This window comes from Cinclus cinclus, chromosome 23 (assembly GCF_963662255.1).
Source record: "Cinclus cinclus chromosome 23, bCinCin1.1, whole genome shotgun sequence".
Lineage (NCBI taxonomy): Eukaryota > Metazoa > Chordata > Aves > Passeriformes > Cinclidae > Cinclus > Cinclus cinclus.
In genome coordinates this window covers 2,181,500-2,252,634 of record NC_085068.1, presented here as the reverse complement: position 1 = coordinate 2,252,634, position 71,135 = coordinate 2,181,500, and the positions used below count along the sequence as shown (strand labels likewise).

Sequence of the window (71,135 nt, the reverse complement as noted above, 5' to 3'; positions counted from 1 at the left end):
CTGTCAGGGAAGTTTTTTTTGGGAATCAAATCTTACCAGTTTGGATCAGACTGGTGATACTGGTTGGGCTGGAATTCCAGTTCCCAAAACTCCTGAAAGCAAATTCCATGGAAAACCCCAAAAAATCCCCCCCAGATCCTCTTTGATTTGGGAAAACACACCGGGACAGAGTTTTGGAGTCACCCATCCCTCAATACCTGGAAATCTGGGATAAAACCAAACCAAATCCCAGATTCCCAAATTCAGATCCTCCATTTTCCCCCTCACAAGGAGTTTTCCATGAAAAATGGAAACACCAGGAGCAAAAAACACCCAAATCCATCTTCATGGAATGACCCAATCCAGGACTTTTTCCTGTGGCTGCCAGAGCCCAGAGTCTGGTTCTTCCAGCCCATTTTTCCATGGAAAAACATCACAACCACATTCCCAACACTCAGCTTTGCCAACATTCTTGCTTTCCTGAGCCAAAGCCTGTTCCCATGGTTGGAATATCCCTCTGGATAAGGCGGGTGAAGATTTTTGGGAAGCTGGGAATCATGTCCCAAAGATTCAACAGCTCCGATACTTCCTTGGAAAACAAAAAATAGACCAGAATTTTAAAAATTCCCACATTTCCACACCTTCCCAAAGGGAATTTTAGCCCCTTTCAGCACAACCTCACCCTGGAACCAAAGCTGTGATCCGGTGGGAGAAAGATAAATGGGAATAACCCGGAATGTTGGGAGTGGGATGCGTTTTCCGAAGGCAAAGCTTCCTTGGCAGCCTCCAGATTCTGCGGGGAAATCCTGGGAGCAGCTCCCAGCCCATCAAGCGACTCCCAGGACATCGGAGCAGACAGGAATTGCTGGAAATTGCGGGATACAAATCCCACTGTGTCCAGATCACTCCGATTTCTCCCTGCTTTTAATTCCCTCTGAATCCAGCGGCTGGTGGGAGCTCCCTTGGAATGCCCCAGGGAATTCCCAGCCTTGGGAAGGGAGGGAATGAGCCAAGCCAGTGGGGAATGTTGCTCCTGCCTCATCCAAACACATGCACCAGGGCAATTATTCCCAAATTTTTCCATAAATAAGGATTTTACCATGTTTCCTTCCAAAGCTGGATCCCTTCACTCCCTAAAAATCCAATCCCTGTTTTAAGATGGACATGGTGCCCTCCTGTCCTTCCCAGATTCCTAAGGGATCTATCCGGCCTGGAAAACCAAGTCCAAGCCTCATTCCTGGTGTCCATTGGGAGCAGCTGGAATTGAGGGCAACACATTCCAGGTGAGGCTCCTCTGTCTGCTCTCAGAGATGGGAACTCAGGCCAAAAAAATATCCCAAAGGGAAAATTTTCCAGTTTCTCTTTTTCCCCTGACCTTTCCAGAATAAATCCAGGTGCTAAACCCCAAATTAGAGAAGAAAACCCCAAATTTAGCAAGAAAGTCCTAAATTTTGGGGACACTCCCAAATTGGAAGAGAAAACCCCAAATTTAGCAAGAAAGTCCTAAATTTTGGGGACACTCCCAAATTGGAAGAGAAAACCCCAAATTTAGGGAGCAAGTATCAAATTTTTTTGGGGAAAGTCCCAAACATCAGGATACATTTCCAAATTTAAGGAAAAAATACCAGACTGGAAGAAGAAATCCCAAATTTAGGGAGGAAGCTCCAAATTTTGTGGATAAAGTCCCAAATTTTGTGGAGAAAGTCCCAGATTTGGAATAATCAGGAATTTATTCTGGAGCATCATCCTGGGGAACAAATCCCACGTGATGGAGAATCTCCTTGGACAAATTCCAAGGATTTTGGAGCAGGAAATCCCTCCTGGAATGGGGTTTGAAAAGGAGGAGCCAACAAAAATGGGAGGATTGGGATCAAAAATCCCTTGGTGACCAAAAACTGGGAAAGGCACGAGGAAAATCCAACAGTGGGAATGAGGAAATATCTGGGAATATCCAGCACTCCTGGAGCTGAGCCAGTCACCAGCTCCATCCACTGGAAAAAATCCAAGGAGCTGGAAATATTTGGGAATAGAGAGGGGAAAGAAGGGAAAACTTGGGGCTCTCAATGAATTCATAATTTTAACTGGAATTTCCTTGGAATTGATGGGGTGAAGAATGGAGTTGTTTTCCCGGTGAATTCCCATGGGATTTTTTGGGATTGATCCAGTTCTCCAGTGGAGAAGCCTGGAAAAAAGCGGGAAAAGCAGGAATATTCCCAATTCCAAACAAAGCCTGGTGAAGGATGAGGAGTTGGAGCTGACCCCCAAAACTCCTGCCTTGATGAAGGAAGTAGATTTGGGATTTCAGTGTCATTTGGGATTCAATTCCACAATTTGGGAAGTGAGGAATAATTGGAATTTATTCTGGAGGGATCCAGGAGGACAAATGGGAACAGGGGTTGGTTTTTTGGGAAGAAGGGTCAGAAGTGCTGGTTTGGGAATATTTAGGGATAAAACAGGATCAGTGCCTAGATGTGAAAATTTTTGGATTAAGGGGAAGGATGGGGGATCCCAAGCCTGGTTCTGTAGCACTGAAGGTGCTTTTTAGGCACTTGGCAGCTCCCAGAAATTCAAAAAAAAATCCCAAAAATTCCTAAACCTCCTCATTCCATGCTCAGGGCCACTTCCAAAGAGGAATTTTCCGGTGCAAAACTCAAAAAAACCTGTCTATGGCTCCAGCCAATAGGACAACTCCCTTGGAGCATTTTCCAGCCCCAAATCCCATCCGTGGAATTCTCTCTCATCCAGATGGACACAGGAACAGAGGGAAAACCCCTTGTGAAAGCGGGAACAGTTTCACACTGGCCTGGGGCTGCTACCCCAAAAAAGTTGGGATTTTAGGAAACGTTAGGATATTTCAGACTTTTTTGGGAGCATCTCTGGCTTTGCACATATCCCTCATTCGTGCGCCTGTTTTTCCTGGTTTTCCATGGAATTTTTTCCCTGCAGGAGACACGAGGACCCCAAGCCCAGCCCCACTGCTGTCTCAACCCAGAGATTCCCAGGATTTTTTCCGGATGTCCGTCCTGATCTTTCCCTTCCCCAAGCTTCTCAGGTCCTCTTTGTTCCCACTACCAGAGCTTCCAGGAGCTGATCCCGGGTTTATCCAAGATATTTCCACAGGTAACAGGATTATACGTTCATTTTTCCATGGAAAATCACTCTTTGAGGGGATTTTCCTTGGGAATTTGGAGATTCCTGCCCTGAGTGCTGGGATATTCCCAAACTAGGAATACTGCTGGCAGTGGGAGCTTTTCCAGCTTCACCTCCATCCCCAAATCTTGGGAAGAGCCAAGGGCAGGAAGGCTCAGTGGGATAAATGGGATGGGACAGGTCCCTGGAACCTCCGGGAATGCGGCAGGAGAGGATCCAGCGGGATTCCCACACCTAGCACTGGGATGAGAGGTTTTTCCAAACATTCCCCACTCCAAAGGCTTGGGAGCAAACAGAGCCAGGGCTGTGCAAACAGTGATGCCATGGGACGGATCCCGGGATACTGACACTCCTAGAAAAACAATCCCGCATTTCCGGCTGGCACCTCCCTCCACAGCTCATCCCTGATTCCCAAATTCCTGCCCCATCCTGCATTCCTGGTTTGGCTTCCCACTGGGGAATTCCGGCTGCATTCACAGCCCGGAGGAATCGGAGGGATCGCTCTGCTTCCTTTGGGAATTCCATGTCCTGGGGGGATTGCTCTTGCTTCCTTTGGGAATTCCAGAGCCTGGAGGGATCGCTCAGCTTCCTTTGGGAATTCCTCCCAGGAGAATGTGACAGTGCCTCTGCTCTGGAATTTGGATATTGCTGTCAAATCGTGCCCTGATTTTCCCATCCCGGGGCCTTCCCATCTCTCATCTCCCGTCTTCCCATCTTCCCATCACTGCAGGAGCATGTGAAACCAGAGCTGGGATAGGAAACTTCCATGTGGAAGTGTCAAAATTCCAGGGGGATGAATCCTGCTCCATCTTCAGGAGAATCCCAGTGCCTCCTTCTCCATGGAATAGAGCATTTGGATCCCAGCACGGGATCCTTGGAGCTGAAAAATCCCACTTGGATTTTCCCAATCTGCTTGCTCCAACTCCCGGTGGCTCCCGTGGGAGCAGGGATAGTTTGGCTCCTGCAGGCTGAGGAGAAAGCAGGATCCTGAATCCCGCGTGTTTCCCCTTCCATATTTTCCCGCTCCTCCCATCCCTGCTCCACCTCCCAGAGCCGGAACGGGATGAGTCGGGGATTGCGGATCCTGGGAAAGGAATTTGATAAATATGGAAATCGCTGCTCCTCGGGCAGGAGAGGGATGGGAAGAGGCTGGAAAGAGGGATTAAATCCATCCAGATAGCTGGAAAAGAGCTGGAGAAAGCAGGGCTGGAAAAAAAAACAGGGGAAAAGGGATCAGGAAAGATTTTCTTGGAAAATTAATTCAAACCATTGCACAGAGCAAGGGAAAACACCTCAGTATGGAGAATAGATCCCAAATCCAGAAAATAGATCCCAAATCCAGAAAATAGACCCAAAATCTGGAAAATAGATCCCAAATCCACTAAATAGATCCCAAATCCACAAAATACAGTCACATTCCAGCCTTTTACTAAGTAAAGCTTCCCCAGGGATTTTTTCCAGCATTTCTGACTCCTTCTCCTGATCCTTCCTCTTTCCCCTATCCCACATTTCCTAGGGTCAGAATTCCAGATCTCCAGGCTCTGTTCCCAGATAAATAAATCCAATCTTGGCCATGACTCTTTGGAGAGGAGTTTTTGCAGGACATGCAGCTTTGGGAATGTTTTTCCCGCATAGAATAAATCCCAATTTTCCCTGCAGGGCAGCCAGGAAAATTCTTTGGTGTTTTAGCAGGAGCACACTGGAGTTCTTCCCAATTTCTCAGCCTAAAAATCTCCCCAATCCAAGGAAAATCAGCATCCCTATAAAAGGCAGGAATAGGATCCATGGGATAGGAACACATCCCTGGAGTCATAGCGATTTGGGAGAGCCTAAAAATTATCTTGGAAAAGAGCCCAATTCCTAAGGAATGTCAGGAACGGGACAGGAGGGGTTGGGGTACTTATGGCCCTGGCAGACAAAATTTGGGAATGGAAATGGATGGAATTGACCTTAAAGGATGTGGAAGAGCAGCCAGACCCACAGGAAAAGCTGCAATGTTTTTATTTTATTTTTTTTCAGAGTAAAAAGGAGGGGAAAGATGATTTTCCATGATTTCCCATAAAATCTGTTTCAAAATCCATTAATTTAGTGAATAATGATTTTGTTTGGAGCTTCCAATTCTCTCCTGGCCTTGGAAAAATAGGACCTGGAGCTCCAGGTTTCTCCTGCTTTTGAGCAAATACAATGGGAATAAATCAAATTCAGGAGTCGGAATGAGGAGGAAAAAGGGAAAAATTCCAGCCCAGCTCCTGCTGGAAAGAACCCAAGGGGGATGGGAGCCACTGGCTTTGCTGGAGCAAATATCCAGGGGAAAATCCTGCTTTTCCAGAGATTTTGGAACCTTTCAGAGGAGACTTTGCCCTCAGAATTCCAGGCACATCCAGAGCATTTCCTGGCACACGATGATTCCCTTTGGAGAGCTGGCCTGGGGCTGGAGAGGGAGATACTCCAAGGAGGTAAAGGACTGGGAATACTGACTGGGAACTGGGTATATTGATTGGAAACTGGGAAAACTCACTGGGAACAGGGAATATTGGCTGGGAATTTGGGATATTGCCTGGTAATTGGAAATACTGCCTGGGAACTGGGAAAATTGACTGGGGACTGGAAATATTGACTGGCAACTGGGAATATTGACCAGAAACCCGGAATACTGACTGGAAACTGGGAGTATTGACTAAGAACTAGGATTATTGACTGGAGGAATTGGCAGCAAAGGGATTTTTAGCCAGGATTTTCCTTTTGCTTCCCAGATTTCAGAGCTCTTGGGAGATCCGGGAAGATGTCCCCATTCCGAGGGGACAGGGGAAATGATGAGGAGCAAGGAGTCACCATCAGGAACATCCGCCCCAGGATTTTCCTACTCCTTCCAAGCAAAACCTTCTCCCAGGAGTTTTTCCAGCTAAAAAAGCTGGGGAGCAAAACGTTCTGTCTGGGAAAGGTGAGGATCAAGGATGGAGCAAAAAGCAGAAAATGAGCAGAAGAATTTTAATGAAAATCCCTGGATATCAAAGGGAAATAAAAACCCCATCAAATCCCAAATCCTCCAGAGTTCACTTGGAATGCTGCCAGGAGAAGGAGCTTGGGAAAATGCCATGGAAGGATTTGCCCCTTCCCATTTCAGCGCTGTTCCCGAGGCCTCGGAGCTCGCCATTCCCAATAAGGCTCCATGGTGAGGAGCTGGAACTAAATGGGATGTGGAAGAGTTCCTGCTCTGTGCCCACAATGGAGAAATCAGTGAGAAATTCCAGGGTGGGAAAGTCAGGGATGGTAGAATGAGACTGAGTTCAGGGCAGGGTGATAATCCCAGGAATATCCAACTTTTTCAAGCTCCAAATCCTTCTGGAAGCATCTTCTCCCATCTTTTTTCACACTAAACACCTCAGGAATTTCAGGAGTGGCCCAAATTTCATCTGAAAATCCCAAGCAGAGACCTGGAAAAGGGTGGAAAATCCACAGAACACCCAGGAATTACTTGGAGACGGTGGCAGACACAAAACCACCTGGAAAATGGGGCTGGTTTGGAATTCCAACCCCTCTGGAGGAGCTCAGATCCATCCAGGATATCCAGGAGCAAGGGGCTGTGGTGAGCCGGATGAGAAGCTTCCCCTGCAGCCAACATTCCAAAGAATTCCTGGAATGTGTCACCACCACTGTGGCGTTGGCAAATTCCATGGGTGACTCCAGGATCCATCCCCTCCACATCCCATGGGATCATCTCTTTTAAGAGATGGGAAGGAGCTGAGGAGATCCTGGATTTCCCAGGATCTCCAAAAGGATGGAAAAGAGGGGAGGAAGAGGAGGAAGGAGCCATTTTTAGGTGGAAAATTGCCTGGAATTTCCAACTTTGGAGTTTCACTGTAGGACAGGACTCGGATCGGTTTTAGGAGGAATTTCTCCATCTTGGGAATGTTCGGTTGTGGGGAAGCTCCAGAGTCGTTATCTCCACACAATTTAATTAAAGTCTGGCACTGATGACACAATGGCCACTAATTAATTTAGGTAATTTAATTAATTTAATTGATTTAATTAATTTAATTGATTAAATTAATTTAATTAATTCTCGTTCCTCTGCAGGAGATTTGGGAGGGTTGGGAGATATTTTTTGTTGGGAACCAAAATTGAATTCCAGCCCTGGAAGCACTGGGGGAACTTCAGGAAACAAAGGGATTTGGGAATGCATGGAGAGCATCCAGGTCTTCCCAGTAAGGACTGGGAACTGGGAATTTTTCTGGGAATATTAACTGGGTACTGGGAATAGTGACTGGGAATGTTAACTGGGAACTGGGAATATTGGCTGGGAATTTGGGATATGCCTGGGAATTGGGAATATTGCCCAGGAATTGGGAATATTGGCTGAGAATTTGGGATATTGGCTGGAAATATTGGCTAGGAGCTGGGAAACTTGACTGAGAACTGGGAATATTGCCTGGGAACCGGGAAAATAGCCTGGGAACTGGGAATATTGCCTGGGAGCTAGGAATATTGACTGGGAATTGGGAATATTGGCTGGGAACCAAGAACACTGGCTTGGAACCAGGAATATTGGTGGGACAAAGCAGCTCCAGGCAGGGACAAGAAATGGGGACATCTCCAGCTGGTTCAATTCCCACTTGGTCATGGAAAGACGGAAACAGGCTGTGACAAATCTGGAATTTTTAAGATGGGTTGGGAAGGACCTGGAAGTTGATCCCGTTCCAGTTCCAGTCCACTTCCTGCAACCCCAGGTTGCTCCAAGCCTCATCCAGCTTGGCCTTGGATACTTCCAGGGATCCAGGGGTAGCTCTGGGAATTCCATTCAGGGCCTCAACACCCTCCCAGGGAAGGATTTTTCCCAAATATCCTGTCTAACCCAGGACATGGAATCCTGGAATGCTTCAGGTTGGAAAAAATCTATCCCAGGGTGTTCCAAGCCCTGTCCTTGGACACTTCCAGAGATAGAGCAGCCCCAGATTCCCTGGATAAGCTGGGCCAAGGACTCCACATCCCAGTTATTCTGATGGCATCAAGCAGAAGTTTGGGAAGAAGCAGAACTGTGGGATACAAACAAGGGGTGGAGTTTGCCAATGGAAGATGAAACTCCTTGGAATGACACCGAAATCCGCTTTTTCTCCCAAAATAGCTTCCTACAGCAGCCGAGCTCTGAGCTGTCACTTTTTGGGTTTTTTTGGGAAAAATCCCTTTCCACCTCAATCTGGCTCTTTCCAGCAGGAATTATTCCCAGTCGGAGCCTCTGTCACTCCGGACGTTCTGCTGCGATCTCAGCTCCGCGTTTTCACCTCGTCAGCAGAGCAGGGATTTGGGAATTCTGCTTTCCCTCCCTCCCTCCTTCCCAGCTTTTGGCTGCTGGGCGATTTCCCAGCTTTCAGCCTCAGCTTCCCTGGAATTTGGAGATAAGGAGGGCCAAATTCCTTTGATCTCATGAATCCCTCCACCCCTGCCTCTGCTGCTTCTCCTAAATCCATGTGGGGGGAATTAAACATGGAATTTTCTCATCCCAGGGTGGACTCTGAAAGTTTTCCAGGGGTCCAGGGAAGTTGTGCAGCTTTAGAAAATCCCTGGAATTTTTAATCTATTTCCTCCCTGGATATCCAAATAAATCTCCACATTCCAAAGGGTTTCTTGTAGTGAATCTCCAGCAGATCCTGTTTTGCTTCAAGGAAACCCGAATTTGGAAAACTTGGAATGGGAATTTTCTGGAGATGTCAGAAACATCCAGTAATTCCAGCTGCTCCAAACACGGACTTGCAATCCCAGGATCCCAGACATCCCTGAAAGTCCAGGTTTGTCCCAGTGATGGATGAGGAATCCTCACTCTCCCTATGGATCCAGGTGATTTAAAAGCTTCAAATATCCATGAAATACCCCAAAATTTGGGGGTTTGGGGGAAAATCCTGCAGAATGCTTTTCACAGCGGCACAACCTTAACCAGGAATGTTGCAATGACATCCCGGAGAATTTGCATCCATGGGTTTCCTCCTCCTCAGCCATCTGCTCCCCTGGAATGGCTCCTGCTCCTCAGGGAGAAGTTTTCCAAGGCTGGAAGGAGCAGGAAAAGCTGGGACTGAGAGCAGGAAAAGCCCCAGGAGGGGCTGGCAAGGGAAGGATGGAGCCTCCCCGATGGCTTCGTTTGCAGGGATTGTCCCGAGTTTTGGACACGGAGGAAAGACAAAGGAAGAAAGGAGGGGGAAAGGTGGAAAAAATGGGTAAAAAAGGAGGGAAAAAATGGGTAAAAAAGGAGGGGAAAAATAAAAATTGGGGGGGGGGGAAGGAGGAAAATAAGAAAAAAAGGAGGAGGAAAAAAGGAGTCAGAAATGGGGAGAAAAAAGGAGGAATGAAAGGAGGGAAGAAAGACGGAAAAAGGAAGACAAAGTAAGGAAGAAATAGCAAAAATGAGGAAAAAAAGGAGGAGGAAAAAGGAAAATGAGGAAAAAGAAGAAGGGAGAAATGGAAGAAAAATGTAGGACAAAATGAGGAGAAATGAAAATAAGAGGAAAAAAGGAGGAAAAAGAGGAAAAATTAGGGGGGAAATCAGTAAAAATGAAGGCAAAACAGAAAAAAGGAGGAGGAAAAAGAGGGGAAATGGAAGAAAAGGGGGGGAAAGGAGGGGAAAAAAGGAGAAAAGACAGAGGGAAAAAGAACAGGAAAAAGGAGGAGGGGAAAGGGAGGGGAAAGGAAGGAAATAAGGAGGAAAAATAGAGGGGGGAAAAGAGGAACAAAAGGGATCTTTAAAAAGGGAAAAGAAAGAAGCCAGGGAATGAAAGATCCTTGGAATACCAAGAAAGGTTTTCCTTGGAGTTGGAGTTTCCCTTTGCCTGGAAAATCCCACTATCCAGCAGAAATTCCCCATTTTCTTCCCTCAGTTCTGCAGCCCACAGCAGATTCCTCATCTGGCCTGCTGAGCTATTCCATAAAATCCAAGACCATGGAAAAATTTGGGCTGAAAGGGACTTTAAATCCAATTGAATCCAAACCTGCAATGATCAGGAATATTTTCAGTGGGATTGAGATGTTCAGAGCCCCTGGGATGATTCCAGGGATGAAGCAGCTTCCACCTCTCCAGATGAACTTTGCCCAATTCCCACCCAATTCCCACTGGAATATTTCCTGTCAGAGTAATTGCAAAAGTCATCTCCAATTCCATATTTCCCCTGGAAATAATCAGGAGAACTTTCCATGAGAGCCATGAGTTCTCTGGGACTGGAATTCTTTGTTGTTTGGTGGGGGGGGGGGGACTTGGGGTGATGCCAGCAGTCTGGGCCTCATCCAAAAATTAGGGATCATTGCACATTCCAGGTTTTTTTTCCAGCTCTGGGAAGCTCCATGAAAAATTGAAACACTCAGGAATAAATTAAAATAACAAGGAAAAACAAATCCCAATGGAAGTGGCCAAACTGGCTCTTCCTGAAAGTGAAGTCATCCCAAATCCATCCCTTTGGAGTTTTCCTTCTCCTCTGGAGCTTTGGGAATTCAGGAAAAGGGACCTCGGGGGTGGCTGAGCAAATCCCTCGTGCTCTGAGTCATTCTCAGCTGGATTTAGCTGCTCTCCCACGCACATTCCCAGTGTCCCAGCCCACCTAGAATTGTCCCCCCTCCCGCTGAGTCAGGAGCACTCGGTGTCCCACACAGCCAATCCCAGGGCATTGGGAACAGCCCGGATTTCCTGGAAAAGTGGGGATCCAAGGATGCTCCCAGTCATCTCTGGCTGCATCCCAGGCAAAGGAATCTGATGGGATTTTCCCAGTGCTTCCCATCAGCCCAAAAAAAACCCAAATTCCCAGGAACACGAATCCTGTCATCATCCCAACACAACTTCACTGCTTTCCTCCAACAAATCCCAAAAACCCCAAAAATTCCCGGGAACACAAATCCCATCGTCCTCCTAACACAATTTTTGATGCTTTGCTCCTACAAAATCAAAAAAACCCCAAAATTCCCAGGAACACAAATCCTGTCCTTCTCCCAGCACAACTTCACTGCTTTCCTTCTGCAAAATCCAAAAAAAACCCTGAAATCCCCAGGAACATGAATCAGGCTGTCATCCCAGCACAACATCCAAGTTTGGTTCTGCAAAGTCCCAAAAATTCCCAAAATTCTCATGAACGCAAATCCCGCTGTCATGCCAGCACAACTTTACTGTTTTCCTCCTGCAAATCCCCCAACCCCCCCAAATTCCCAGGAATACAAATCCCATTGTATTCCCAGAGCAATTTCACTGCTCTGTTCCTGCAAAATAAAAAAAAAAAAAAAATCAAATTCCCACCAAAACCTCTCCTCTCCTGCTTTTCCAGCAGTTCCTTCCTTTGGCTTGGCCAGGAACAGATCCAACAGGATCATCTCACACTGGGAAAACCAACCTGACCGCACAAGAGGCCCGGAATCAGCAGAAATTACCCCCAAATCCCTTCTTGCCGCATTCCAGCTGCTCCCTGCATTCCCAGGAGTTTCTCACTCCCTGGCACTGGTGGGTGCAGCTGTTCCCGCCTTCCCAAAAAACTCGGAAATTATGTAATCCCACAAAACAGAGGTTTTTTTTTCCAGCTGCTGTAGGATCCCTAGGAATGAGGAGAAAAAAAAAGGTGGAAAATATTCCCAGTGTGAGATGGTGACAGAAAAATCCATCCCCAGCTCCCATTCCCAGGGGAAGATCCTCGTTCAGCTGGAAGGATCCCACCGGAAATTCATGGCCCTGGATTGGGAAAGGAGCAGCTCCTGAAATTCCAGGGGATTTGGGGGGAGCTGCCTCTCTGCTTCCCAAGATGAGGAACTTTTCCCACCTCTTTGGAACCAAAAAGGCTCTTCCTGATTCCAAAAATCCATCAGAAGTCAGGGGAGGTTTCCCTAAAAATTCAATTTTTCCGCTGCTGGTGCCTCCAAGGCTGTGTTTTTCCTGGGGAAAGGGAGGTCAAGAAAAAAGGGGGAAAGGGGGAAAAGGGGGAAAGGGGAAAAGGGAAAAAAAGGGGGGAAGGGAAAAAGGAAAAAAGCTCAGAGAAAAAAAGGGAAGATCTCCATCCACCAATGTGGATCAACAGGCAATGGAAAATTCCTGGGGAAGGAGGAAAATCAAGGTTGGAAAACCAAAGGGAATGGGGAAAATACTTCTGTTTTCCCCAAAATGCCACAGAGGAGGAGAAAAGCCAGGGAAAAAACCCTCTGGAAATATTCCAACCCTTATTCCCAAAGGACATCCCATTGAAGCAGGATGGGGAGGGGCTGGGAGATCAAAGTTGAATCCAAGTTGGTTCCCAGATTCCCTGGGAAGGGCCTGACCAGGCAGCAAAGCCCCATTTCCAAGGATTTGTCTTTGTCTGAGGTCATTCCAGACAAAAAAATGGGATTTCTGTGGAATTGAACCAAAAGCTGGCTTGGATGTGACACAAAATCGACTTCCCTAGAATTTCTCCCTCTCTGGAATGAGTAGATTAACTCCCAAAAGAACACCTCAAAAAGAGGAATTTATTCCAGCTCTTTTCCATCTTCTCCATGCTCAAAACTGGCTGGAAATGCAGAAACCAGGACTTGGGGATTGCTGGTTAAATCCTGGATTTAATTCCGACTCCAGGATGATCCCAATCCCAGAGCCTGGGGTGGGATCCAGAGGGATCATGCACCTTTGTCGTCCTCCAGAATTCAATAAATCATCCATTATTCCCTCAAATCTTGGGATGGGATCTGATGGGACCACGAGCCTGGATTGGCATCATCATAATTCATCCATAATTCCCTGAAATCTTGGGAATTCCACGTCACTTCCAGGCACCTGTCCATCACCCCAGAAGGTGATTGACAGCTCGGGATAACGGAATGCACAGGATCCATCTGTAATGTGGGAGTGGAATGGGAATAGAAAGGATTTAAGCCCTAAAAACCTGGAAATGCCTCGCTCTGGGCATTCCCTTCCCAAAAAAACAGCTGGATTTTGGATTGAGGGGTGAGTTTCTCCTTGGGAATGGAAAACCCTTGGAGCTGGGTTTATTCCCAAATAAAAGCTGGGAAAACGTCCCAAAGAGTGTGGGAGAAAATGAAATTTGGGATTTGAAGCCATGGTCCTTCCCCATCCTTTGGCATGGGATCATGGAATTGTTCAAGTGGGAAAAGGCCATGGAAGTCATGATTCCAACCTTTCCTACAGGAATTCCATGCCCCAAGGGCCACATCCAGGGATTTTTGAACAATTCCAGGGATGGGAAGCTCACCCCAGGACTTCACCTTTTCCACAAAGGAATTTTCCTGATATCCAACCTAAACCCCTTCTGCTGCACACTGAGGCCGTTTCCTCTTTTCCCACCCTTTATTCCTCAGGAAAAGAGATGGATCCATGGAAATGCAGACAGAGGTGATGGAGAGGCTCCAAGGGGTGAGGAAAAGCCTCATTCCAACATTTCCTCAATCCCTCAATCCCTGCTTTTCATCCCCTAGAAACCTTGATCAGGAAGAAAACCACCCCAAAAGCCTGTGGTTATCCATGAAAAAGCTGGAAAATCCCATCCAAGCAACAACTGTAGATAATTTTGACAACCCTAATGGAGGCTTTGGGATTCAGCCTCTCCAGCCTGTCCAAACTTTTGAATTCAGATATTTTTATCCTACCTATGGATAATTCCCACATGTGCGAGACAGGATCTCCCACCTGGATGATGCTCCCATGGATCAGCCTTTCCTTAAATCCCAAGAAAAGCAAATCCTGAATAATAAGAAGCTTCCAAATCCCAGATTTTATCCCATCCCATCCTCCAAGCTTGTCCTCAGAGGCTCCAAAGGCCCTTCCCTCACCTGGAAGCTCGCAGCCAACATTTCCAATGTGGAAAAGCCAGAAAATTCCAGATCCTTCCCAAGAAAACCACAAAAACCCTAGAATTAGGGACTGCCCTGCAGATCCTATTTTAGAGATTGTTGTCTGGATAAACCAGGAATTCTGGCTCCCTGCCAAGCTTGGGAAAGCTTTTCTCTCCCAAAGAAACCAGGGAATGGGCAAACTTTAAAAATCCAGGATCCTTCCCATCCCTTCCTGCCTTTTCCCTCCTCCAGCCAGAGCTCCTTTCTTCAGAGTGAGCTCAGCGCTGGAAAATCTCATTTTTCCAGCTTTTTTCCCCTCCCCTCCTTTCTCCCCCCAATTCCTGATGCAAATTTATGGAAATCAGGCAGTGCCTGCTACCAGCCAGGGATAATAAAGGAGAAGGATGAAAAGAGGGAGGAAACCCAGTACGGGAGGGCTGGAAAAATCCATTGTTCCATGGAAAAGGGCGGATTTATTTTCCTGGTAAAGGCAAGGTTGGCTTTAATTAAATTTGTGTTTTCCACACTTTTAATGAGCTCCGTTTTTGGGTGGCTCCTTCCCAAGGGATCGTGGTGGGAATGGGAAAAGTGGGAACCCAGCAGCTGGATCTAGTTTATCCTGATCCCAGCAGCGCTGGCTGAGGATGGGAAAGGGCCAAATTGGGGGGAAATCCACTGGAAATGCTTTTTTTCCTGGGAAATTTGACTGTTAACCCTGCTTGACCTTGGATTCCCAAACACAGAGCGCTTGGAGGATGCAAACATTCCCAAATTCCTCATATTCCCAAAAAACCCCATGTTTGGTGAATGCCAGCATTCCCATATCCCTCATAATCACTAGAAGTCCATGTTTGTTCGGAGGATGCAAATGCCCAAGGACCTCTTGGAAAGGAGCACAGAGCAAAATCCAGCTGGGAATTTGAGGAAAAGCTCCTTTACAAAGAATCCAAATCCAGACAGGAATGGGATCAGAAGTGAATCTGGGGAGATGCAGCACATGGAAAGCTGGAGATGCTCTGGAGAACCCCATTCCCACATCCCCTTCCTGCTACAATCGGCATTGCCACTGAGGAGCTGATCCCTTCCCTCCCCTCTGCTCTGATCCAGGTTTTGGGAAGGGCTTCCATCCTTTCTCCCTTTCCAGGGAATGCAGTTGAGGCCAGTGGGTGCTTCCAGCCCTTCCTGCCCACTCCGATACCATCTCGGATCATTCCATTCTCACTGCTCCAATAATCCCGATCTAATTTGCCAGGAGCCGCGCCGACTTCCTTCGGCACTTCATTAGGGAGCGTGAGCAGCATCTCATTATCCCAACCCCGCCACCATTCCTGGAAAATTCCCCAATGGAAAAACCCGAAATCCAAGTTGGATTTGCCATCCCACCAATCCTCTGGGATGGGGGATCCCAAATCCATCCTTGTTCGCACTCGGAGCAGTTTCCGCTCTCCAGACCTCGATTTATCCTTTGGGATCCCCTGGGTTCAACTCAGTTTTAGCTTTTCCCAAAAATTCAGGTGCTTTTATTGGGATAATTTTGACTTTTTGGAGCTTCGTGCTCATCCCGACCCTGGAATTATTTCTGGAGTTCCACATCCCATCAGCCAAGGGACCCTGCTCCTAGGCCATGTGCAGCCATTCCCTCCCAATCCATTCCAACCCCGTCGTGCCCAAAAAAGGCTGGAAAACATAACCACCAACATTTTCCTTCAGGAAATGTGTGGATTTAGGGATATTTTTGGGGTGGAAACCGAGTGGCGTGGTCAGGGGGAATTTTTAGGGAGTGGCTGCCTGGATTTGGGATCATTGGGAAGGATAAAAGGAAATTCAGGAATTAATTATGGGGGGATTGGGGAGGAAATTGGGGGGGGCGGGCTTTTGCATGAATCCAATGCAAAATTCCCCCACGTGCTTTGGACGCAGCCGATTTCAGGGATGAGGGGGACATGGATGAGTTCAACCCCCACTCCTGGATTTTCTGGCAGCTCCTCCCAGCAGGAGAAGGGACAGACAAGGAGAAAGGAAGACGGATCCGAGGGAAGGAGGGAGGGGGAGCGAGCACGAGCCGTGGTTATTTATAGGAGCTGCATTTGTGCCGGAGGAGGGAGCGCTGCCAAAAAGGGATGGGAAAAATAATCCCGGAGCCAGGTGCCGCCGCCTCGGGAAGAGCTGGGGGGGAGCTCAAGGTGAGACAGAAAGGGAAGAAAAGAAGGAAAAAATAATAAAAATTAGGATTTGTTCAGGTTTCTCTGTCAGCTCTCACCTGGCTGAGAGCAGCTCCAGCCTCTGAGACCCCCCACGTGCCACAGAATTGGAGGCTGTACACGGAGGATTTTCCTTCTGGCTGAGAATTTGGGATGTGGCTATGCCTCTGGGTCGGGTTTTGGGGAGAGGAGATCCCCAAAATGCAAAGGAAGGGCCTGGGATGGGACTAGAACCAGGGCACACCTGGCAACAAGCTGCCAAGGCAATGGTAGGGAAAACAACCCCTGGATCCAACCATGAATCCCAGACCACTTTGCCCCATGGATGAAAACCAAAAATTTGCATCCCAAAAACCCTTTTCCAAAGCTGGGCTCTGGCCCAAACTGCACATGAATAAAAAATTAATGAACTCAGCCCGCAAAGGTCTTACCCTCACCTTGGGGGAGAAAATAGGAAAACTCCACTTTATTTTAGGGAAAAGACCTATTTTGCCTTAATTTCGGAGCCATCCTGGAGTTCTCTGTGCTCCAGGTTGGACGTGGGAAGGGACAATCCCAGATCCACATGGATCCCTCCGCGTCCTCACATCGCAGAGCGCTGGGATAGCTCCTGATTTATTTATGGAAAAGTATAAATATAAAATATATAAAATCTATAAAAATAACCTCGGGAAAAGCCAGGAGAAGTGGGGGAGGACACGAATCCCATCTCCCAGGGAAGGGGGAGGTGGATCCGTCTCAGAGGAGCCAGGATGGGATAATCATGGTGAGCACGAGCAGCGAAGTGGCATCTCCACATCTCCTCGTTCCTTCCCGACCTCCTTCTCTCCCTCCTCTTCCCTGGTTTTTCCTCCCCCCCGCACGAATCCATCACCTCCCCCTCTTTTCGGAGCCGCTGTCATCACGTTGTCACCCGGCAATGCCGAGTTGGGCTCTGAGTGAGATGGAAAAAAATCCAGAGGGAAAAGAAGGAAAAAAAACCCATCAGAATGTTTCAAGCCACCCCCCAAACTCAATTTGTCATCCCAATAACACAAAACTTGGGAATTTATTCCTAAACTGGAGGCGTTTTCAGCAGGGAGAGCTGACAGTGGCACCCAAGCCAGCAAAGGGAAGAGGGATCATGGCAGTGGGGACGCTGGGAAAGACCTCCAAGGTTATGGAGTCCAACTGTGAACCCAGCACTGGACACGACCGCAAATGTCCATGGGGTTTGAATGCTTCCAGGGATGGAATTCCATCATTTCCTTGGTGTCCTGGTTTGAAGGACAGGTGTTTGCCAAGGAAAGCAGAAGCTTCCCCTTGGACTGAAAGAAAATGTGATTCTTCCGATTATTATAATTTTGGAATTAAGAGAGCTCTCAGGCAAAGATATGGGGGTAGGAATAACAGTTCTTTACTAGTATATCTAACAAGACAAACAAGAACAACAACAGCTATGAAATTACCCACAAACAGAACAGTAACTCAGTCCCAGTGTTTTTTGGCTGCAGGCACCTTTTCCCTGAGCTGCAGTTCCCGGTGCTGGGGGCGGGCGGGTCCCGCAGAGCCGCAGGAGGGCTGGGGGTGATGGCAGCGCTGTCCCAGGGGGAGAGAGAGATGGAGAGAGAGCTCTCCGCTCACGGTGTCGGTCCCGGTGATCAGCAGGGTGCTGGATGGTGGTAGTTCACAGCGAGAAGACAGCCGGGCAGGGTCCGATGGTGGTTTCCCGACGCTGGGATGGGACACCGGCGGCGATCGTCCTTCTCATCCGAACTCCGCGGGGGAAATGGGCCGAGGCCCAGCCTTCTGCTTCCTCTTCTGGCTGTTTGAATCTCGTGGGGCTTGCTTCTTCCCTCCCGTCCCCTCCCCCTTGTCACCAGGGCCCAGTCAACAGGTATCTTAGCATGACAGTGGGGAAAATTCCACAGAGGGAAAAAAAAAGAAAGAACTAACCCTCAACACTTGGGAAAAGAAGAAGGAAGTAAGGAGATGGGCCAAGCCTTGCTGGGGGCTTTGGGAAGGAAAGGCCAAGTTGGGTTTTGGGAAGGAGAAGGCCAAGTCAGGCTTTAGGAAAGAAAAGGCCAAGTCAGGCTTTGGAAAGAAAGAGCTGGGTTGAGTTTGGGAAAGAAAAATCCAAGTGGGACTTTAGAAAGATATGGCCAAGTTGGGCTTTAGGAAGGCAAGGCTAAATGGCTCTGGAAAGGAAAAGTCAAACTGGGCCCTGGATAGGAAGAGCTAAATGGGGATTTAGAAAGGAAGAAATGGCCAAGCAGGGCTTTAGGACGAAACCCCAGTGAGGCTTTAGGTCAAGTCAGGCTTTGGAAAGGAAGAACCAAGTGGGAATTAAGAAAGTAAGAAGGAGTCAAGCCAGGCTTTAGGAAGAAAGGGCCAAGTTGGGCTTTAGGAAGAAAGAGCCAAATGGGGATTAAGGAAGAAAGAGCCAAGTTGGGCTCTAGGAGGAAAAGGTCAAGTCGGGCTTTAGGAAGGAGAAAGCCAAGTCAGGCTCTGGAAAGGAAGAGGCAAATGGGGATTTAGAAAGGAAGAAAGAGCCAAGCCAGGATTTAGAAAGAAAGAGCCAAGCCAGGGTTTAGAAAGAAAGAGCCAAGCCAGGGTTTAGGACGAAAAGGCCAAATTGGGCTTTGGGAAAAAAGATCAAGACAAGCTTTAGGAGGGAATAGCCAAGCATGGCTCAGGGAAAAAAAAAGGCTAAGGCAGGCCCTAGGAATGGAGAGCCAAGCCGGGCTTTAGGCCGTGCTGGGCTGGGGTTAAATCTCTTTGCAAAGCAAAGAAATCCCCTCGGTTTTACGATTTTTTCGCCTTCCTTTGCCTTTCGGCAGCCTCTGGAATGCGGAGGAGGAGGCCGAGAGGGATCTCCCCGGGCTGGGCTGACAAGGGCAGGACAAATGAGAGCGTTTAGGCGCTAATTAGGCACTAATGACCTGCTCGGAGGTCTCAGGAAATCAGCGCAGCCGGGCGGCAGCTCAGCAATTTGTCAGGTTCTTGCCAAGCCCGGGGGAAGCGCGGCCGAGTCGTTGACCCCATTATGGACTCGGCCTCTTCCAGACACCCGGCTGGGAATAAAAACCTGCTTTATTCCCGAGTTTTATCCAAACCGAGCTCCTGGAGGCTCTCGGAGCAGAGCCAAGAGGCTTTTCTGGGGTGCTCGAGGGTGCGCTGCTGCCTTTGCTGAGCCAATATGGGGGAAAAAAAACTGGAGTTTCACCCCAATTTGCCAGCTTTTCTTCCCCCAGAAGAGCCTTTGGAAAAGCTAAAACCTCTTCCCGTCGCTATTTATAGAGGATATTTATAGACGAAAGGAATTGATTGTGCTTTGAGGGGAGAAAATGGTGGCTTTGTCCAAGTTTCAGATTTAAACGCTGCCAAGCTCCTCCAGTTTTAACGAGAGCTTTGGCGCTTGGCTCAGCTGGAGTGAAACCTCATCGTGCCTCTCTGCTCCCCTAGCTCCGAGAGACCCCAAAAGCGACCAGCCACGTTCGGCAGGGCATGGATGGGATCCCACCCTCCCAGGAAGGAGCTGGATCCAAGCAGAGCCGTCCCAGGGTGGTTTTGGCAGGGAAAGCCGCAAAGACAAACCCCACACCGTGACGGGAGCAGGCAGCTCCAGGCCTGGCACCAGCAGAATTTGGTTTCTGCTTTGGATCCAAGTCCAATCTTTTCCTCCCTTCCAGTTGACTTCCTCCCTGCAGACGCCAGCAGGATCCAGGCATTCCACATGAAAAGGATGGAAAAAAAGGCAAGAATTGGATTTTTGGGCTGTCCTGGTGCCCAACCCAAGGAGAAACCCATGGTGGGTTGACCTTCACCTTCAGCATGCAAGGTGGAGTTTGGATAATCCCAACTCATCCGTGACTGTCACGCTCCAGAGGAGGAAAGGGAAAGGTTTGAGCAGGAAGGGGGAGGATAAGGATGTTAATTCAAGATAGCAGCACCCTGAAGGCTCAGATCTCGCGGTGGGAACGCGCACAACCTGCTCCGGCACCAGGATCATCCCCACGGGCACCAAATCCTGGGAAAACTCATCCCACGCCGGGAGTTCCAGGGATCGTGCTCTGCCTGGATTCAGCCATCAAGGATCATCAAATCCTTGTTAATTATCCCTGGCCTCTGCAGGCTGGGATCATGTCTGGGCTGGGATCATCTCCTGATGCCACCGCGGGGCCTCCTCACGCCCTTAATGCGCTGTGACTTCCGTGGCTCCGGTGTCGGCTCTGCCACAATCCCAGGATCGACGCCACCGATCCGGTCCCTGACCTGTCACGGAGCCTTAAAATCAACTAGGGATGGTTTGGGGACACCGCGGTGCCTGTGAAAGGCTGGAATGATTCGTGGAAGCGGCAGCGCGGGAGCGGATGCCGGGGGAATGGGATGAGCAGGATGGGGAGTGCTCAACAGATCCATCAGAAAAGGGGAAAGGTGGGAAAGGCTCAATGCTGATTAATAAATTAATTACAATAAAAACGAGTTTGGTGTTGCTCTGGTTCACAGAGGTTCCTTGTCTCTATCCTTTGCCTCCCATAAGGAAAATTCCCATGCTTTTGTAGAATTGTGATGAATGGGGAGGTGGATGCAAAAAATCCCCAAAAAAGAGAGAGGAGAGACCCAGCACACAACAGAGCAGGACCAGGCCTAATCAAGGGATTACTCCCAAAACCACAAGATTTCATCCCAAATCTTCCCTTTTCCCAAAGCCCTCTCAATCCAGGAAAAACCATGAAAATCCCACTTGGAATGGGAGGAAAATGGCTCTGAACAACGCTCTGCTTCCACTCAAGAGCTTCCCAAACTCATTGGAATTTATTTTTCCCATTTCCCCAGCAAATACAACCAGGAAAGGCACAAATCCCCTCCCAGTCCCAATTGGGATGGCACAAATCCTAAACCAGTCTCAGTTTGGGATGACACAAATCCCATCCCAGCCAGGAGAATTCCAGGGATGTCATACAGGAAGTGTCATTGATGCTCTCAGGTTGGGATGGGGCCTGCATTGCATTCCTGGAGCATCCCATGGGATACTTTGCTCCTCTTGATGCTTCAATCCCGTTATTTGGTTAATTTTCAAATTATGGAGGAATCGTTTTTATGGAGGAATTGTTTTCCCCTTTTTTCCCCTTCCTGGGCGCAAAATCCATGGCTGAGCAGGAGATGGAGACACCCAAGGTGATCCCAGAGTTTCTTCGAGGGCTGAACATGGAATTGATGCTCCAGAGCTTTCTTGGGATAAACATGAGCTGGGGGATGAATTCATCATTCCTGGGACCTGGTGAATCCCAAACAAAGTCATTCCAAGGTCATTCCCAGTATTCCCACTGGGATCCACCCTGAGCTGCAGATCCATGCCCAGGGACCTGCCCTGGCTCTGGAAAGGGATTTTTAAGGTTAAAAATCCAAATAATCCTCCTCACGCTGAGCACTGAATCCAAGAGTTTTGTGGCTCATTCCATGGGGTCAAATCCCACTTCCAGAGCTCCAGATCCCAATTTTTCCATCCACAGACAGAGGGACAAGGCATGGTGTCCAGCCCTTGGGGCCAACCCCTCCATCCCATGAATTCCTTATTCCCTCCACAAAATTCCTTTTTCCTTTGCAAAATTCCTTATTCCTTGTTCAAAAACCCTTTTCCTTTACAAAATTCCTTTTTCCTTTTTGAAATTCTATATTCCCTCTCTAAAAATTCCTTACTCCCTCTGCAAAATCCATTATTTCCTCCACAAAATTCCTCTTTCCTTTACCAAATTCCTTTTTCCTTTACCAAAATTCCTTATTCCCTTTTCAAAATCCCTTATTCCCTCTTCAAACATCCAGGAACACCCCATGTAGGGGCACCAGTGCTGCGAAAATTCCTATCTTTTCCCAAACTTGATGGTTCTGGAGTCCTTTTCTAAGTTGGGTGGCTCCAGCAGGGAGCAATTCCCAATTCCCAGTGCCTGGAATTGCAGATAAGGACATTTCCCCATTCCCAAGATTCCTCGGCCGTGCTCTTCCTGCTGATAACAGGAATGGAGGAGTTTAATTTAATGGAACGACACCTGATCCCTCCATTTGTTCCCTGCCAGTGCCTGGAATGAGAAATTCCATGAAAAAAAAAAAAAGAGGGGAAGAGAGGGGGAAAAAAAAAGATGGAAAATCAGAGAGCATCACAGGTTTATAGTTGGATGCTCCGTGCCAAGGAAAATCGGGAATTTCTGGATGTAAATTGGCTCCACTTGGATCTAAATCTCCCTGTGCTGATCCAGCAGGCAGGAGATAACATGAAATTCCTGGGAAATCAAAGGGGATGGAGGAGGAGAAAGCATGGAGGGGATAAACGGGATGGCAGCGGGGCTGGAAGTGATTCCGATGTCTTTTCCCAGCATCTCTGGGGGTTGGTGGAAGAATGGGAAATGAGGGAATATATGGAAAAATTCAGTTCTGGGATGAGGATTTGTGGATTTGTGGATTGGGTGGGAAAATGAACAAGAGGGAGAAGGATTCCCAAAGTAACGAAATTCCATCCATCCTGGAGAATCCACAATTTCCCTGCAGAGCTGGAATTTGGGGAAGCAAAAATCCGGCCTTGGAAGTGGAAGGCGCAAGGATCCTCTTCCCATTCTCTGCAGAAGCTGGAAAATTGGAGCTGAGCTGGGACACTCTGGAATGGGAGGCCTGGGGAGAACATTGCCAAAACTGATGATAATCTTTCCAAAAAAACAGGGATTTATCCCAAAAATATCCTGAAATACCCCAAAATATCGCAAAATACCCCAAAATCAGGCTGGAATGAGAAGGCGGGGAAGGGCAATGCCAAAAATTATTATTATCCTTCAAAAACTGAGGATTTATCCCAAAATATCCCCCCTAACCCAAGACCTGGAGTTAAGGTGGATCCAATCCCAGTTTTCCCAGTTCCTGCTGCTGTTCCATGCTCCGACTCTGTGGTTTTTTAGGGAAAAAAGAGCCGGATTTCCCTCCAATCCCAAGGGACCGCACTAGGCCATAACACCTCCATTATCCAGCTCCCAAATCCCTCCAAACGATCCCATTAATTGATCTTCCCTCCCTTTCCACTGGAGCTTTTCTGCTCCAATCTCATCCCATTACGTCGCTTCCCATTTTCCTCCTGGCCCATTAAAAGCTGGAATTAGGCTTTTAATCCTGGCTCCAAATGGAACAACTGCATTGATTCCCTGGAATGTTCTGCCTCTAAAAGGTTCCCAAACGTTTTCCTCCTTTCCAGACCCTTATTGCTTGTGCAAAATTGCTTTTACCTTTGCAAAATTCCTTATTCCCTCTGCAAACCCCCAGGAAAACCCCATGGAAGGGCTCCAGCACTATGAAAATTCCAATCTTTTCCCAAACTTAATGTTCTGGAGGCCTTTTCCAAGCTTGGTCGTTCCAGCTTGGAAATTTGCTCCAGGGAGCAATTCCCAATTCCCAATTCCCAATTCTAAAAGGTTCCCAAACACGCTGGGAATGGGGCGTTTTCCTCCTTTCCAGCCCCGTCCAACTGGAATTTCAATCAAGGAGAGATTCCATGGAATTTTTGTTCCCTTTCCTCAGGAAAAGCTCAGCTGGGCCTCCCCCACCTTTGGGGTTTCCACCACAGCAGGCCAAAAATTAAGGAAGAAAAGGTGGATTTTTTGGTTTTTTCTCCCAAAATTCCCAAATTCCAGATGTTTCACAGCTGTTGTTGGTGCAATGCAGCATCGGCTCCAGGCTGGAAGGAACACAGAGTAATTCCCACTTCCCAAATAAATGCCCTAATTCCAGGCCCTGCTAATTAAAGTCCTTCCTGGACCAGAGGACAGAGGAAATGGAGCAGATCCTAAATCCAGGACGCTGCTGGCACCGGAGCGACCCCAAAAATGAGGTTGGGACGTCAAAGGTGCCCTCAGGGAGGTGTCCCCCATTCCAGAGGCTTGGAAAAGCTCCAGGGTAGGATGGGATTTATGGAGCAGCACAAGGAGAGGGTGAAATCCCAGTTTGGCAGAGATGGCACAAAACCCATCCCAATCCCAGTTTGGGATGATAAAAATCCCATCCCAACCCCAGTTTGGGACACAGAGATGACACAAAACCCATCCCAGATGGGAAAACTTATAAAAGAGGGAATTGGGAAAAAATAAAGGGAAGTTCCAAAAATAATAGGGAAATTTAAGGGGAAAAAAAGGAAAAAAAAAAAGGGGGGGGGGGTGGGAAGAAAAGGGAATTCCATAAATAACGGGGAAAATGTTATATAAAAAGAGGGGAAATGGGCAAAAATGGAAAAAATACAAAAAGAGAAATTCCATAAATAATTGGGAAACTTTCAGGGGAAAAAAAACACAGAAGGGGAACTTGGAAAAAGTGAAGGGAAATTCCATAAATGATGGGAATTTTTTTTAAATAAAAGGAAAAAAGGGGTAAATTTGGAAAAAAATATAAAGAGAAATTTTAAAAATGATAAGAATTTTTTAAAAGTAAGGTAAAAATGGGGGGGCATCACAAAAATAATGGGGAAAATGAAAAAGTAAATAGGGAAAAAGGGGGGAAATTGGAAAAAATATAGGGAAATTCCAAAATCAATGGGGTAACTGCAAAATTTAAGAAAAAACTTGAAAATTTAAATGGAAACTGCCCAAAGCAGCTGCTTCCTGCAGGAAAAATCCTCCTATTTTTGGATCCTTATGGAAGGATTTGTGGCTCCTGCTGAGGTCAAAGCTGGGCTTAAACCCAGCCTAGGCTTTACTCCCTGTCCCTAATTTCCCACTTCTAACTCTTCTCCTTTGTTTGCTTTGGAGAAAGTTTGAGTTGAAGGGGTTTGGGGGCAGCTCCAAATCTGAGCACCCTAAAATCCTCAGGAATACAAAAATCTCCCCATAATGAAAACTTCATCATCCCAGAAATCCCTTGGGATGAAGAAAAGCAGGAAAACCCAGAATTCCTGGGGGAGAAATGGATTTTTCTCACTGTTCTCCCTCCTCTTGCACAGTGGAATTTGCAAAATTTTCCAGGAATAAAGGGAAGGGGCTCAGCAGAGCCTGGATTTTCTTGGACACATCCAGAGGGAATTTTGTCCCATTTTTCCCAGACTGGCTCCAAATCCTGGATGCAAATGGGAAAAAAATGGGAACAAATTGGTCATGGCATAGAACAAGGAGTGGGATTTCTTCCCACGGCTCTTCCCTCCTCCCTGCGCGGCTCCAAAATCCCGGATTCATCCCAAATCCAGACATTTATTCCTTATTAATCACCGTGATGATGTTTAAGTGCTTTTCTGGATGGGATTCAGGGGGAATTTTTAGCTTTTGTGGGGCTTTTGGGAATCCACGGGAAGGGTTTTTTATCTTTGGATGTGGTACGGGAACATCAAGGATGGGGGAAATCCAGGGAGGATCTCAAGGGAGTCCTGGAGCAGGAAAGTCCTTGGAATGAGGAAAACCAGGGCAGGAATATTTGAATTATACATCAAGATTTAAATACGGATGGGAATAAATCCAGCGGGAAATGGGACAGGAAGGGAAGGGAAATAAAACCAAAAATTTTAGGCAGAGGAGACCCCCACATATACCAAACACATCCCGGAATTCCTTCTTTTATCCCAATCCATTGGGATTTTAGCTCCATCTTGGAGCTTTCAAAAGAGAGAGAATCCTTTTTCCCATTATTTGAAGCTTTTCCTTTTCTCCCTTTCCCCAAAAGGTCCTAGATCCCAAATTTTCCCCAAAAAAAAGGCGGGGGGAAAGGCCCAGGAGCTGTCCCCAAATAAAGGGACAACTCAGAGTAGAAAATCTCAACATTCCCACCTTTTTACCCTCCCACAGAAGGGTTAATCCAGCTAAGAAAGCGACAAGGGAATAAAAATCCACTCGAGCCATTCCATCCCATCCCTCCCGGTGGATAAATGCGGGAAAATTACCCAGAGCAGCTCAATGATCCCAAGTTATTTCCAGGCAATTTCGGGGGATAACAGTGATTTATAGACAAGAACAAAGAAGGGCAAACGATCCTGGATCCTGGATTCTGGATCCCAGATCCTGGCGGGACATGGAGCAGCTGCTGGGCTTGGAGCTGAGCCGCTCCTTCCACAGGGAATTCTGAACCTCTGGAATTATTCCCTCCATTTAGAAACCTGGTGGAAAACCCAAGCCTGGGGCATGGAAGGGGGAAATTGCCAGAATTTTGGGGGGTTGGGGATGTGTTGCCATGGATTGATGCTCCTCTCAACATTCCCTGAGCATTCCTTGGCTTCCACTCCAGACCCAATTTCTGCTTTCAGTAAAAATCAGCGTTTATTCCAAATTCCTTTTGCTGGAGAATTGAAGATATCAGGGTTGGTGTTTTGGTTTTTTTTTTGGTTGTTTTTTTTGTTTGTTTGTTTGTTTTTTCCCCTGGAAAACCCCATTGTATACAAGCCCAAGGAAATGGGAGAATGTTGGGATGGGACAGGGATTAAAGGAATCCAAGAAAAACCTGGAATTTTTGAACAGTGCCCCCTCCCCGTTCCTGCTTCCTCCAAATCTCCCATGGGGCTTCTTCTTCAGATGGTGGAATTCCCTCATCTCCCTATCCGAGGAATAATTTAATTAACTTGGAGAAACGCAATTAATTTTAATCATGGGCGATAATTCATTGTTTCATGGGATATTAATAATTATATTTGGGAAATCTGAGTGCCTGGGAAGTACCCTGGAATATCCTAATTAATGGCTCGGATGGGAAGCATTTAATTGGAAACTTTGGGAAATTGGTTCTGCTCCCTGGGGCCGGAATCCATGACCTGAGGACGTGGAAAATGAGGAAGGGAGGAAGATGGGGATTCTCCTGATGCTTCCCAGATCCCAAATCCACCTGGGCTGTGTAGTGACATACCTGGATATTAATTTTTCCTGGGATTTTTTGCTCCCAGACCGCTGCCCCCCAGTGGGAATTTTGCAGGTGGGAAAAAAAAGGACCCCCCGTGGAACTGTTTGCATTCTTGGAGTGGGATCAGTCTCAGGAAGGATTTGTCCTCTAATTGCTCCGTTTTGGGGAGATGCAATTCCAGCCCAGCCTTGGCTCCAGTTTTCTAGTTTCTCCTTCATTTTTCTCCTGCCTGTGAGGAAAGCTCGGCAATTCCAGGTCCTGATGTCCCCCTAATTCAGGATTGGGATGCTCAGACCCCCCAAATCCTGATGTCCTTTAATCCAGGAATTGGATATTTGGACAGCTCCAGGTCCCAGAATCCCCCCGGGCCAGGACTGGGATGCTCAGACCCCCATGTCCCAGTGTGCCCCCCAAATCCCAGTATCCCCCTATCCCAGGATATGGATGCCCAGACTCCCCAGTCCTGTTTTTTCCCCCCACCAGGGTTTGGATGCTCGGAGCCTCATGATACAAAGTTCCCCCAAATCCAGTGACCCCCTGTTGGGGGTTGGTTCTTTCCCTTTTCCCTCTGTGGAATTTTCCCCATTGTCAGGCTAAGATACCTGTTGACTGGGCCCTGGTGACAAGGGGGAGGAGAGAGAGAGGAGGGAAACCCCTCGATATCCAAACATCCAGAAGAGCAGACGGAAGGCTCTGGCTCTCCCCATTTCCCCCATGTAGTTTGGAGGAGAAGGACGATCGCCGCCTGTGTTGCATTCCTGCCATGCCATCGCCGGGAGCCATCCTCACTGCTGTTGGACCCTGCCCTGCTGCCTTCTCGCTGTAACCTGCCACCATCCAGCACTCTGCTGAGCACCAGGACCCACACCGTGAGCAGAGGGCTCTCTCTCCATCTCTCTCTCCCCCTGGGACAGCGCTGCCATCACCCCCAGCCCTCCTGCAGCTCTGCGGGACCTGCCCGCCCCCAGCACCGGGAACTGCAGCTCAGGGAAAAGGTGCCTGCAGCCAAAAAACACTGGGACTGAGTTACTGTTCTGTGTGTGGGTAATTTCATAGCTGTTGTTGTTCTTGTTTGTCTTGTTAGATATACTAATAAAGAACTGCTATTCCTACCCCTATATCTTTGCCTGAGAGCTCCCTTAATTTCAGAATCATAACAATCTGTAGGAAGGAACGATCATTTCCTTAGCAAACACCTGTCTTTCAAACCAGGACACCCCCAAATCCCAGTGTCCCCAAAGTCCAGGACCGGGATTTTTTGACAACCCAGATTCCAGAATCCCCCCCCCCCCCCCCCCCCCTCCCCCCCCCAGGCCAGGATTTGGATGCTCACACCATCCCAGGTCCCAGTGTTCCCCCAAATCCCAATGAATCCCAAATCCTACTGTCCCCCCATCCCAGGACATGGATTCCCAGACTCCTCAGTCCAGACTTTTCCCCCATCTCAGGACATGTATGCACAGACTCCCCAGTCCCATTTTTTTCCTCCTCCCAGGATTTGGTTGCTCAGAACCCCTCATCCAAAGTTTCCCCACATCCCAGTGCCACCCCAAATCCCATTGTCCTCCCATCCCGGGACATGGAAGGTCAGACCCTCCAATCCCAACTTTCCCCCCATCCCAGGACAGAGATGTCCAGACCCAAATGTCCCAATGTCCCAGAAATCAGGACAGGCCCCAATCCCATGGAGATTCCCCTCAAAAATCAGGACCCTGCTGTTCTCAAGATGCAGAGCCAAACTGGGGACACAGGAAGAGAATTTGGGCTGAAGACGGAATTCCCCAGAGTTTTCAGAAGGAAACAAGGATGTGGGAATGGACAATTTGGGGTGATGTGGCTGCACTTGGAAAAGTCATCACTCCCAAAAATATCCAAGAAATCCTCACTGGATTTGGGAATAAAGCCATCCCCACCCTCCCTCCTCACAGCCCCCCACAGCCAAGTCGTGTTTCCCACAAAAGGGGAAGGGGGAAAATCCCTTAAAATCCAGTGGGGTGGTGGAAGAACAGGATCTTGATGCATCCACCAGCTGGAAGAGGCTCATGGACACCTCCCAGATCCTCATCCCTGAGGATGAGGGGTGGGAATGGGGTGGATCCATGGAAAATTGTAGGGATGGGGTTAAGGAAGGGGGAAAATCCCTTAAAATCCAGCAGCTCTGAAATTATGAGTGGGATTTTTTCCTTAGGGAATGGTAGGAGAACGGGAGCAGCTGGACACTGAAGGGACTCAAACCTTGTCCTCAAGCTCCTTGAGGACTTCTGACATCTGTGGTGGGGATTGATGGATCCACCGGCATCTGGATGGGCTCATGGATGCAGGACAAAGCAATGGCTCCCAACCCTTGGGAATTCATTAAGGAAATCTGGGAATTGCTCCATAAACTATTGGAGCCCCAAATAGGCCCCCCCCCAAAAAATTAATCACTTATGGCTGTGCTGTGTAAACACAGCCAAGAAAACTGGGATTGGGAATGGGGAGAGGGAAATGATCCCACAATGTTTTTGTTTTCCTGGTTTTTCCCAGAAAACAGCACCAAAAAATTCAGGGAAGGAGTGACATCTTCCAGGCACATTCCAGACTTGTCCAAGGCCCAGCGGCTCTGTCTCCTGCAGGAGAAAGGCGAGGGGGGTTTATCTGAAATCCCTCTCCAGCCCTAATCCATGTGACACTAATCAGGGATCTGGCCCCTTGGGAGTCAATGATTAATGGAGTTAAATTTAGCGGGAGCTTGCCAGAGTAAAATTAGGTGCCATGCATAAAACATCACAGCTCCTCGTTAGCGCGGCTAATTACGCTAATGGGGGGCGAGAGCGTGGGCCTAGAATTAGGGATGGACCTCCCGACCTCCTCCCAGCTGCCCAAAGCTGGACTGGAGCTGGGAAAGAGCCTGGTCTGGAGCCTTAATTAGAAGGTAATTAGCACACAATTAATGCTCAAGGGTGGGGGTGAGGCGGGGCTTGGACATCCCGGCAGTCAAGGGTGTCCAACACTCCCAAGGATTGGGATAAAGGTTGGTGCAGCACATAGCTCCTTATCCCAGGATGCTCCACGCCTCATCCTGGAGCATTCCCAGGAAAGCAGAAGCCTTGGAATGCTGCCCCCAAATCCCGGGAAAGCCCCGAAGCTACATACCAACGAAACCATAGCCATTCCAATGGGATTTATTTCCATGCTCCCCATTTTCCTTTCCTCAGGAAACTGAGAGGGCTCGGTTCCCAAACCCAGGGGATCTCGGCATGGAAGATCCTCAAATTCCCAGTCAGGGATAGGAGATGATATTGCAGCTGGAGCTGGTTTTTCAGGAGCTGCTCCTGCTCTTCCCAGCATTCCTAATGGGGTGGTTGGGATTGACGTTGTTACTGGTTTCCTGCACCATGGGTTTTCACCAGGGTCATGCACCATGATGAGCTGGTGTCTGCTCACGGATCCAGCATTCCCAAGGGTTGGGATGAGGCTTTGGTGCAGCACGTGGCTCCTTATCCCAATCGGATACTTGGGATCAGCATCGCTATGGGTTTGCCATGGGCCACCACCATGATGGGTTGGCTTTGTCCAGTTCATGGCCATGATTCCAACATCTCCTTCCAGCATGGCTGCAATTCCAATGTCCGTCATTCCACCGTGGCCATCATTCCACCATCCATGGCTCCAACGTCCCCTTCCACTTAGTCCATCTAGCCACCATGGCCATCATTCCAACATCCCTCATTCCAACACCCATCCTTCCAACACCTATCATTCCAACAGCCATCATTCCAACATCCACCATTCCAATACCTATCCATCATTCCAATACCCATCCATCATTCCAACATGGCCACCATTCCAACACCCATCAGCCCACCATTCCAACATTCCTCATTCCAACATCCATCATTTCAACGTCTATCATTCCCACATCCATAATTCCAACATGGCCACCATTCCAACATCCATCATTCCAACATCCATCAGTCCACCATGTCCACCATTCCAACATCCCTCATTCCAATACCCATCATTCCAACACCCCCTTCTGGCACTGCCATCACTGTTTCCTCAGCCCAACTTCCCGAAATCCCTGGAATTCCGCAGCTCTCAGCATTGCCACTTCCCCATCATCTCCCAACCTCCTGGTCACTCATCAGCTCCAAGGGAAGCAACTCCAGAGCCAAAAACCAGCAGGGGAAGGAGGGGCAAGGTGAAGCCATCAGTGTTCCCTCAATCCTGGCGCAGGAACACAGATCTGGCTGTAATTAATCCCATTATCTTGTGAAGAGTGAGATGTGGAGCGCTCTGAGGCTTGTCAAAAAACAGGAATCTGGCCGGGATAAGCCTCTGGGGGAGTTTAAGCTCAGACAGGCACCAGCTCTAAGCCGGTTTGGAGGGAGATTGGAGTGACAGGGAAATAAAGGCAGGAGGATTCTGGCCTGGAGCAGGAAAATCCAGGAATGATTCATCCATCACCCTTTTCCATAAGGAATGAGACCAAAATAACCCGAAAAGGCCTCAGCAGCAGCTCATGGTTGTTGAATTCCCTGCAAAGCCCAAGGCAGTGGGTGGGAGTGAGATGGAATGTTGGCTATCTGATGGAACATGGAATGTTCCATGTCCATCTTTTCCATCCCAAATCCCACCACATCTGGAATATTCCATGTCCATCTTTTCCATCTCAAATCCCACCACACCTGGAATGTTCCGTGTCGACCTTTTCCGTCCCCATTTCCCACCAGTGCATGGATGAAGCCAGAGAGGAATTTGCATGGAAGTGCTTCCTTGGGAAGAGCAGCCAGGAGGAAAACCCTTGTAATTTCCATTGCATCTCTGGGGCAGAAATATTCCTGGATTTCTCCTCTAAAGTTTGCTTTGCTTCCTGTGAACCATACTGGAAACCCTGAGAAGTTTTTCCAAATGGAATGAGCTCCCACAAGTTATGGACACTCCGGTTTCCAACCTTTCCTTGTATGGAATACACAAAAGTTCTGCCCACAAAGAGGGTGAAATATTCCTGGATTTCTCCCCTAAAATCGGCTCTGCTCCCTATTTACCCACACTGGAAATCCAGGGAAGGTTTTCCAAATTGGATGAGCCCCCACAAGTCACAGATTCCAACCCCTCCTTGCATGGAATGCACGGGAAGTTCTGCCCATTTTGGGAAATATTCCTGGATTTCTCCTCTAAAATGAGCTCTGCTCCCTATTTACCCCCATTGGAAATCCTGGGAAGTTTTTCCAAATGGGATGAGCCCCCATGAGTTCCATTTCCAAGCCCTCATCCCACGGAATTCCCAGGAACTGCTGCCGCTCACCGCTCAGCCCCGAATGCAGTGAGCGTTGATTATTTTTAGCCGAGGCCGCTGCAGTGTTTGTGCACAGGAATCAGACCATGAAATCCCTGAATCCAGAGCATTCCCAGCTCTCCAGTGCTCGGAACAGCTGAGCTGTGCCGGGGAGACGTTAAAAGCCTCCCAGTGTCACTCGATGCCACTTGATGTCCCCAAGGTGGGCGCCGGTGTCGAACGTGGGACCCCCGGGAGAGGCAGAAGCGGGGCCTGCCCTGGAATCAAGCCCCTGACCCAAACTCCCAGCCTGGAATGGGAGATCTGGGAGAAGAGGCACTGGTCTCAGAAATCCAGCTCAGTGCCTGACTCGGGAAGAGTGGGAGCACAGAATCCGCTTTTCTTTGGGATTGTTTCATCCCCTGGAGCTGGAGTGGCCTTGCGGGGGCAGCGGCTGCTCCATGGATTCCAAGGATGCAGCAAGGGCTGGGAAGAGGAGAGGGGAATATCCCTGACAGATCTAGGATAAGGATGCAATATCCCTGACAGGGTTGGGATGAGGATGGAATATCCATAAGGACTCTGGAATATCCATCCCAGCTCTGGGATTCTCCCCAGGGAATCTCATTGGAGCCTGCTCCAGGTGGGAATGGGAGTGGATCAAGTCCTGGGATGAATTCCCAACTCCCCAAGATGGGATTTCCCCAGTGCTGATGGAGAAGATGGAAGCAGAGGAAAGAGGGGTGGATTTTCCCTCCATCCTGCCCCATTCAGAGCAGGAAAAGAGGAAATTTTGGGGCTTTTAAACTCATTTTTAGGATGTGCTTCATGGGGTTGCATCAGAATCCCCGAATTCTGGGAGAGGTTGGAATAATCTTAAAGCTCACCCCATTCCATTGGAAATGTTCTGCATTCCCAGGATGCTCCAAGCCCCATCCTGGAGCATTCCCAGGAAAGCAGAAGCCTTGGAATGCTGCCCCCAAATCCCGGGAAAGCCCCGAAGCCACAAACCAAGGAAACCATGGCCATTCCTATGGGATTTATTTCCATGCTCCCCGTTTTCCTTTCCTTGGGAAGCCGAGCGGGCTTGGCTCCCAAATACAGGGGATTTTGGTATGGAAGATATTCAAATTCCCAGTCGGAGTGAATATTGCAGCCGGAGCCACGTTTTCAGGAGCTGCTCCCGCTCTTCCCAGCATTCCCAATATATACAGATTCCTTCTTTTTACAGGTAATAATGTACAGCCTATTTATAACCCAGGGATTTCTATCTCTAGGGATTATCCACACACACATGCACACAGGGAAACCAGGAAAATCCCACCGCTCCCAGCTGCTGATCTGCTGGCTTTGGGGGAAAATCCTGCATTTTTCCCAGTTTTTTTTTCCTTGCAGTGGCTGAGGCACCGCTCCCGGGAATTTGGGAGATTCCTGAGGTAGGAAATTTGGGAATTCCGAGCAGGCTCACAGCGCCAGCGGGAGCTGCCAGATGAGCAGAGAGCTGTCGGCGTCTCCGGAGCGGCGCGTGGATTCTGCCCGGAAATCCCGGTACCCGCGGCCTCCGGAGATGATGGCCACAGAGGAGATTTCCTTGCGGGAAGAATCCCGGGAGCAGGGCCGGTTTCGCACCCACACATCGGGATCGTCGGCCAGCTCGTAGATGGATCCATCCTCCTCAGCGTGTCCCGGCGTTCCCGGCGTTCCTGGCGCCGCTTCCCGCACGGAGAGCAGCTGGCCGGGCAGGTGTGCCGTGGAGCGCAGCCGGTATTGTAACAAAATCCCTTTTTTCCGCATTTCCCGTGGCGGGAGCCCCTCTGGATCTGGGGATCTCTCCTCCTCAGCCTCGTCGGGCTCGTCCTGTTCCGCCCGGAGCGCGTCGGGGGCCAAAGTGCTCAGAGCCAGCACCAGGAACTGCACGGGTCCGGCGTGGCCGTTCAGGGACACCATTCCCTTCCCTGGAAAACAGGGATCAGGATGGGAATGACCCAGGAATGGCTGGGAATGGGCTGGACACAGAAACAGTGGGATCAGGGCGGGAATGAGACTGGGAATGGAAACAGTGGGATGGGAACATAACCAGTGGGATCAATGGGAACAAGTCAGGAATGGGCTGAGAATGGGCTGAGAACAGCCTGGGAATGGCACCATTTCTCTGAGAGTGGCACTGTTTTTAGGGAATGCCACTGTTTCTTGGGAATGACACTGTTTCTAGGGAATGACACCATTTCTCTGGGAATGACGCTGTTTTTTTGGGAATGGCACCATTTTTCTGGGAATGGTGCTGTTTTTCTGGGAATGGTGCTGTTTTTCTGGGAATGGTGCTGTTTTTCTGGGAATGGCACTGATTCTCTGGGAATGGTGCCATTTCTCTGGGATCAGTGCTGATTCTCTGGGAACATCCCCGTTTTCCCAGGAAGGCTGTGGGGCTCACCAGTGATTTTCGGGATGCCCTCCAGGCGTGGCACAGGCAGCAGGACAATGATTCCCAGATCCGTCCCCACCCAGAGCGAGCCTTGGCACAGCAGGAGGCTGGTGACATGCACAAGCTTCTGCCCTGCAATGGGAAAAGCCAGGAAAAGCCGGAATCAGGGAGAATCGCACAGCCCAACTCCCAGCCGGCCACGGGGTTTCCGTAGGGAAGTACTCGGCAGATCCACAGCCAACGGGAAGCACTGGGGATAGAAAGGAATTGAAGGAGGGAAAAGTGAGAGAAAAGCGAGATTCCAACACGAAATGGGGATTTTATGGGCAGGAGTTGGCGGGAGTTGGGGAAGTGATAAATGCAGGGAAAGAGAAATCCAGGGAAAGATTAACTCAGGGAAAGAGAGAAATCCAGGGAAAGAGAGAAATTCAGGGAAGGATTAATCCAGGGAAAGAGAGAATTTCAGAGAAAGATTGATCCAGGGAAAGAGAGAAATCCAGGGAAAATTAATCCAGGGACAGTGATAAATCCAGGGAAATCCATAAATCCATGGCACTGTGGCTCATGAAGGAGCTGCAACTTTCCAGAGGGTTTGGGAGCTGGAGGTCAAATGGATTTAATCCCAGTGCAGGAATGGGAGTGATATTGGGACATTGGGATATCGGAACATGCCCAGAAAAAGGGGAAAAAACAGGGAATTACACAAGGCTGGTTCTTGGAATTAATGAAGGGCTTATGGAGCTATGGAGTGGGAATGAGGCTGCGATAACCCAGAGTGGGAATGGGAATGGGAATGGGAATGGGAATGGGAATGAGGCCGGGACAACCTGGAGAGGGACAAAGTCAGGACCCAGGGATAGGATCAGAGCACAGATTTGGGATCCACGGATGGGATCGTGGGACACAATTCCTGCCCAGCTCCATCCCTGCCCCACTTCTCGGGAAAGCAGCAGATCCCAGTGGGACCTCCTGGGCTGCCCCATTTCCTAATTGCCGCTAGATCCATTAATTAATCTTCCTCATTATTTATTAATTCGGATCTCACCAGGCAGCAGCAGGGGGGTCTCATTCCTTGACTCCCCCTGGATCTATTAATTAATGACCGTAATTAGGGTTTTTAATCGCTCACCAGCAGCAGCAGGGTGGTCCCATTCCCTCAGCCCCATGGATCCATTAATTAATGACCGTAATTAGGGTTGTTAATTGCTCACCCGGCTGTAGCAGGGTGGTCCTGGTGGCCACGTTGATCTCCTGGAGGTGCTCGCGGGTCTCGGTGTGGAACAGGCGGATGGAGGAGCCCTGGGCAAACGCCATCCACACCCCGCTGCCCGCCCGCACCATCAGCGTCACGGCCGCCACGGGGTCGGGGTGCGCCTCGAAACAGTGCTGAGGGAATTCCCAACATTCCCGGGATTACCAACCCAATTACCAATTCCCAATTATGGGGAATTCCCACAATGCCTGCTCTGGGAGTGCAGAGCTCTGACAGGTATTCAGATCCCAGTCCTCCCCACGAGAATCCAGCCCTGCACCAAGCCCCTTCCAGGGCTTTTTCCCATTCCCCTTCCCATTTCTATTCCTGTTTCCCTTTCCATTCCCATGCCAATTCTTGTTTCCCATTCCCATTCCTATATCCGTTCCCAACCCTATTCCCATTCCCATTCCTGTTCCTGTTCCCATTCCCATCCCCATTCCCATCCCTATTCTTGTTCCCGTTTCCATCCCCATCCCCGTCCCCGACCCCGTCCCCGTCCCCGTTCCTGTTCCCATTCCCATTCCCGTTTCCAATCCCATTCCCATTCCTGTCCCTATCCCCATCCCCATCCCCATTCCCATCCCTATTCTTGTTCCCGTTTCCATCCCCATCCCCGTCCCCATCCCCGTCCCCGTCCCCGTTCCCATTCCCATTTCCAATCCCATTCCCATTCCTGTCCCTATCCCCATCCTCATTCCCGAACCCGTTCCCGTTCCTACTCCCGTTGTTCCTGCTCCGTACCTGGCTCTGGAGCTCGGGAGTGCCCAGGACGCTGACAAGGTTCTGGGAGCTGGCCCAGAGCGACTCCTCCAGCGCCAGCAGCGCCCGCACAGGGCCCGGCCCCACCTGGAGCATCCGCACCGCGCCCGCATCCCATAAACCCTCTGGGAACGGGAAAACCGGGAATGGGATTAGGGCCCAGCCCCACCCGAAGCATCCCATAAACCCTCTGGGAATGGGATAACTGGGAATGAATAGGGTCAGGGAATGGGATAACAGGGAATAGGAAAATGGCCACAGGCTAACAGGGAATGGGATAACGGAATGGGATCAGGAACAGGACAATGGAACAGGATAACAGAATGGCATCAGAGAATGGGATAACAGGAGTGGGAAAACAGGAACGGGATAACGGAATGGGATAATGGAATAAGATAATGGAAGAGGGAATGTGATAACAGGGACGGGATAACGGAATGTGGTAACAGGGAACAGGAAAACATAGAATAGGAAAATATGGAATGGGATAAGGCAACAGGGAATGGGATAATGCAAAACAGGATAAGAGAATGGGATAATGGAATGGGATAATGGAACGGAATGGGATGACAAGAACAGGATAACAAGAACAGGATAACAAGAATGGGATAACAGGAATGGGATGAAAGGGAATGGGGTAACAGGGAAACACAGAACTTGGCACAAATGGAATAACAGGAAAACATGGAATGCTCAGCACACATGGAATGGGATAACGGGAAAACACAGAATGCTCAGCACACTCAGGAAGCTCCAGGTGCAGCCGAGCCCCCCAGGAGTCACCAGGAGGATCATTCCCACTTCCCAACATTTCCAAAATTCCTTCTTCCTGCCACACATGGCACTGGAGCAGCAAAGGAGCGGCCACCTCCACCCCAAAGACTCCTTGGAAAAGCCCAAATTCCATTTTTTTTTAAATGGATTTGCTCTGGAAGGGCCACTCCAGGCCCAATCCCAAGGATCTGGGAGCAGCTGGATGGGGATTGATCCAATGCCACAAACTCCAATCCATTGGCACTTTCCTTCTTTTTCTTCCCAATCCATGCTTTTTATCCAAACCCTTGGATCCCAGGGATGAAGGAGCCTTTGGATGCTCCAAGCCCTGCTCCCAGCAAATCCCGATTTCCAGGGAAAAGGAGCAATTCCAGGGAAGCTTTTTCCTCCCAAAAAAACAGGATGAGGTTAAGAACTCCCCCCTGTGGCTGCTGTTTAATCCATTAAAAATAATTAAATCCCTTAACTGGCTCCAATTCGGGAAGGGGATGAGGACAATCCCAAAAATCCGAGTTTAGTGGGATTTGGTGGCTCAGGATTGAGCCAAGTGCTGCTTTCTGCAGCTTTTCCTGGAGAAAACTGGGAATTCCATCTCGAATTCCACAGGATTCCCAGCTCTTTCCAACCCCCTAGTGATGAAAACGAGGAACTTCCCAGACCAGGAACTCCTGGAAAAGAGGGATTGCAGCAGGATGGGACCTCAGCCTGAGCCAAATCCTGGGGAAATGACCCCAAAATCCAGGGAATAAAAGGGAATTTTCCACCTGGGGGAGGGGGGGAGTTTGAAGGGGACCAAAGCCATTTCCAACCCCAAAACCGGGAATTTTGGGAAGGCAATTCCCATTCCTTGTGCATCCCCTCTTGAGAACCATTTTCCCAAGGTTTTCCCCCAAAACAAGTTTTTTAGAATCCACCACAGGAAAACTGGAATTTCCTGCTCTGAGGCTGCCAAGGGAAAGGGAAAATATTGGGAAAACAAAGGAAAAACAGGGATTTATCCCAACGGGATATCCTGAATGAGAATTTATCCCAATGGAATATCCTAAATATGGACTCATCATGATGGGATGTCCTAAATGGGGATTCATCCTAAATGGGGATTCATCCTAAATGGGGATTTATCCCAATACTGGTGGCATTTCTCAAATGGGGATTCATCCCAATCCCAATGGGATATCCCAAATATTCCAAATATGGATCCTAAATAGGGATTTATCCCAATTGCATATCCTGAACAGGGACTTATCCTAAATATGGATTCACCCCAGTGAGATATCCCAAATGGGGATTTATCCCAAACAGGGATTTATCCCAATACTGATGGGATATCCTAAATGTGGATTTATCCTAAATGGTGATTTATCCCAATCCCGATGGGATATCCTGAATGTGAATTTATCCCAATCCCAATGGGATATCCCAATGTGGATTTCTCCCAGTCCCGACGGGATATCCCAATGTGGATTTCTCCCAGTCCCGACGGGGATATCCCGATGTGGATTTCTCCCAGTCCCGACGGGATATCCCGATGTGGATTTCTCCCAGTCCCGACGGGGATATCCCGATGTGGATTTCTCCCAGTCCCGACGGGATATCCCAATGTGGATTTCTCCCAGTCCCGACGGGATATCCCAATGTGGATTTCTCCCAGTCCCGACGGGGATATCCCAATGTGGATTTCTCCCAGTCCCGACGGGATATCCCAATGTGGATTTCTCCCAGTCCCGACGGGATATCCCGATGTGGATTTCTCCCAGTCCCGACGGGATATCCCCCTGTGGATGTCTCACCATGGCTCCGGGGCAAAGCGGCCACGTGTCCGTCCTGCAGCCCAGCCAGCAGGAGCTCGGGGCTGTGCCGGAGGCTCAGGATGGGCGGCGATCCCGGGAGCCGGCAGCGCTGCAGGCACGGAGTTCCCGAATCCACACTGCCGTACACCAGCAGGCTGGGAGGGAATTCGGGATCAGCCACAGGGAGGGATACAGGGTGGGAGATGGGATTTGGGATGGGAGATGGGATCCGGGATGGGAAATGGGATCCGGCGTGGGAGCTAGGATTTGGGATCTCACCTCCCGTCCTGCAGGCCCAGGCACACTGCGGGGTGGGGGGTGTTGGGGGCCGGCTCCAGGGACGCTCCCGGCTCCGCGGGATCCTCGGGATGCGGCTCTGGGATGAATTCCATGCACAGCACCGGGGCCGGCACCGGGAAGGATTTGACGGTTCGGGGCACGGAGCGGTTCAGGGAAAAGATTTCCACCTGCCCCCCCGCCCCCTCCTGCCCCCCTCCCACCTGCGGGAAAATGGGAAAAGCGGGAATGAGCATCCCAGGATTCCAGCACAGCCATCCCAAATCCCAAAAAATCCCAAATTCCAAATAATCTCAAATCCCAAATAATACCAAATCCCAGGATCCACTGAGGTTGTGCTCACCTGGAGATCTCCACCCATCCATAGAACCCCTCCTGCCCCCATCCCACCTGTGGGAATACCAGGAACAAGCATTCCAGGATTCTGACCAGAGCCTTCCCAAATAATCCCAAATCCCAAACAACCCCAGATAATCCCAAATCCAAAATAATCCCAAATCCCAGGATCCACTGGGGTTATACTTACCCAGTGATCTCCACCTGCCCACCCACCCCCTCCCATCTGTGGGAAAAGTGGGAATGATCATCACTTGGAAGGTGATTTTATCCAGAGCCATCCCAAACCCCAAATACCAACCCCCCAAAAGAATCACAAATCCCAGAGTTTGGGCTTTGCTCACCCACAGGAAGCCCTGGGGCAGGGAGGTGCTGACAGCTGAGAATCCCAGGAGTGAGGAATGGACAGGATTGTGGACAGCGGCTCCGAGCTGGGGGAACCAAAAAACTGGGACTGGGACACAGCCTGGCTGCAATTCCCAAATTTCTCCCTTGGACTTCCCCAATTTCTGCCTTTTCCAACCCTTCCTCCACTGTGGGATTTGTGCTTTTCATCCCAAAATCATGGATATAGAGGGAAAGGGGATGGAGAACCCAAATCATCCCAAACAGAGACAGGATCAGTAGGAACCCCAAATATTTAGGATTCAGTAGCACAGCTGCTACACCAACTTTTCCAGGCTGGATTGCCCCAATTCCTGCTTTTTCCAGCCCCTCCTCCACTGTGGGTTTTTTGGCTTCATCCCAAAATCATGGATAGAAAGGGAAAGGGATGGAGAACCCAAATCACCCCAAGCAGGCAGGATGTCGGTGCAGATCCCAGAATTTGGGATCCAGCTGCTATTCCCGATCTCCCCCTTAAATTCCAGCAATTCCTGCCTTTTTCAGCCCCTCTGGAATGGGATTTGTGGATTTGTTCCCCAAAATCATATAAAGGCAAAGGGGATGGAGAACCCAAATCATCCCAAACAGGAATGGCATCAGTGGGAGTCCCAAAAATTTGGGATTCAGCCACAGCCCAGCTGCAATTCCCAATTTTCCAGGCTGCATTGCCCCAATTCCTGCTTTTTCCAACCCCTTCTCCACTGTGGGATTTGTGGCTTCATCCAAAAATTGTGGATATAAAGCGAAAGAGGATGGAAAACACAATTCATCCCAAATAGGAATGGCATCAGCGGTAACCCCAAAAATTTAGGATTCAGTAGCACAGCTTGGCTGCAATTCTGGATTTTCCAGGCTGGATTCTCCCAATTCCTGCTTTTTCCAGCCCCTCCATGGTGGGATTTGTGCCTTTCATCCCAAAATCATGGATAGAAAGGGAAAGGGATGAAGAACTTAAATCACCCCAAGCGAGCAGGATGTCAGCGCAGATCCAAAAATTTGGGACCCAGTTGCAATTCTCGATTTCCCCCTTAAAGTGCAGCAATTCCTGCCTTTTCCAGCCCCTCCAGAGTGGGATTTGTGCCTTTCCCGGCCGGATCCGGGATTTTCCCAGCTCTCACCTGCAGATCCAAGGCTTTGGAGGAGAAGGCTGGAATGTGGCAGCACAGGATGGGGCACCAGAAGGGAGCTCGGCTCTTCCTGTCCTCGTCGGGGCAGAGCCAGCCCGGCTGGTTCTCGTCCCCTGCGGAAAATCGGGAAAACTGGGATCATCCCCACTCCAAACACCTCCTTTGGGATCCATCCCGGCCCAAATCCACCCATTTTCTATGGATTTGGGATGTGCCTCATCCCCTTCTCAGAATGACTGCAGTGTGGAGGGGGAAAAAATTCCAGAAAAAAAAACAAATTTATGGGAAAAAAATCCATCTTAATGTGTCAGGCTGGGATGGGGCTGGAGCTGTGGCTTGTGGATATGGGATTATACCAGATTTGAAAAAAATCGGGAAAGGTAAATGGGATTATCCCAGTTTAAAATAATGGGGAAAAGCAAAAGAGGTTATCCTAGATTTTTTAAAAAATAGGCAAGAGCAAATAGGATTATCCCAGATTTTTTAAAAAATATGGAAAGGCAAACAGGATTATCCTATATTTTAAAAAAATAAGGAAAGGTGAACGGGATTATCCCAGACTAAGAAAGAAATAGGGAAAAGCAAACCCAAAGAGTTAAAAACTGGAGCTCCCAGCCCAGCGTTCCCAGGGAATTCCAGATTTTTGGTGTTTCCTTCTGGGAAGTTCTTGGGAGGCGCTGAGGGAGCTGGGGCTGGGATTGGGAAGCAGAGGAGCAGTGGGATCATCCCAAACCCACTCTGTTCTATGAAATTCCATGGAAACGCCGCAGCCCCAGCATGGGAACCCCGCCGGGAGCGGCTCCAGCTGGGAGATTCCAGCCAATCCCAAAGGCAGAGCCAGAACTGACAATTCCCAGCAATTCCAAAACCCAAACCTCATCCAGAACCCCCCAAACTCCCAGAACTTCCCCAACCTTCTCCAAAACCTCCCAAACCTTCCCCAAACCTTCTCCAGAACCACCTCAACCTCCAGAATGTCCCCAACATTCCCTAAATTTCTCCAGAACTTCCCAAACCTCCAGAACCTCCCCAAACCGTCTCAAAAAGTTCCCAGACCTTCCCCAAAACCTCCCCAGTATTGTCCAAAGACTCCCAAACCTCTTCCAAAAACCCTCCAAACCTTCACCAGAACATCCCCAATCCTCTCCAGAACTTCCCAAACCTCCAAAAGCTCCCAAATCTTCTCCAAAACCTTCTCCACAGCCTCCCCAAACCTTCTCAAAGAGCTCCCAAACCTTTCCCAAAACCCCCCCAGCATTGTCCAAAGCCTTCCAAAACTTCCCAAAACTCCCAAACCTTCCCCAAACCTCCCAAACCCTTTCCAAAACCCCTCCAAACCTTCTCTAGAACCTCCCCAAAACCTTCTCCAAAAACTTCCCAAACCTCCAAAACTCTCAAACCTTCCCCAAAACCTACCCAACCTCTTCCAAAAGCTCCCAGATCTTCTCCAGGAGCTCCCAAATGTCCTCCAAAACCTTCTCCCAAAATGTTCTCCAAGAACTTCCAATAATCTTCTCCCAAACATCCCCCAATCCTTCTCCAGAACCCCCCAAACCTTCTCCAGAATCTGAAAACTTTCTCCAGAACCTCCCAAACCTTCTCCAGAACCCCCCAGGCCTCCTCCACGCCCCAGTTCCTGGTCCACGCCCTGTTCCCAGTTCCCGTTTCCCGGTTCCCAGTTCCCGTTTCCCGGTTCCCAGTTCCCATTTCCCGGACCGGACTCACGCAGGCCGATCTTGGCCAGGTGCAGCCGGTTCACCCAGCAGATCTTGCTCAGGGGGCTGGGGGTGATGAACACCACCATGACGCTGATGGGGCGCCCGGACCTGCGGGACACGGTGGTCTTCAGCCTCAGCTTCATCCTCCTCATCGCCATCCCCATCATCCTCATCTTCATTCTCATACTCCTCATCCCAATCCTCCTCATCCTCCTTCCCCTCCTCATCTTCATCCTGCTCTTCATCCTTCTCATCCTCATCTTCACTGCCATACTCCTCTTCTTCCTTATCATTCCCATCCTCCTCATCCTTATCCCCATCATCTTCATCCTGCTCTTCATCCTTCTCATCATCCTCCTCATCATCTTCATCCTGCTCTTCATCCTCCTTATCATCATCATCTTCATCCTGTTCTTCATCTTCCCCCTCCTCCTCCTTCCCCTCCCCCCCCCCCACTCCTCCTCCTCCCCTCACTTGTCGGGTTTCCCGGGCAGCAGCAGTCGCAGCCGGCACTTGTTGGCCGAGTGGATTTCCTCCTCCTTGACCTTCATCATCCTCTGCAGGGCCAGGCACCAGTCCTGGGCCACCGCCATGTTCAGGTTCTGGGGAGCACCAGGAACACCGGGAACGGTCCCACAGGGCCGGGATCACCCCAAATCCCACCCAGCATTCCTAGGAATGGTCCCATAGAACTGGGTTCACCCCAAATCCCACCCAGAGCAGTGCCCAGCCCAGTGGTTTCCTAGAGCCGGGATGATGCCGAGTCCTGCCCGAGGTTCCAGGAAGGGTCACCCAGAGCCGGGACCATCCCAAATCCCTCTAGAGCAGCACCAGTCACTCCTGGGAATGGTTCCCCAGAGCTGGGACAATGCCAAATCCCGCTGGAGCAGCTCCCCAGAGGTGGAACAATCCCAAACCCTGCTGGACCAGTTCCTCAGAGCCAGGAAGAAACCCAAATCCCACCAGAGCAGTTCCCCAGAGCCGGAACGATCCCAAATCCCACCGGAGCAGTTCCCGAGAGCCAGGATGAAACCCAAATCCCACCAGAGAAGTTCCCCAGAGCCGGGACAATCCCAAAACCCACCGGAGCAGTTCCCCAGAGCTGGGACGATCCCAAATCCCACCGGAGCAGTTCCCGAGAGCCAGGATGAAACCCAAATCCCACCGGAGCAGTTCCCCAGGGCTGGGACGATCCCAAACGCCCCCGGAGCAGCACCGGGAGCTCCCGGGAGCACGGCAGGCGGGCGGTACCTGGTAGGTGCCATGCAAGGTGCTGACGAGCAGCGTGATCTGCTCCACCACAGCCAGGTCCTTCTGCAGGTCCTGCAGCTCCTGGAAGAGCCGTGGGGGGCCCAGGTACACCTTGTCTTTGGGGCAAAACAACGGGTTTTCAGGAACACCGCGGGATCCCCCGCGCTGGGAAAGACGGAGCCCAGCCCATGAGCCAACAGCACCGGGGACGGCGCCAAGCGCTGCGGCCCCGCTCAGCCTCGAATACCACAGCAGGGAAACCCCCCTCAAATTCCCCGAATCCCCTAAAAACCCCACAAATCCCATAAAACAGCCCAAATACCAGAAAAAAAACACCAAATCCCAGAAATACCCCCAAATCCCCTAAAACCCCACAAATCCCATAAATAGCCCAAATCCTCTAAAAACCCCAAAACCCCATAAATACGTCCAAACTGACTAAAAACCCCAAACCCCACCAATACCCCCAAACCCCCTAAAAGGCCCAGATCCCACAAATACCCCAACTCCCCCAAAACCCTCTAAAACCCATTAAACCCCCCAAATACCCCAAACCCCACAAATAGCCCCAAACCCCCTAAAACCCCCGATCTCTCTAAAAATCCCTCAAACCCACTAAAAACCCCAAACCCCACAAATACCCCCTAACTCCCTAAACCCCCCAGATCCCACAAATACCCCAAATCCCCTAAAAACCCAACACCCTCTAAAACCCATTAAACCCCCCAAATACTGCAAACCCCACCAATACCCCCAAACCCCCTAAAAGGCCCAGATCCCACAAATACCCCAACTCCCCCAAAACCCTCTAAAACCCATTAAACCCCCCAAATACCCCAAACCCCACAAATAGCCCCAAACCCCCTAAAACCCCCGATCTCTCTAAAAATCCCTCAAACCCACTAAAAACCCCAAACCCCACAAATACCCCCTAACTCCCTAAACCCCCCAGATCCCACAAATACCCCAAATCCCCTAAAAACCCAACACCCTCTAAAACCCATTAAACCCCCCAAATACTGCAAACCCCACAAATACCCCCAAACCCCCTAAAACCCCCAGATCCCACAAATACCCCAACTCCCCCAAAACCCTCTAAAACCCATTAAACCCCCCAAAAACCCCAAACCCCACAAATACCCCCAAAGCCCCGAAAATCTCCTAAAACCCCCAGATCCGACAAATAATCCCAAACCCCCTAAAACCCCCATCTCTCTAAAAACCCCTCGATCCCCCTAAAAACCCAAAACCCAGAAATACCCCCAAACCCCATAAAAACCCCAAATCCCACAAATCCCCCCAAACCCCCCAAATCCTCTAAAACCCCCTAAAACCACCAATAACCATAAACACCCCCAAACCCCCTAAAACCCCCAAATCCCACAAGTACCTCCAAACCCCCTAAAACCCCCAGATCCCACAAATACCCCAACTCCCCCAAAACCCCAAAACCCTCTAAAACCCATTAAACCCCCCAAATACCCCAAACCCCACAAATACTCCCAAAGCCCCGAAAATCTCCTAAAACCCCCAGATCCCACAAATAACCCCAAAACCCCTAAAACCCCCAAATCCCCTGAATACCCCCTAAAACCACCAAACCCCACAAATACCCCAACCCCCCTAAAACCCCCAGATCCCACAAATACTTCCAAACCCCCTAAAAGCCCCAAACTCCCTAACACCCCCCCGAGTCCCCGGATCTCACTGTGCGCGGCCGGCCCGCTGGGCACGTGGCTGTGGCCGTGGCGTCGGTGGGCGCCGGTGGCCGCGGCGGCCGCCCCGTCCTTGTCCCCGGTGCCGCTGTCCTGGCCCACCTCGACCACCTGGACCTGCGGCAGCGCCGAGCTCCACTTGAGCACGTACCTGGGGCCCAGCGGCACCAGGCTGCTGATCTCCAGCTGCGCCCTGCCGAGCAAACGGTCACACCTCAGGGAATTCCCAGGCTTTTTCCCAAAAAAAAAAAAAAAAAACCCAAGGATTTTCCAAAAAACAAAATAAAACCAAAAAAAAAAACCACCAAAAAAACCACCCACCGCAGATTTTCCTCCAAAATTTTCAAATTTGAAAATTTTCCCAAAACCAATTTTTCAAATGATTTTTCCCCAAAAAAACAACTCGCGGATTTTATCTCAAAATAACCACGCAGATTCTCCCCCCAAAAATATGGATTTTGCGAAAAATCTGGGATTTTCTCAAAAAAAAACAAGCAGATTTTCCCTGAAAAAACCCTCAGATTTTCCCCAAGAAACCCAGATTTTCTCAAAAACTCTGTATTTTCCCCAAAAATAACTGGATTTTCTCAAAAAAAACCCCAGATTTTCTCCAAAAAACCCCTGGATTTCCTCAAAAATACCCAGATTTTCCCACAAAAAATGGATTTTCCAAAAAAAATCCCAGATTTACCTCAAAAACTCGCCAAATTTTTACATTTTCAAAACGTGAGAATTTTCCCAATAAAAAAACTATTTTCAGAAGTGATTTTCAAAAAAAACCCCGTGGATTTTCCCAAAAAACCCGGATTTTGGCCCTCCTGCAAGCCAAGCACCCCACACCATGCAGGAACCCCGAAACTTGGAGCTGCTGATCTCCAGCTGGACTCTGCCAAGGCAAAAATCGCAGGTTAAGAAAATCCCAGATTTTCCTAAAAAAAACCCCAGAATTTCTCCCAAAACCACGTTTTTCCCACAAAGAAAGCATCCCACAGGCCGAGCACGCCACCCCGTGCAGGAACCCCCGTTTTGGGGCACACGGCACAGCACACCTGGCACCTACCCCGAGGGCACCGGCCTGCAGAGGGGAAACAATGGGGTCAGTGGGACTGGGGGAAGTTCAGGAGGTCACATTCCACCAATTCCACCCCATTCCCAGATCCCACAGCGGCTCCGACACCCCACAGCAGCAGGGAGGGGGACGGGGCAAAGGTGGGCAGGTAAACCCCAAACTGGATGGGATTGCCACCAAAAACCCCAAACTGGATGAGATTTACTCCACAAACCCCAAACTGGATGGGATTGCCACCAAAAACCCCAAACTGGATGGGATTTACTCCAAAAACCCCAAACTAGGTGGGATTCCCTTAAAAACTTAAAACACAATGGGATTGCCACCAAAAATCCCAAACTCAATAGGATTCCCTTAAAAACCTCAAATCCAATGGAATTTCCACCAAAAACCCCAAACTGGATGGGGCTCCCCTAAAAAACCCAAACTCACTGGGATTTCCCCCAAAGCCCCAAGATCCCCAAATTCCATGGGATTCCCCTAAAAACCCTGATTCCATGGGACTCCCCCCAAAAACCCCAAACACGATGGAATTCCACCAAAAACCCCAAAGCTGATGGGTCTGTCACCAAAAATGAGGATGAGGGGGAGAAGGAAGAGGAGGAGGAAGGTGAGGAGGAGCAGAAGGGTGAGGAGGAGGAGGAGGAGGAGGATAAGGATGGTGAGGAAGAGGACAAGGATGAGGATGAGGACAAAGAAGAGAATGAGGATGCTGAGGAAGAGGAGGAACAGCAGAAGGAGGTTCAGATAGGCGATGCTGAGGAGGATGAGGATGATGAGGAAGAGCAGGAGGTGCAGGCAGGCGGTGCTGAGGATGAGAATGATGAGGAAGAGCAGGAGGTGCAGGAAGGTGCCGAGAAGGATGAGGATGATGAGGAAGGGCAGGAGGTGCAGATAGGGGGTACCAGGGAGGATGAGGATGATGAGGAAGAGCAGGAGGTGCAGGCAGGAGGTGCCGGGGTGCCGTACCTGAAGTTGACGTTGGCGCAGAGCAGGAGGTCACTCAGCAGGAACACTTTCCTCTCCTTGGACTTGAGCAGCTGCCCGCGGTCCCCGTACACCGTCTCGGTCAGCGTCTCGCACAGCAGCAGCTGCCGCTGCCCCGAGCCCAGCACCTGCCGACACACGGCCACTCTGGGACTGACCAGTGCCACCCCCCGACAGCCACTCTGGGACTGACCAGCGCCACCCCCAGACGGCCACTCTGGGACTGACCAGTGCCACCCCCAGACGGCCACTCTGGGACTGACCAGTGCCACCCCCCGACAGCCACTCTGGGACTGACCAGCGCCACCCCCAGACGGCCACTCTGGGACTGACCAGCGCCACCCCCAGACGGCCACTCTGGGACTGACCAGTGCCACCCCCAGACGGCCACTCTGGGACTGACCAGTGCCACCCCCCGACGGCCACTCTGGGACTGACCAGTGCCACCCCCCGACGGCCACTCTGGGACTGACCAGTGCCACCCCCAGACGGCCACTCTGGGACTGACCAGTGCCACCCCCAGACGGCCACTCTGGGACTGACCAGCGCCACCCCCAGACAGCCACTCCGGGACTGACCAGTGCCACCCCCAGACGGCCACTCTGGGACTGACCAGCGCCACCCCCAGACAGCCACTCCGGGACTGACCAGTGCCACCCCCAGACGGCCACTCCGAGACTGACCAGTGCCACCCTGGACAGACCCAGCTGGTTACTCCCAGACTGACCAGTGCCACCCCAGAGCGGCCAACCCCACCATGGATCACTGATTCCCAGCATTGTCCTAAAATAAAGCTTCTCCAGAAAGTCCCAAACTTCCTCTAGAACTTCCAAAATCATCTCTAGAACCTCCCAAAACCTTCCCCTAGATCATCCCAAAAACCTCCACCAGAATCTCCCACAGCCTTCTCCAGAGCCTCCAAAACTTCCTGCAAAACCTCACAAAAATCTCCCCCAGATCCTCCTTAAAACCTCTGCCGGATCCTTCCCAAACCCCTCCCCAGAACCTCCAAAAACCTCCTCTAGAACCTTCCCACAATTTCCCAAAAAACCCTTCTCCAGAACCTCCCAAAAACCTCTTCCAAAACCTCCCAGAACCTTCTCCAGAGCCTCCGAAAGACTCCCTCAGATTCTCCCAAAAACCTTCTCCAGAACCTCCCAAACTTCCTGCAAAACCTCCCCAAAATCTCCCTCAGAACCTCTCCAAAACCTTTTCCAGAACCTCCTCAAAACCTTCTCCAGATCCTCCCCCATGTCCTCCAGAACCTGGAGACACTCTGACATGGAGCAGGAGCTCCAAATCCAGGTCCAGTGGATCCTTTGGGAGGAAAACCCTGGTGACAACAGGGAGCTACAAACCCCAACCAGCAGCGCTAAACCCCACTCAGGAGGAGGAGGAGGATGATGATGAGGAGGAGAACAAGGAGCAGAAAGAAGAGGAGGAGGAGGAGAGCAAGGACAAGAACAAGGAGGAAGATTAGGAGGAGGAGAACAAGGAGCAGAAGGAGGAGGAGGGTGATGAGGAGGAAGGTGAGGATGATGAGCAAGAGGATGAGGAGGATGAAGTGAGGACAAGGAAGATGAGGATCAGGAGAATGAGGAAGATTATGAGAAGCACAATGAGGAGGAGGTGGAGGATGAGGATGAGAACGAGGATAAGGACGATGAGGGAGGACGCCGAGGAGGAGGAGTAGGCTGAGGATGACAAGGAGGACGAGGCTGAGGAGGAAGATGAGGAGGAGGACACAGATGAGGAGGACAAGGCCAAGGATGAAGATGAATAGGACGATGAAGATGAGGGTGCCGAGGATGCCCCACCTTGTTGAGGCCGCTGCGGTCGCTGATGCTCTTGCTGAGCTGCTGCATCTCAGCCAGCTGGTCGGCCACGCGCTTCTGCTCGTTGAGCTTCTCAGCCAGCGTCTCCAGCTCGGTGAGCGCCAGCTGCAGCGCCAGCCGGTCGGCATGGCCACGGGGTGTGTTCTTCAGCATGTCCTGGGCACGGAAAACACCGGGAACGCCCTCAGGAGCTGCCATGGAAAAGCCTCCGGCTGGAGACTGATCCTTGGGTGGATCCAAAACTCCAACCAGGGTGTGAGTGTCAAAGCATGTCCTTGTGCTGCTGCTGCCAAAAAGGTGCTTACCCAGAACTCCCAAAAAACCTTCTCTAGAACCCCCAAAAAAACCTTCTCCAGAACCTCTCTGATGTGTCCAGAACCTCCCCAAAAGCCCTCCAGAACCTCCCTATTCCCTCACCTGCAGCAGGAGGATGAACTGAGGGAACCTCTGGATGGGTTTCACCATCAGCCCATAGAGAGTGACACGGTCGGTGCTGGCCATCTGCCGCTTCTGCTGGGACAAAACGCCACCAAAAAAGGGGATTTTTGGGAAACGCCACCAAGAAAGGGGATTTTTGGGAAGAGTGGAGCCGTGGAGGAGCTGCGCTGACCTTGAGGAAGTCCAGGAAGGCAGGCTTGGTGAGACAGGCCTTCTTGATCAGGGACATGGCTGTGGTGAAGTTGTTGACATAATCGCTGTAGACATCCAGCACCATGGACTTGGAGAACTGGGAGAGGACAGGACAGCGGGAATGGTGCGGGGATTCCCAAAAAACGGGAAAGTGCTGGGGGTGTCCCATCCATCCAACCCCCATCCCTGGTGGGATCCCAAAGGATTCTTGGTGGCGATTCCTGATCTCTGGTGGGACCCCAGGGGATGTTTGGTGGCAATTCCCGGTTTTTATCATCCCAAGGTCACGAGTCCAGCACCATGGACTTGGAGAACTGGGAGAGCAGGAATGGTGTAGGTATTCCCAAAAAACAGGATAGGGAAAGTGCAGGGATTACCCCATCGCTCTGATCCTTCACTCATCCCTGGTGGGATCCCAGTGGGATTTGGGGCCATTCCTGGTATTTCTTTCAATCCCAGGGGGATTTGGGGCTATTCCCATTTTTCTGCTGTGATCCCAGGGAGATTTGGGGCCACTCCCAGTTTTTGCTGGGTGGGATCCCAGGGCGATTTGGGGGCCATTCCCAGTTATTTATGAGGTCCCAGGGGGATTCGGGGCCATTCCCGGTTATTTATGGGATCCCAGGGGGATTTGGGGCCATTCCTGGTTTTTCCCACCGAGGCCACAAAGAGGTCCCCGATCTTCTCATTGGAATCCCACTCGGCCACGCGCGAGGCCAGGGCGATCTGGAACATGGAGTGGCACTGCAGGATCTCCTTCAGCCGGAAAAACACCACCTGGCACTTCCGGGCACTCAGCACCTTGGGCTCCATCTCCAGCAGCGGCTTCCGGTAATCCTGCGGGAATTCTGCCGCTGGAATCCCGGGATCGGCTCCGGGGGATCCCTGATCCCGCCGGAACACGGCCCCACCTGCAGGATGCGCTTCAGGGAATCCACGTAGCTGCGTTCGCTCTGCACAATGGAGCCCAGGATGTGCCGCCGGAGCACCTGTGGGACATGGCAACAGGGTCTCATCCCCAAATACCAAATCCTGGGATCAGGGGAATGCAGAAACAGTCGTGATCTTCAAATGCCAAATCCCAGGACTGGGAGAAATGCAGATACAGCCTGTAGGGCTCAGCTGTGATCCCCAAATCCCAAATCCCGGGATTAGGGGAAATGCAGGAACAGCCATGATCCCCAAATCCCGGGATTGGGGAAATGCAGAACAGCCATGAATCCCAAATCCCAAAACCCGGGATTGGGGAAATGCAGGCACAGCACTAATCCCATGAATCCCAAATCCCAGGACCAGGGAAATGCAGGCACAGTTCTGATCCCACAGATCTCAAATCCTGGGATGGGGGAAATGCAAGCACAGTGTGTGGGGTTCAAATGTGATCCCACAAATCCCAAATCCTGGAATGGAGGAAATGCAGGCCCAGCCTGTGGAGTTCTGCTGTGATGTCCTAACCCCAAATCCCAGGAAAGGGAAGCAGCCCCAGCCCAGCAGAAGCGCTGACTCAGCAGCACCGTTTTTGCTGACTCGGCCTTTTCCCGTTGCTCAGTCACGGGGTCCAGGGGAGGGTGTGACACCCCCCCCCAGAACCTGGGAAAGCTCCGATCCCAAATCCCAGGAAAATTCCTGATCCCAATCCCAGAAAGATCCAATCCCAAATCCCAGGAAAGCCCCAGTCCCAAATAACAGGAAGGCTCCAATCCCAATCCCAGGAAAGCCCCAGTCCCAGGAAAACCCTGATCCCAATCCCAGGAAAGCCCTGCTCTCAATCCCAGGAAAGCCCCGATCCCAATCCCAGGAAAGCCCTGATCCCAATCCCAGGAAAGACCCGATCCCAATCCCAGGAAAGCCCTGCTCTCAATCCCGGGAAAGACCCGATCCCAATCCCAGGAAAGCCCTGCTCTCAATCCCGGGAAAGCCCCGATCCCAATCCCGGGAAAGCCCCAATCCCAGTCCGGACCTGCTGCGGGGTCAGCCCCTGTGGCGCGGGGCCCAGCTCGGGCGGGGGGTGCCGCAGGTCGGACACGGTGACCTCCAGGAACCCGGTGTCCTCCTCCTCCGAATCCCCTGCGGAAACACCGGAAACCCCAACCTCAGCTGGAGCCTGCTCCAGTGATCCCCGTGTTCCTGGTGATCCTGGCAATCCCAGTTCTCCTGGTGATCCCAGTAATCCTGGTGATCCCCATGATCCCGGTGATTCCGGTGATCCCAGTGATCCCGGTGACCCCAGCAATCCCGGTTGTCCTGGTGATCCCAGTGATCCTGGTGTTTCTGGTTCTCCCAGTGATCCCAGTTCTCCCAGTAACCCCAGTGATCCCAGGGTTCTCGGTGATCCCGGTTCTCCCGGTGGTCCCAGTGATCCTGGTGATCCCAGTGATCCCATATCCTTCCAGAGCACTCACCAGAAACTGGGATGAATGAGGCAGGAACAGGACTGGGACAGCAGGGATGGGATGGGTGGGGGGGGTGTGGGGTGGGGAGACAGGGAGGGCACAGGGAGGGTCCCCATCCCAAAAATCTGCCCAGGAACAACAGGAACAGCGCCTCGTCCTGGCTCCAAGACAGCAGAAAACGTGAAAAGGAGCCGGGAGAAGGAGCCGGGAGAGCAGGAAAAATGGGAAGCACTGGAGGGGGCAGCCCTTACCCGAGGCCGAAGCAGCCGAGGAGGAGGAGGGGAAGCGAGCCAAGGAAAGCTTGGGATAAGCCAAGGAAAGCTCGGGATGAGCCAAGGAAAGCTCGGGATGGGAGCGCGGCCGCCACCTCCGCATGGCCCCGGCGCCATCCCGGGCCAGAAACCCCGGGAACGGGAAGGGAAGGAAAGGGAAGGGGAAGGGAAGGGAAGGGGAAGGGAAGGGCTGGGGGAGGGGGGGAGGGAGGGAGGGAGGGAGGGAGGGAAGCGCTGCAGGCACTTTTTTCCTTCCCTAATTTCGGCTCCTCCCCCGCAGGGATGCTCGCCCGGGATTGCCGTGTCCCAAAGCCGCCAGCGCCAGCGTGTGGGAAGGGGGGAGCGATCCCCTGGGAATGCTCTGGGCATGCTGGGAACACATGCAGCAAATCCTATGGGAATGCTCTGGAAATGCTGGAACATACAGCAGATCCCATGGGAACACTCTGGGAATGCCAGAAAACACACACAGCAGATTCCATGGGAATGCTGTGGGAATGCTCTGGGAATGCCAGGAACACACAGCAGATGCCATGGGAAAGCTCTGGGAATGCAGGAACACACGCAGGAGATGCAATGGGAATGCTCTGGGAATGCCAGGACACACAGCCAAAACAATGCTGTTCCCATGGGAATGCCAGAACACACACAACTGATTCCATGGGAATGCTCCAGGAATGCTAGAACACACAGCAGATCCCTTGGGAAAGCTCTGTGAATGGTCTGAAAATGCTGGGCACACACAGGAAATCCCACAGGGAGCTGTGGGTGCTGGGATCCAGCAGGATCCATCCCATCCAACTTCCTCGGGATCCATCCTACCTCCCCTCGGCTGCTCCAGGGAAAGCCGGGAGCTCCGGCGGGAGCGCGGCACCTTCTCGGCCTCGGCCGCGCTCCTCCTGCGCTCCCCATCCCCTGCAGGATGGGAAAACCCCGGGAATCGGGAATTCAGGGGAAACCCGGGGGAACAAATCCTAGCGAAAACCTCCTGGGAATCAGGAATTCAGAGAAAAATCCTGAGGGAAAAATCCAAGGAAAACCTCCTGGGAATTGAGAGTTCAGAGGGAAATCCTGAGGTCAAAAATCCAAAGGAAACCTCATGGGAATCAGGAATTCAGGGGAAATTCAGAGGGAAGAAATCCTAGGAAAAACCCCAGGAACTGGGAATTCAGGGGAAAATCCTGAAGGAGAAATCCAAGGGAAACTTTCTGGGAACCGGGAATTCCGGGAAAAATCCTAGGAAAAAGCCCTGGGAAATGGGAATTCAGATAAATATCCGGAGCGAAAAATTCAAGGAAAACCTGGGAATTGAGAGTTCAGAGGAAAATCCTGAGGGAAAAATCCAATGGAAAAGCCCTGGGAATTGGGAATTCAGGGAAAGAAATCCTGATGGAGAACCCCAAGGACACACCAGGCGCTGCTGTTTTATCCCCCATGGACAAAAGGAGGGAGGTGGAGCTTGCCAAGAGTCCCAGGGAAGCTTCAAATCCCTGGAATAACAGCGGGAATTGGGGAGGTGCCGGAATTGTCCAGGATTGCTGTGCTCCCCTCACCTGAGCTGCTCCTCACCCTTCCCTCCCCTCCCCATCCTCACCTGGGCAGTCCCGGCGCTGCAGGAACGTCACCTTCCGCAGCACTGCCATGCGCGTCCGCTCCAGCCCGTCCTTGGTGCCGCTGCGCGCTGCTCGCATCAGCTGTGACACCTGCCCGGGAGAACGGGGTCAGAAAAAGGGATTGGAAAAGGGATGGGAAAAAGGGATCAGTGCTGGGATCAGAGCTGGGATCAGTGGGATGAGCACTGGGATCCCTGGGATCAGCACTGGGATCAGGTCTGGGATCAGCACTGAGATCACTGGGATCACCACTGCGATCAGAACTGGGATCAGCGGAATCAGCACAGGGATCAGCACTGGGATCACCACTGGGATCACCACTGAGATCACTGCGATCAGAACTGGGATCAGTGGGATCAGCTCTGGGATCACCACTGGGATCATCACTGGGATCAGCACTGGGATTAGTGCTGGGATCAGCGGAATCAGCACAGAGATCAGCACTGGGATCACCACTGGGATCACCACTGAGATCACTGGGATCACTGGGATCAGTACCGGGATCAGCACAGGGACCAACACAGGGAGCAGTGTAGAGATCAGTGCTGGGATCACCAGGATCTCAGGGAGCACAGGGATCAGCAGGATCAGCAGGATCATCAGACCACTGGGATCACCAGGATCATCACAGGGATCAGCGGGATCATCACAGGGATCACAGGGATCGTGAAGCTCCAGGCTGTCCCAGGATCCCATCCCAGACGTGGCCCCTCAGGAACATCCATGGAGCATCATTCCCTGTTTTCCCACACAGCCACATGGCCAGGGCTCCAGGATCCCTCTGGATCCCCCTGGATCCCTCTGGATCCCACCCATGGATTGGCAGCAGCCAGAGCGGGATCATACAGCACAGCCGAGCGGGGCCGGGAAGGGAGCGGGAGCAGCTCTGACCCTTCCTGTGCTGGAGTGGGATGTGTGGGGCAGGAAAAGGGGATAGGCCTTTCCCACCTCAAATCCTGGCCTTCCACCCCAAATCTGGGAGTTTTACCCTAAATCCTAACATTCCTACCCCAAATCCCAGCATTTCACCCCAAATCTGGTAGTTTTACCCCAAATCCTGGGAGCTTTATCCCAAATCTCAGCTATTTACCCCATGGAATACCAGCCGGGATGGGATGGGGTGGGGTGGGAAAGGCTCTGCCCTGAGATTCCACAATTCCCAAAATTCTCCTTCCTTCCTTCCTGAATTCCTTCCCTCACTCCTTCCCTCCTGGATTCCTCAATTCTTTCCTCAATTCCTGAATTCCTTCTTGAATTTCTTCCTTTCCTCCTTCCCTCCTGAATTCCTTCCTGAATTCCTGAATTCCTGAATTCCTTCCTAAATTCTTGAATTCCCAAATTCCTTAAATCCTTCCTGAATTCCTGAATTCCTTCCTAAATTCTTGAATTCCCAAATTCCTTAAATCCTTCCTGAATTCCTGAATTCCTTCCTAAATTCTTGAATTTCCAAATTCCTTAATTCCTTACTGAATTCCTTCCTTCCCCTCCTTTCCTCCTGAATTCCTTAATTAATTCCTTAATTCCTTCCTAAATTCCTGGATTCCTTCCTGAATTCCTGGATTCCTTCCTGAATCCCTTCCCAAATCCCCGAATCCCCCATCCCTGGATTCTGAGGGCCCAGGAAGCCCCAGGAGCTGCCAGCCAGCCCAGGACAGGAATGGGATGAGCCCAGCCTGGATCCATTCCACAAGGGGAATTTTATCCCCTCCCCACGCCGGGAATTTTGGGAATTTTGGGATGGGATCGGTACCTTCCAATCGGATTTGTGCTTCAGCTCCTGCATTTCCTTCCCCCCAACTCTCAGAGCCAGGAGCTCCCTCTTAGTCCTGGCGCATTTTTCCTTGAGTTTTTGGAGGTCTGGAGAAAGCTGAGCCCAAAGCAAAGCAGGAGAGCGGCAGGAGCAGAGATCCCAGGAAGCAGCAAAGGCAAAAAAACAGGAGACATCATCCCAAAGGAGCAGGGAACAGTGGCAGCAGCATCCCGGAATTCCGGCTGGGAGTGAGCAGGGAGTGCAGGAGCAGCAGGGAAAGGCAGGGGAAGCCCCAAAACCAGGAGGAATCATTCAAAAAATCCTGAAATCCCAACTGGGATGGAGCAGGGAATGCAGCAGGAGCAGGGAAAGGCAGGGAAAGGCTCAAAATGGGGAGAAATCATCCCCCAAAATCCTAGAATTCCAGCTGTGAGTGAGTAGGAAATGCAGCAGGAGCAGGAAAAACAGCACAGAACAGGCAGCAGCATCCCAAAATTCCAGCCGGGAGCAGGCAGGGAGTGCAGGAGCAGCAGGGAATGCCCCAAAAACAGGAGGCATCATCCCAAAAATCCTGAAATTTCAGCTGGGAGCAAGCAGTGAATGCAGCAGGAGCAGGGAAAGGCAGGGAGATACTCAAAAATGGGAGGGATCATCCCAAAAATCCTGAAATTCTGGCTGGGATGGAGCAGGGAAAGGTAGGGAGATTCTCCAGCAGGAAGAAAATTAAGCAGGAAGGAGGAAAATGGAAAAAAAAAAATCCAGGAAAAAAGCGACAGCACCTGTGGGATGCTCTGGTGCCTGCAGGCAGGATAATCCCGGGAAAAGCCGGGATGAGGATACCAAAGGAAGGATGAGGATTCCAAAGGGATGGATGGGAATTGCAGAGGGAAGCATGAGGATTCCCAAAGGAAGGATGAAGATTCCAGAAGCAAGGATGGGAATTCCATACCTTGGGCTGGAATGCCGTGCGCAGCTTGGCGGGTTCGCTGTCGCGCCGCGATTCCGGCCGGGATTCCTCCCCGGAGTCGCTGTAGCTCTCGAAGTCGCTGGAGCTCCAGCCCAGGTCCTGGTCCAGCCGCGTCCCCTCCCCGCGCTGCACCTCGGCGTAGATCAGACCCGCGCCTGGGAAAGCACAGCACAATTCCCGGGAATTCCTGCTCCATTCCCACTCCATTCACTGCTCCATTCCCTGCTCCATTCCCACTCCATTCACTGATCCATTCCCTGCTCCATTCCCACTCCATTCACTGATCCATTCCCTGCTCCATTCCAACTCCATTCCCTGCTCCATTCCCACTCCATTCACTGATCCATTCCCTGCTCCATTCCCTGCTCCATTCCAACTCCATTCACTCATCCATTCCCTGCTCCATTCCCTGCTCCATTCCCTGCTCCATTCCCTGCTCCATTCCCACTCCATTCACTGATCCATTCCCTGCTCCATTCCCTGCTCCATTCCAACTCCATTCACTGATCCATTCCCTGCTCCATTCCCACTCCATTCACTGATCCATTCCCTGCTCCATTCCCTGCTCCATTCCAACTCCATTCACTCATCCATTCCCTGCTCCATTCCCTGCTCCATTCCAACTCCATTCACTCATCCATTCCCTGCTCCATTCCCTGCTCCATTCCAACTCCATTCCCTGCTCCATTCCTTGCTCCATTCCCTGCTCCATTCCAACTCCATTCCCTGCTCCATTCCCTGCTCCATTCCCACTCCATTCACTCATCCATTCCCTGCTCCATTCCCTGCTCCATTCCCTGCTCCATTCCAACTCCATTCACTCATCCATTCCCTGCTCCATTCCCTGCTCCATTCCCTGCTCCATTCCCTGCTCCATTCCAACTCCATTCACTCATCCATTCCCTGCTCCATTCCCTGCTCCATTCCAACTCCATTCACTGACCCATTCCCTGCTCCATTCCAACTCCATTCACTCATCCATTCCCTGCTCCATTCCCACTCCATTCACTCATCCATTCCCTGCTCCATTCCAACTCCATTCACTCATCCATTCCCTGCTCCATTCCCTGCTCCATTCCAACTCCATTCCCTGCTCCATTCCCTGCTCCATTCCAACTCCATTCCCTGCTCCATTCCCTGCTCCATTCCCTGCTCCATTCCAACTCCATTCACTCATCCATTCCCTGCTCCATTCCCTGCTCCATTCCCACTCCATTCCCTGCTCCATTCCCTGATCCATTCCCACCCAATTCCCGCTCAATTCCCGCCGGATTCCTGCCAGATTCCTTCCCAATTCCTGCTCAAGACCCGCTGAATTCCTGCCGAATTCCTGCATAATTCCTGCCAAATTCCCCGCCCAATTCAAGTCTCGCTGAAATTCAATTCAATTCTTGCTCAATTCCTGCTCAATTCCCACTCAATTCCTGCTGAATTCCCATCGGATTCCCCGCCAGATTCCCACCCAATTCTCACTGGATTCCTGCTCAATTCTCGCTGGTTTCCTGCTCATTTGCTGCTGGTTTCCTTCTCAATTCCCACTCAATTCCTCCTGGACTCCTGCTGGATTCCAACCCAATTCCCCCTGGATTCCCACCCAATTCCTGTTCAACTCCAATTCCTGCTCAATTCCCTCTGAATTCCTTCTCAATTCCTGCTGAATTCCTGCACAACTCCTTCTGAGTTCCCACTGATTTTCTGCTAGATTCCTGCTCAATTCCTGTTCAATTCCCACTCTTCCCCATGCTCCCAAGCCATGGGAAAGCTGGAGTTTGATTGTGTGGAAGGGAGTTGGGAACATGCCAGGATGGATGGATGGATCTAGGAGGGATTTGACCCCGGTGGTGATGGGAATGGGAGAGGGAACAGGAATGGGAATGGGAACAGGGAAGGGAAAGGGAAAGGGAAAGGGAAAGGATGTATTTTGGGAACAGGGGAATCTTAGCACAGAATTCCAGAATTCTCCTCCAGAGCCCTCAGGGTCCTGCAGCCCCTCTGGCAGCGGCTCTGTCCCTCCCAAATCCCGGGATTTCCCCAGGATTCCCATCCTGATCCCCGGCTATTCCTCCCTCCTGGGGGATAGGATTCTCCTTCCTGATGGAAAACGGGATCGGGGGAGCCTGGAAAAGTGGGAAGAGGGAGCTCCTGGCTGGAAAAGCGGGAACAGGGGCTCTGGAAAAGTGGGACGAGCCATTTCCATACCGTCCTGCTCCACATCCAGGCCCTCACAGGGAACATCGTCGTAGATGACCTCATCCTCCACGGCTGGGAAGGAGAAACGCTCCCCTGGAAAAACCAGGATAGGATTGGGATTGGGATCAGGAACGGGATTGGGATAGGGATCGGGATTGGCATTGGGATGGGGATTGGGAATGGGATCAGCATCCACATTGGGATCGGGATTTGGATCAGGATCAACATCCTGGGATCCAAACAGGAAGGGGAAACTTTCCTAAATTATCCCAGGAGTTATCCAGTGGTTATCCCTGGGTTATCCCAGGGGTTATCCAGGGTTATCCCAGGGGTTATCCAGGATTATCCAGGGGATATCCAGGCGTTATCCTGGGGTTATCCCAGGGGTTATGCCAGGGGTTATCCAGGGTTATCCCAGGGGTTATCCAGGGTTATCCAGGGGATATCCAGGCGTTATCCCAGGGTTATCCCAGGGATTATCCCAGGGGTTATCCAGGGGTTATCCAGGGGTTATCCCAGGGGTTATCCCAGGTCTTATCCCAGGGGTTATCCTGGGGTTATCCTGGGGATATCCAGGGTTACCTCGGGAATTATCCCGGGGTTATCCCGGGGGTTATCCCAGGGGTTATCCCAGGGGTTATCCAGGGGTTATCCTGGGGTTATCCAGGGTTACCTCGGGAATTATCCCGGGGTTATCCCAGGGTTATCCCGGGGGTTATCCCAGGGGTTATCCAGGCGTTATCCCAGGCGTTATCCAGGGGTTATTCCAGGGGTTATCCAGGCGTTATCTCGGGGTTATCCAGGGGTTATCCAGGGGTTATCCCAGGGGTTATCCCAGGGGTTATCCAGGGTTACCTCGGGAAATATCCCGGGGTTATCCCAGGGGTTATCCAGGTGTTATCCCAGGGTTATCCCATGGTTATGCCAGGGGTTATCCCAGGGGTTATCCCAGGGTTATCCTGTCTTTTCCCCACCTCTGCATATGCTCTCCCTCTTCCAGGTGCGGTTCCGGATCTGGGAATCTGCTCCAGCCTCCCCATTGCTCACCTGTGCTGGGATCCTGTGGGAGCAGGGTCAAGGAGCATTCCAGGGAAAAATCTCTCAGGATCAGGGGCTAATTCTCCAGGATCAGGGCCAAATTCCCACGATCAGGTGCTCCCAAAGCTCCCACTCACTCTCACTCCCATTCCCACAAAATCAGGAATTTTTTTAAGGAATCTGCTTCTTAGGACCCCAGGATTTAGGGTCACCCCAGATTTTTAGGGATCTCCCACCAACATGCTCAGGAATGACAGAATAGATCCCAAAATCCCAGAGTGCTGCTTCGAGCTCCTTGGAATGGGGAGAAGTTGGAGGAAACTGAGGCACAGCAGCAGCTGTGACATCAACTGGAGGGGACGGATCCCAAAATCCCGCCAGAACTCCCGGAATTCCCACCTAAACCTCCTGAAACCCCCTGGAATCTCAGGAAATTCCCCCAAATCCCATGAAACTCCCTGAAATCCCATCAGAACCCCCAAAATTCAATGGAAATCCCTGTGAACTACTCCAATTTCCCTGGAAATCCCACTATATCCCCCAAATCCCAGCAGAAACCCCAGAAACCGCAGGAAATCCCCCAAATTCCACCAGAAACTCCCAAATTCCCTGGCAATCTCAAAAATGTCCCAAATCCCACTCACCCTTCCTGGGTCTCCAGCCCCAGCCCGTCTGCAGGGAAGGAAACAAAGCAAAATGGTATCAGCACCCCCAGGATACAGTGGGAATGTTGGGAATTCTACATTGGTAGTTCCACACTGGGAATACCGGGAATTCCACACTGGGAATAATTCCAGACCGGGAATGACCAGGAACTCCCCACTGGAATACCGGGAATTCCACAAAGGGAATATTGGGAATTCCACACAGGAATACTGGGAATTCCACACTGAGAATGTCTGGGAATTCCACAGTGGGAACACCGGGAATTCCATACTGGGAATACTGGGAATTCCATACAGGAAATACTGGGAATTCCACACAGGAATACTGGGAATGCTCCTCACCGGAGCTGGGCGGGCGCCGCCGACGTGGGGGTGCCTGGAGAGCGCCATCGGCTCCGGGATCGGCTCCAGGATCAGGGCAGGAATCGGCTCCTGAATCCTCCTCTTCCTCCTCCTCCTCCTCCTCCTCGCTGTCCTCGAAGCTGAAGGCCTGGCCCAGCTCCTCCATCCCTGCGGGGCCCGGCGGCTCCGGGGGAGATCCTGCACCAGTAACGGGCATGGAAAACTTGGAATGGGGAACCAGGGATGGGGAGGGATGGGGATGGGGAAAGGGGTGGAGACGATGGAAAAGGGGATGGAGGAGATGGGGATGGAGAAGATGGAAAAGGGAGATGGAGGAGATGGGAAAGGGGATGGAGGGGATGGAAAAGGGGGATAGAGGAGATGGAAAAGGGAGATGGAGGAGATGGGAAAGGGGATGGAGGGGATGGAAAAGGGGGACAGAGGAGATGGAAAAGGGAGATGGAGGAGATGGGAAAGGGGGATGGAAAAGAGAGATGGAGGAGATGGATGAGATGAAGGAAAGGGGAAGAATTGGAGCAGGAGAAGGGTTGGAGATGGAATGAAAAGGGGATGGAGATGGAGCCGGAGGGAGAAGGGGGGATGGAGGTGGAGGAAGAGGAGGATGAAGGGAAAGGGGAGGGAGATGGAGGACGAGGAGGGAGATAAATGGGATGGAGGAGGAGAATGGGGACGGGACAAAATGGGGATGGAGATGGAGGGAGAAGGGGGAACAGGGAATCAGGGAATCAGACAACAGGGAACAAGGGAACAGGGGATGAGGGAATGAGGGAATCAGGGAATTGGGGAACAGAGAATCAGGGAACAAGGAATCGGGAAACAGGATCAGCATCCCCCAGAACCCACCAGCCCTCCATGTTTCCCTGACCCAAAGAGGCTCCAGCTGGGATATCTGGGATACCCCAGGCACTGCTCTCTCCTTCCCACCCTGGGCTGGGTGTCCCAAAATTCCCAACATTCCCAAAAATTCCCCAATTCCCGATCCCCAGGCTGACAGTACCTACTGCGGGCGGGGGGGGTGAGGCCATGGTGGGGGGGGCCCGGCTGCTCCAGGGGTGTTCCTACGGAAAACAAGGGAAAAAAAGAGTTGGGAAAGGTTTGGGAAAAAGGGAAACAGGGGAAAAGGGCTTGGGAAAGGGTTGGGAAAAAGGGAAACAGGCAAAAGGGCTGGGAAAGGGGAAACAGGCTTGGGAAAGGGGGGAATGGGGGAAAAGGGTTAGAAACAGGGAAAAAAAGGTTGGGAAAGGGGGAAAAAGGGTTGGGAGAGGAGAAAAAGGGCTGGGAAACAGGAGAAAAAGGGTCGGGAAAGAGGGTTCACTCCCAATCCCAGTCCTGGAAACAGAAGGCACCAGTACGGATTCGGCTCTGGCTTGGGCAGGGAGCTGGGAATGGCTCCGGGAGAATTTCTCCCAGGAATTGTGGCTCCTGCTGCTGGGGATGGGTGGGAGGGAAGCTCCGGGATCCGGCCGGGATTGATCCCAGGATCAATGGAGCATCCGCCCGGAAAGCCGAGAGCACCGGGAGGGCACCGGGAAAAGTGGCAAGGTCAGAGCCGTGGGATGATCCCCGGGGATGATCCCAGGAAACGGCCTGGGAAAGGTTGGGATCTTCCCCCCCTGGAATTCTTTTCCTGGAGTGGGAACCCAAAAAAGCCAGAAATCCAGGTGAAGAATCCACCAAAAAACAGGAGATCAATCCACTAAAACTGGGAAATAAAACACCCCCCCCCCCCCCCCCCCCACACACACACACACAAAAAACACAGGAGAAAAATCACCAAAAACCGGGAAAGACTCCCCAAAAATCCAGGGTGATGAATCCTCAAAAACCAGGACAAGAATTTCCAAAATCCCAACAGAAGAATCCACAAAATCCCAGAAGAATCCCCAAAATCCCAGAAGAAGAATCCCTCAAAACTGGAAGGTGAATCCCCAAAAAGCAGGAGAAGAATCCCCAAAAAAACCAAAAGAATCCCCCAAAAAACCTGGAGATTAATCCACAAAAAAACAGGAGATTAATCCACAAAAACTGGGATAAAAATCCCCTAAAACCAGAAGAATCCCCAAAATCTCAGAAGAGTCTCAAAAAAAACCAGAAAAACCCCCCAAAAGCCACAGAAGAATCCCCAAAAATCCAGAAAAATCCCAAAAAAGCAGGAGATGAACCCACAAAAGAATGGAAGATGAGTCCCCAAAAACCTGGAAAATCCCAGAGCCAGGCGTTCCCAGGATACCAAGAATTCACAGTTTCTGCAATGCTGGCTCCAGAGAAAGCCTCAAAACTGGGAATCCTCAGGAAAAACCCTGGGCTCAGGATCCAGCCCCTTCCCATCAGATCCGAGTCCTTCTCCCATCCCAATTTTATCCCGGGAAAAGGTCGCTCCCGTTTGGAGCTCTGACCTCAGCCCGGCCCATCCCAGATTTATCCCAGCGCCAGATTTATCCCAGGTCTCCAAAATAATCCTGGGATTGGGATTGGTCCAAGGGAAAAAGAGATTTTTCCCAGAGTTTTTCGCACAGTCGGGGTGGGAACAGATCCCATGGGATGAGGGAAAAACAGGATCAGCCCAGCCGGGATCTGTGGGAATGCATGGGGAGGGGAAAAATGGGAAAATCCAGGGATGGATGGGGGCTGGGAATCATCCCTGGGAATGGGGAACCTGGGAGCTGCTGGGAGGAAAAACAGGAATCAGGAGAGGAAAAATGGGATTCAGGGATCCATGGAAACAAAGGGAGATGGGAAAAGTGGGAATCATGGATCCAGGAAAATAAAGTGGGACAGGAAATTTGGGAACCAAGGATCTATGGAAATAAAGGGATGGGAAAAATGGCAATCAGGAATCCATGGAATTAAACAGGGACAGGCAAATGGGATTCAGGGATCCATGGAAATAAAGTGAGATGGGAAAAATGGGAATTGGGAATCCATGGAAATAAACAGGGACAGGGAAATGGGAATCAGGGATCCCAAAAAATAAAGTGGGACAGGAAAAGTGGGAATCAGAAGAAAATGGGAATCAGGGATCCATGGAATTAAACAGGGACAGTGGGACAGGAAAACGGGAAGCAGGAGAAGGCAGGGCTGTGGTGATGGGATCATTCCTGGGATCGGGCATTCCCAGGCTCCGGGAGCAGCTGGATCCAATCCCGGAGCAGTCGTGGCCCTGCCCGGCCTCTCATGATCCCTGTCCCCATCCTGCTGTATTTTTATCCCGGGATATTTTTATCCCTGGCACCGGCGCTGCGGCCAGGAGGAGCCACCCCTGGATCCATCCCAGGATCCATCCAACCGGGACCATCCCAGGGATCCAGATCCCCCCTGGGATCATCCTGAGCCCCTCCTATGGATCCAGATCCATCCTGGATCATTCCATGGATCCACATCCACCTCAGGATCATTCCAGGGATCCGGATCTGCCCCAGGATCATCCCAGCAATGCAGATCCACCCCACGATCATCCTGAGCCCTTCTCATGGATTCAGATCCATCCTGGGATCATCCCATGGATCTGGGACCCATCCTGGGATCATCCCAGGATTCTGGATCCATCCCGGGATCATCCTGACCCTGCTGGGATTGGACCACAGATTGGGAACAGCAAGAGGAGAACCAGGATCCATCCCAGGGGGAAATCCAGGATCCATCCCAGGGGGAAATCCAGGATCCATCCCCCTGGGAAATCCAGGATTCATCCCCCTGAGGGAAATCCAGGATCCATCCCAGTGGGATTGGCTAGGAATTGGTCCCGCTCAGGTCCGAATCCCAGGAATAAATAACCGGGAATGAGTAACTGGGAATAAACAACTGGGAATAAACTAATCATCTTCCCAAGAAATCCCCTTTCCCTTGCCCTGAATTCCCTTAATTTGTCCACAAACTCTCTTTTTATTGGCCCCAAAATTCCCTGAATTTTTCCCCAGAATTCCCTTTCATTATAAAATTCCCTCTATTTCCCAAAAAAAAAAAATCCCTTTATTTGTCCCAAAAGTTCCCCATTTCCCCCCCCACAAAAATATCCCTTTCCTTAGTCCCAAAATTCCCTTCATTTTTCCAAAAAAATCCGCACCAGGAGATGTCCCCACGGATATGAGATTAACAAGATCCCAGATTTTATTCCTGTTTTTATTCTGGCAGAAAACATCAGGAATTTTCCCCCTGGAACCGCCTTCCTTGAGTTTTTCCCTGGAACTTTTGGGAAGATCCCGCTGCTCCTTCTCACCTGTTCGTTATCACTAACCCCCAACTCATTCCTTAAAAAATAAGGGAAAATAAAAAATAAGGAAAAGTGGGGAAAATATTCCAGAAGTTCCATCCCTGTGGCTTCCCAAAAAATCCCTAAAACTAGGAAAAGCACCGGGAATCTCCCAGCCCTCTGGAACTGAGGAACTGCAGCAGGGATTTGGGAATTCTGGGGAAGGGGTGGGAATGGGGGCAGGAATTTCCCTTCCCATTCCCGGTTTTTTGGGAGTTTTCAATCCAATCCTTAGGGGAAAACTGGGAATTTCCGAGCAGAAATAACAGCAGGAATGGCAGCAGAAGGGAAGGGCTGGGCTCTTCCCAACAGGAAAACCTCTGGATGCAGGAGTCTGGGGATGGGAATGGGGATCTGGGGGTGGATCTGGAGGGTTTTTTGGGAAGCAGGAGCAGGGAAAGTGGGAATGGCCAGGAAAACCTCTAGATACGGGGATTTGGGGCTGGATTCATGGATTTGGGGTAGGAATGGGGATTTGGGGATGGATCCATGGATTTGGGGTGGGAATGGGGATTTGGGGATGGATCCATGGATTTGAGGGCAGATTTTTGGGAAGAAGAAGCAGGAAAAGCAGGAATGGCTGTGACAGCAGGGAGGAATGGGCAGACTCTTCCCGCTGGGAAAACCTCTGGATGCGGAAATTTGGGAATGGGAATTCGGGGGGAAACAGGGATGGGGGGAGGGGGGGGGGGGGGGAGCGGAGGGGGGCGGGGCAATCCAGGGATTCGGGACTGGATTTTTGGGAAGAAAGGGGCAGGAAAATCGAGAATGGCAGGTAAGAGCGGCCTCTTCCCGCCGGGAAAACCGCTGGAAGTGTGGATTTGGGGCTGGACCGGGGCTTTGGGGCGGGATCTCCGTCTGGATCCAGGGATTTCTGGGGAATGGGGAGCAGGAAAAGCGGGAATGCGCTGACCTGGGCAGGCCGCGGCCGCCGCTCGGTGTCCGCATGAGCCGCGGGCCGCAATTCCCGGCTGGATCCCGGCGGGAATCGCTGCCCCCGCGGGATCCCGGGACCTTCCCGGGGCTGTCCCGCTCCCGGGGCTGATCCCGGAATTCCCAAATCCCGGCGGGAAGAGCCGGGCCCGGCCCGGAGCCGCTTCCAGCGGAGCGAGGGATGCCGGGATTTGGGAATCAGCGCCGCTCCCTCCTCCCCTTCCTCCTCCTCCTCCTCCTCTTTCTCCTGCTTCTCCTGATTTTCCTGCTTCTCCTGATTTTCCTGCTTCTCCTGATTTTCCTGCTTTTCCTTTTCCCGCTTTTCCTTCTCCCGCTTTTCCTTCTTTTCCTTCTCCCGCTTTTCCTTCTGCTCCTTCTTCCACTTTTCCTGCTTTTCCTTCTCCTTTTTCTGCTTTTCCTTCTGCTCCGTCTGCTTTTTCTTCTTCTCCTTTGCTTTTTCCTGCTTTTCTGCTTTTACTTTTCCTGCTTTTCCTTTGACTCCTTTTCCTTCTCCTCCTCCTCCTCCCATTCCTGCTTTTCCTTTGCCCGCTTCTCCTTTTCCTCCTCCTGCTTTTCCTTCCCCTCCTGTTCCTGGGATTCCCAGTCCCACCAATTCAGGATTTGTCCTCTCTGCCTCTAACCCCAACCTGGAATTCCAGGAAAATTCCTTTAAAAACTCCCAAAAAGCCAGCTGGGAGCCAAACAGAAAAAACAAACAAACAAACAAACAAAAAAACAACAGGATTTAAAGTGCCCCAAGCATGGATTCTTTATTTTTCACCAAAAAAATCCCTTTCATTTCAAAATTCCCTTTTTCTCCCCCCAAATTTCCCTTTATTTGCAAAATAAAAATCTCCTTTATCTTCCCCAAATTTCCCTTTATTTTTCTCCAAAATTCCCTTTTCCTGGCCCCAAATTCCCCTTTCTTTGGCCTAAAAACTCCCTCTATTTTTCCTTTAAAAAAATCCCCTTTCTCTTCCCCAAATTTTCTTTTATTTGGATCCCTCCCATCCCAGACTTTGGGAGGGAAAACCTTTCCCGGATTATTTTTGGGAAGCACTGAAAGCGTCTGTGGAGCTTTGTAAATTCAAGGGAATTTTCCCTTTTTCTGGGAATTGAAATTCATTTTTATGGGAATTAAAAGTAAATTCTATGGAGCTTTTTTTCTAGGAATTAAAGTGATTTTTCTGGAGTTTTATCCTAGCATTTAGAGTGATTTTTTCCTGGGATTAAAGGTGATTTTTCATGAGGTTTTCCTGGGAATTTCAGTGATTTTTCCTGTTTGGTTTTTGTTTTTTTTTTTTTTTTTCCCTTGCTAATTAAAGTGAAATTTCCTGGGGTTTTTTTTTTTTTCCCCCCTGGGAATTAGAGTGAGATTTCTGGATCTTTTTCTCCTGGGAATTAAAGTGATTTTTCTGGGAATTAAAGTGAATTATCTGGAGCTTATTTTCTGGGAATTCAAGTGATATTTCTGAAGTTATATCCCGGGATTTAGAGTGATTTTTCTGGGAATTCAAGTGATTTTCCCAGGGTTTTTTCCAATCCTTATTTTTAATCCATGGCATTCCCGGTATGATACGGGGATGCTCATCCCAAAAATCCACCTCTGGAAAGGCCCCAACAGGAGCAGAGCGTGTCAGCGCGCCTGGATTTTTGGGATGAGCACTGACTTTTGGGATGACTCCCACCACCCCTTGGAAAAATCCTGGAATTCCAGACCTTGGATCCTCCATCCCAAGGGATCAGCCTTGGGATTCAACCTCTTCTTGGTGTGTTTTTTTGGGATCCAATCCTTTCCCACTTTTTTTGAGGGGGATCCAACTCTTTCCTGGTGGGTTGGTTTGGTTTTTTGTTTTTTGATCTAACCCTTTCCTGGATTATTTTTTTGTTTGTTTGTTTGTTTGGGTTTTTTTAATCCAATCTTCTCCCAAAGGTGTTTTTTGGGGGATCCAAGCCTTCCCCACAGTTTTTTTTCGGGGGGGATCCAAGCCTTTCCCACCATTTTTCTTGGAATCCAACCCATTCTCACTTTTTTTGGGGTATCCAACCCTTTCCTGATGTTTGTTGGGTTTGTTGGTTTTTTTCTTTTTTTTTTATCCACCCATATCCTGGTGTTTTTTTGGGATCCAACCTTTTCCCACAGGTGTTTTTTGGGGGATCCAACCCTTTCCTGGTCTTTTTCTGGGATCAGGGACGCGCACACCCCAAACCCGCCCCTTCGCAGCCCCCCTCGGGCGCGCTGTCCCGAACCATTCCTGGTTTTCCAGCCGCCCCCATCCCAAAAAAAGCTCACCTGGGCTGGGGAAGCGGGAGCGCGCCGGGAATTTCCCTCTGGAGCCGCGGCGGGGCTGGGCTCGGGCGGGGCCGGGCGGGAGCGGGGCAGGGCTCCAGCCGAGCCTGAAATTCCAGGGAATCGGCCGAGCGTCCCGGGATCCAGGGATGCACCGGGAATCCATCCCACCTTGGATTCCTGCATGAAGAATTATCCGGGAATTGATAAACCTTTGGATTTCTGGGATGAGGGATGGATCCCTCCCAGGAGCGACTCCGCGGCAGAAGCGGGAAATTATCCCAAAAATCCACTCGGGAGTGACTTTTCCAGGGGTTTTCCAGGGGGTTGGACAGCTCCCGGATTGAGAAAAAATTACAGAGAAGTTGAGCGAGGTGGGTTGGATCACGCTGGAAAAATTGGGAATGGAGAGCCTGGGATGGAGTCAGGACAAAGGGATTGGATCCAGGGAAAATTTGGAATGCTCAGGCCAGGATGGGGTCACAGGGGTCAGATCCCACCTATGGATCCTGGTTCCATGGAAAATTTGGCATGCGGAGCTTGGCGTGGATCCAGAAAAAAATCCAGGAATGCTCAGCCCGGGATGGGCTGATGATCCAAACTCTATAGGAATTGGATCCAGGAAAAAAATTGAGGATGGAGAGCTTGGAATGGGGTCAGGTCCCAGGGATTGGATCCTGCCTGTGGATTCTGGATCCAGGAAAAGCTGGTAATTCTCAGGCCAGGATGGGTTCACAGGGGTTGTATCCCACTTATGGGATCCAGGGAATACTGGGGATGTAGAGTCCAGGATGGGATTCTGGAATTCCCCAGAATGCTGGGAATGAGGTCCTGGGGCTGGGATCGCAGAATTGCCCGGGATGTTGGGATCCCATCCCTGCCCAGCCATTCCTGCACTCCTGCTCCCCTGGGAACGGCTGCTCCGGCATGCAGATGAATGGAAAAATATGCAGCTATATACAAATGAGGTGTTCGGGAGGTGCACTGGGAACCGCCCGGACCGGTCTGGGAGGGATCAGGGAGGAGCCCGGGAATGGGAAACATCCGGGAGGGCCCGGGCGGGACCCAGACCAGGGAGCCACGGAATGAATCACTGATCCACAGAAATAAACATCACAGAAGTCGCAAAAATCACAGAAATCCCAGAAATCACTGAACCACAGAAATCATAGAAATCTCTGAATCACTGAGCCACAGAAATCACAAGAATCACAGAAATTACACAATCTCACAATCACACAAACACACAAACACACAGACGCAGTCACACACACACAGTCACACACAGACACAGTCACGCACACACAGTCACACACACACACACACAGACACACACACACACACAGACACAGTCACACACACACAGTCACACACAGACACAGTCACACACACACAGTCACACACACACAATCACACAAACACAGACACACAGACACAGACACACAGACACAGTCACACACACACAGTCACACACACACACACACAGACGCAGTCACACACACACAGTCACACACAGACACAGTCACACACACACAGTCACACACACACAGACACAGTCACACACACACAGTCACACACAGACACAGTCACACACACACAGTCACACACACACAATCACACAAACACAGACACACAGACACAGTCACACACACACAATCACACAAACACAGACACACAGACACAGTCACACACACACAGTCACACACACACACACACAGACACAGTCACACACACACTGTACTGGTTTGAAAAGCAAAACCAGTGAGACTTCAAGTCAGTAATGCAATTTTTAATAGGGAAGAGAAAAAGGAAAAACAAAATACATGCAATAATAAAAAAAATAATAAAACCACTGACAGAATCAGAATACAAC

The 71,135-nt window shown here is 50.7% G+C and overlaps 1 protein-coding gene across 1 annotated transcript; it reads right to left on the bottom strand.

Moving 5' to 3' along the window:
* Positions 1-33,618: 33,618 nt before the first annotated feature.
* On the bottom strand, positions 33,619-69,428 carry ARHGEF10L (Rho guanine nucleotide exchange factor 10 like). The gene is made up of 30 exons (XM_062507399.1): positions 69,266-69,428; positions 62,792-62,848; positions 61,770-61,967; positions 61,407-61,434; positions 60,699-60,784; positions 59,734-59,817; positions 57,517-57,689; positions 56,568-56,684; positions 54,799-54,907; positions 54,027-54,119; positions 52,500-52,606; positions 51,451-51,528; positions 51,197-51,376; positions 50,520-50,636; positions 50,327-50,419; positions 49,892-50,065; positions 48,049-48,202; positions 47,079-47,145; positions 46,012-46,211; positions 44,304-44,419; positions 43,527-43,654; positions 43,060-43,160; positions 41,326-41,447; positions 40,168-40,254; positions 39,470-39,690; positions 39,191-39,345; positions 36,609-36,751; positions 35,824-35,998; positions 34,622-34,744; positions 33,619-34,145 (listed from the first exon to the last, which is right to left on the bottom strand). Exons 1-30 carry the CDS (start codon positions 69,426-69,428, stop codon positions 33,655-33,657), a joined length of 4,140 nt encoding a protein of 1,379 aa, XP_062363383.1. The 3' UTR covers positions 33,619-33,654.
* Positions 69,429-71,135: the final 1,707 nt, after the last annotated feature.

Excerpts from the sequence above, each read along its gene's own strand:
- ARHGEF10L (XM_062507399.1), bottom strand. The coding sequence starts at position 69,428 with ATGGATTCCCGGTGCATCCCTGGATCCCGGGACGCTCGGCCGATTCCC. Across the intron at positions 43,655-44,303 it reads CCTTGCATGGCACCTACCAG|AACCTGAACATGGCGGTGGC; the intron begins GTACCGCCCGCC and ends GGTGCTCCCCAG. Across the intron at positions 34,745-35,823 it reads GACCACCCTGCTACAGCCGG|GGCAGAAGCTTGTGCATGTC; the intron begins GTGAGCAATTAA and ends TTCCCATTGCAG.